Source organism: Somniosus microcephalus, chromosome 6 (assembly GCF_052327205.1).
Source record: "Somniosus microcephalus isolate GS21.2 chromosome 6, FLI_Smic_1.0, whole genome shotgun sequence".
Lineage (NCBI taxonomy): Eukaryota > Metazoa > Chordata > Chondrichthyes > Squaliformes > Somniosidae > Somniosus > Somniosus microcephalus.
This window is the reverse complement of record NC_140992.1, coordinates 114,075,128-114,147,216: the sequence shown is the minus strand read 5'-3', so window position 1 is coordinate 114,147,216 and position 72,089 is coordinate 114,075,128. Positions and strand designations below refer to the sequence as shown.

General features: G+C 48.6%; 1 protein-coding gene across 1 annotated transcript; it reads right to left on the bottom strand.

Annotated features, from left to right (window-relative positions):
* Nucleotides 1-11,592: 11,592 nt before the first annotated feature.
* Nucleotides 11,593-39,146, bottom strand: map6d1 (MAP6 domain containing 1). Its single transcript, XM_085990714.1, has 3 exons — nt 38,376-39,146; nt 15,935-16,160; nt 11,593-12,020 (listed from the first exon to the last, which is right to left on the bottom strand). Exons 1-3 carry the CDS (start codon nt 38,930-38,932, stop codon nt 11,937-11,939), a joined length of 867 nt encoding a protein of 288 aa, XP_085846840.1. The 5' UTR covers nt 38,933-39,146; the 3' UTR covers nt 11,593-11,936.
* Between the last annotated feature and the right edge of the window lie 32,943 nt (nt 39,147-72,089).

Genomic DNA, 72,089 nt, shown 5'->3' with positions numbered 1-72,089 from the left:
CTATACCTCACACAGGACAGATTGTTCACTCTGCACACACTGTGTCCTATCCCTCACACAGGACAGATTGTTCACTCTGCACACACTGTGTCCTATACCTCACTCAGGACAGATTGTTCACTCTGCACACATTGTGCCCTATACCTCACACAGGACAGATTGTTCACTCTGCACACACTGTGTCCTATCCCTCACACAGGACAGATTGTTCACTCTGCACACACTGTGTCCTATACCTCACTCAGGACAGATTGTTCACTCTGCACACATTGTGCCCTATACCTCACACAGGACAGATTGTTCACTCTGCACACACTGTGTCCTATACCTCACACAGGACAGATTGTTCACTGCACACACTGTATCCTGCACCTCACACAGGACAGATTGTTCACTCTACACACACTGTGTCCTATACCTCACACAGGGCAGATTGTTCACTCTGCACACACTGTGTCTTTTACCTCACACAGGACAGATTGTTCACTCTGCACACACTGTGTCCTGTACCTCACACAGGACAGATTGTTCACTGCACACACTGTGTCCTATACCTCACACAGGACAGATTGTTCACTCTGCACACACTGTGTCCTACACCTCACACAGGACAGATTGTTCACTCTGCGCGCACTGTGTCCTATACCTCACACAGGACAGATTGCTCACTCTGTACACAATGTGTCCTTACCTCACACAGGACAGATTGTTCACTCTGCACACACTGTGTCCTATACCTCACACAGGACAGATTGTTCACTGCACACACTGTGTCCTATACCTCACACAGGACAGATTGTTCACTCTGCACACACTGTGTCCTATACCTCACACAGGACAGATTGTTCACTCTGCACACAGTGTCCTATACCTCACACAGGACAGATTGTTCACTCTGCACACACAGTGTCCTATACCTCACACACTGTGTCCTATACCTCACACAGGACAGATTGTTCACTCTGCACACACTGTGTCCTTTCCCTCACACAGGACAGGTTGTTCACTCTGCACACACTGTGCCCTATACCTCACACAGGACAGGTTGTTCACTCTGCACACACTGTGCCCTATACCTCACACAGGACAGATTGTTCACTCTGCACACACTGTGTCCTATACCTCACACAGGACAGATTGTTCACTCTGCACACACTGTGTCCTATACTTCACACAGGACAGATTGTTCACTCTGCACACACTGTGTCCTATACCTCACACAGGACAGATTGTTCACTCTGCACACACTGTGTCCTATACCTCACACAGGACAGATTGTTCACTCTGCACACACTGTGTCCTGTACCTCACACAGGACAGATTGTTCACTCTGCACACACTGTGTCCTATACCTCACACAGGACAGATTGTTCACTCTGCACACATTGTGTCCGATACCTCACACAGGACAGATTGTTCACTCTGCACACACTGTGTCCTATACCTCACACAGGACAGATTGTTCACTCTGCACACACTGTGTCCAATACCTCACACAGGACAGGTTGTTCACTCTGCACACACTGTGTCCGATACCTCACACAGGACAGATTGTTCACTCTGCACACACTGTGTCCGATACCTCACACAGGACAGATTGTTCACTCTGCACACACTGTGTCCGATACCTGACACAGGACAGATTGTTCACTCTGCACACACTGTGTCCTATACCTCACACAGGACAGATTGTTCACTCTGCACACACTGTGTCCAATACCTCACACAGGACAGATTGTTCACTCTGCACATACAGTGTCCTATACCTCACACATGACAGATTGTTCACTCTGCACACACTGTGTCCTATACCTCACACAGGACAGATTGTTCACTGCACACAATGTGTCCTGTACCTCACACAGGACAGATTGTTCACTCTGCACACACTGTGTCCTATACATCACACAGGACATATTGTTCACTCTTCACACACTGTGTCCTATACCTCACACAGGACAGATTGTTCACTCTGCACACACTGTGTCCTATACCTCACACAGGACAGATAGTTCACTCTGCACACACTGTGTCCTTTTCCTCAGACAGGACAGATTGTTCACTCTGCACACACTGTGTCCCATACCTCACACAGGACAGATTGTTCACTCGACACACACTGTGTCCTATACCTCACACAGGACAGATAGTTCACTCTGCACACACTGTGTCCTTTTCCTCAGACAGGACAGATTGTTCACTCTGCAAAGACTGTGTCCTATACCTCACACAGGACAGATTGTTCACTGCACACACTGTGTCCTGTACCTCACACAGGACAGATTGTTCACTCTGCACACACTGAGTCCTATACCTCACACAGGACAGATTGTTCACTCTGCACAGACTGTGTCCTATACCTCACACAGGACAGATTGTTCACTGCACACACTGTGTCCTATACCTCACACAGGACAGATTGTTCACTCGACACACACTGTGTCCTATACCACACACAGGACAGATTGTTCACTCTGCACACACTGAGTCCTATACCTCACACAGGACAGATTGTTCACTCTGCACACACTGTGTCCGATACCTCACACAGGACAGATTGTTCACTCTGCACACACTGTGTCCTGTACCTCACACAGGACAGATTGTTCACCCTGCACACACTGTGTCCTATACCACACACAGGACAGATTGTTCACTCTGCACACACTGTGTCCTATACCTCACACAGGACAGATTGTTCACTCTGCACAGACTGTGTCCTATACCTCACACAGGACAGATTGTTCACTGCACACGCTGTGTCCTATACCTCACACAGGACAGATTGTTCACTCGACACACACTGTGTCCTATACCACACACAGGACAGATTGTTCACTCTGCACACACTGTGTCCTATACCTCACACAGGACAGATTGTTCACTCTGCACACACTGTGTCCTATACCTCACACAGGACAGTTTGTTCACTCTGCACACAATGTGTCCTATACCTCGCACAGGACAGATTGTTCACTCTGCACACACTGTGTCCTATACCTCACACAGGACAGATTGTTCACTCTGCACACACTGTTTCCTATCCCTCACACAGGACAGATTGTTCACTCTGCACACACTGTGTCCTTTTCCTCAGACAGGACAGATTGTTCACTCTGCACACACTGTGTCCCATACCTCACACAGGACAGATTGTTCACTCTGCACACACTGTGTCCTATACCTGACACAAGACAGATTGTTCACTGCACACACTGTGTCCTATACCTCACACAGGACAGATTGTTCACTCTGCACACACCGTGTCCTATCCCTCACACAGGACAGATTGTTCACTCTGCACACACTGTGTCCCATACCTCGCACAGGACAGATTGTTCACTCTGCACACATTGTGTCCTATACCTCACACACGACAGATTGTTCACTCTGCACGCATTGTGTCCTATACCTCACACAGGACAGATTGTTCACTCTGCACACACTGTGTCCTATTCCAGATTGTTCACTCTGCACACACAGTGTCCTATACCTCACACAGGACAGATTGTTCACTCTGCACACACTGTGTCCTATACCTCACACAGGACAGATTGTTCACTCTGCACACACTGTGTCCGATACCTCACACAGGACAGATTGTTCACTCTGCACACACTGTGTCCTATACCTCACACAGGACAGATTGTTCACTCTGCACACACTGTGTCCTATACCTCACACAGGACAGATTGTTCACTCTGCACACACTGTGCCCTATACCTCACACAGGACAGATTGTTCACTCTGAACACACTGTGTCCTATACCTCACACAGGACAGATTGTTCACTCTGCACACACTGTGTCCTATACCTCACACAGGACAGATTGTTCACTCTGCAGACAGTGTCTTTTACCTCACACAGGACAGATTGTTCACACTGCACACACGGTGTCCTATACCTCACACAGGACAGATTGTTCACTCTGCACACACTGTGTCCTATATCTCACACAGGACAGATTGTTCACTCTGCACACACTGTGTCCTATACCTCACACAGGACAGATTGTTCACTCTGCACACACTGTGTCCTATACCTCACAGGGGACAGATTGTTCACTCTGCACACACTGTGTCCTATCCCTCACACAGGACAGATTGTTCACTCTGCACACACTGTCTCCTACACCTCACACAGGACAGATTGTTCACTCTGCACACACTGTGTCCTTTCCCTCACACAAGACAGATTGTTCACTGCACACACTGTGTCCTATACCTCACACAGGACAGATTGTTCACTCTGCACACACTGTTTCCTATCCCTCACACAGGACAGGTTGTTCACTCTGCACACACTGTGTCCTATACCTCACACAGGACAGATTGTTCATTCTGCACACACTGTGTCCTAAAGCTCACACAGGACAGATTGTTCACTCTGCACACACTGTGTGATGAAATATATTCCATTCATCACTGCCTGTTTTGTGTGTCTTGTAACTGCCTGCTTTCTGTGTCTTTTCCCTTCCCCCAGTCCTCATGTATTATGTATTGGAATGTGCTGGAACTGGTTGTGTGCAGGGCTCCGCCCATACCTGGCTCCTTTGTAATCTAAGTTCAGTCGGGCATCAGCCTCCTGAAGGAAGACATCTCTCTATTTTACGTGTTATGTTCTGAGTTAATAAAAGCCTTACTTTTGTTCTGCTAACTTCGAGTCTCGGAATAATTGAGGCACATCAATTTTATTAACTCAATTTTCAACACTATGGATCAACTCCTGAAACCCAAACGTTTGGATTTGGATCAACATGCTCCGGACGCATCAGCACGCTTCGGACACTGGTTTGACTGTATGGAATTCTTCCTGGACAATTCCGCAGCCGTCAAAGACGCTACGGACACTGCGAAGATGAGACTCGGAATGCTACAGAATTGGGTAAGCCACCGGGTTTACCCCCTCTTCCAAGACGCCGATACGTACCTGGCCGCCTGCAACACCTTAAAGGCGCATTACCAGCAGCCTACGAATGAGGTGTATGCTAGGCATCTACTCGCTACTCGCGCACAGCGACCTGGGGAATCGGTGGAGGAGTTCCTAAGCATCCTGAAAAAGCTTGGCAAGGACTGTAAGTGCCGAGATGTAAAAGCCGCAGTGTACACCGACGAGCTTGTTCGCGATGCCTTTATCACAGGCCTCAGCTCCACTCACATCCGGCAAAGACTGCTGGAAAAAACGGAGTTGGACCTGAAACAGGCTGCGGACACCGCGCGGTCCCTGGAGATGGCCCAGAGAAACTCGGACGCCTACTCTTCAGCCCGCGCCGCCCACGTGCCACGTGTGCGCCAAGGGCGCCGCCATCTTGGAAGGCATCTTCCCCGCCCGGCAGCCCGACACCGGCGGGGCCCAGCTCTCCCCCCAGAAGCCCTACGACAGCCGCGACGCGTCAAGGACCCAACTGCTACTTCTGCGGGCAGCCAAAGCACACCAGAAACCTGTGCCCGGCGAAAGGCACCACCTGCTTTAAGTGCGGTAAGAAGGGGCACTTCGGGAAGGTGTGCAGAGGGAACCCCGCCGGAAAACCAACCGCCGGAAAACCCGCCACCGCCGCGTGTGCGCCGTGGGAGCGGCCATCTTGGACGCCATCTTGCCCGACCTCGTGGGGTCCGCCATCTTATGAGCAGACAGCGTGGACGCCATCTTGTCTCGATCAGGGCCCTACAGTGGCATCGGTCACAGTGGACCAGACCAGGCCGCATCCGCTATCCAAATCAATGGTGGACATCGAGGTAAACGGGTGCCGGGTTAAATGCTTAATTGACAGTGGAAGCACGGAGAGTTTTATCCACCCTGAACTGGCACAACAACTCTCCCTAAAGGTGGTCCCTGCTCAGAGTACCATCTCTATGGCCGATAAAACCCAGACATCGACCATTCTGGGTTACTGCACGGTACAATTGTGCGTTAACGGAACTGTGTATGATAATTTTAAAGTATTAATCATGAAGAATCTATGTGCGAGCGTGATCTTGGGTTTGGATTTCCAGTGCAACCACCAAAGCATCACGCTCAAGTACGGTGGGTCCCAGCCGCCCCTCACAGTGCGCGGTCTGGCTACCCTGAAGGTAAAGCCGCCTTCGCTATTCGCGAACCTTACCCCTAACTGCCGGCCAATAGCGACCAAAAGCAGGAGGTACAGCTGGGAGGACAGGCGGTTTATCGCGACCGAGGTAGACAGGCTCCTGAAAGAGCGCATTATTGAACACAGCAACAGCCCGTGGCGCGCCCAAGTGGTAGTGGTAAGGGGTAGCGAGAAGAAACGGATGGTGATCGACTATAGTCAAACGATCAACAGGTACACCCTACTAGACGCCTACCCGCTACCCCGCATATCAGAAATGGTGAACCAAATCGCCCAATACCGGGTGTTCTCCACCATCGACCTCAAGTCAGCGTACCACCAGCTCCCTATCAGACCAGAGGACCGCCCGTACACCGCCTTCGAGGCGAACGGACGCCTCTACCAATTCCTCAGAGTCCCCTTTGGGGTGACGAACGGGGTCTCGGTCTTTCAGAGGGAGATGGATCGCATGGTCGATGACCACCACTTGCAGGCAACCTTCCCCTACCTCGACAACGTCACCATCTGCGGTCACAACCAGCAGGATCACGACTCGAACCTCGAGAGGTTCCTGAAAACCGCACAAAAACTCAACCTCACCTATAACGAGGACAAGTGCGTTTTCAACACCACGCGCCTCTGCATACTGGGCAGCGTGGTGGAGAATGGGGAAATCGGACCAGACCCCGACCGATTGCGCCCCCTACGGGAGCTGCCCCTGCCCAACACTCCCAAAGCCCTGAAAAGGTGCCTGGGGTTATTTTCTTACTATTCCCAATGGGTCACCAACTACTCCGACAAAGCCCGCCCCCTCTTGAAAGCATCCTCTTTTCCGCTCTCTGCTGAGGCCCACGCCGCCTTCAAAAGCATTAAGCAGGATATTGAGCGGGCCACGCTACAGGCAGTGGACGAGAACACTCCATTTCAAGTGGAAAGTGATGTGTCCGACTTCGCCTTGGCGGCCACCCTCAACCAGGTGGGGCGGCCCGTAGCTTTCTTCTCGAGGCCCCTCCAAGGCCCCGAGATCAGACACTCCTCCGTGGAAAAGGAGGCCCAAGCCATCGTGGAGGCAGTGCGCCACTGGCGCCACTACCTAGCCGGCAAACGCTTCACCCTACTTACCGACCAGCGGTCGGTAGCGTTTATGTTCAACAATAAACAGAGGGGGAAGATTAAAAATGATAAGATTCTTAGGTGGCGGATCGAGCTCTCCACTTTCGAGTACGACATCATTTACCGGCCAGAGGCCCTTAACGAATCCCCTGACGCCCTCTCACGAGGGATGTGTGCCAGCGCCACCGAGGATCGGCTACAGACCCTCCACAACGACCTCTGCCACCCAGGGGTCACGCGGCTGTTCCACTTCATAAAGTCCCGTAACTTACCCTACTCGATTGAGGAAGTTCGGTCTCTGACCAGGAACTGCCGCACTTGCGCTGAGTGCAAGCCTCGGTTCTACCGCCCAGATAGAGCCCACTTAATCAAAGCTACACGGCCCTTCGAGCAGCTCAGCTTAGATTTCAAGGGCCCCCTCCCGTCCGTCGACCGCAATGTTTACTTCCTGAACATTGTGGACGAATACTCCCGTTTCCCATTCGCCTTCCCCTGCCCAGACATGACCAGCGCCACGGTCATTAAATGCCTCAACAGCCTGTTCTGCCTGTTCGGTATGCCGAGCTATATCCACACGGATAGGGGGGCGTCCTTCATGAGTGAAGAGCTACGCCAGTACATGCTGTCCAAGGGGATCGCCACGAGCCGTACCACCAGCTACAACCCCCGGGGTAACGGCCAGGTGGAGCGAGAGAACGGGACAGTGTGGAAAGCAGTCACTCTAGCTCTAAGGACCAAGGGCCTCCCTATCTCCCGCTGGCAGGAAGTCCTCTCGGATGTGCTCCATTCGATACGGTCGCTATTGTGTACGGCCACTAATGCCACGCCTCATGAACGAATGTTTGTCTTTCCTCGGAAATCCACCTCAGGCGTATCCATGCCGTCATGGCTCTCCACCCCAGGTCCGGTACTCGTGCGAAGGCATGTGAGGGGCCACAAGACGGACCCTCTCGTGGAGCCAGTACACCTACTCCACGCCAACCCCCAATACGCATATGTCCGGCACGCCGACGGAAGGGAGGACACCGTGTCCATAAAAGACGTAGCCCCAGCCGGCATCGACAACAACCACGGCAATAGCAGCGACGACGATCACAGCAACCCTTACCCACCCACTATTCTTTCATCACCCCCGGAAAAACATCGACCAACGGCACCCCCACCAACTACCCCTTCAACAACCCCGGCGGCACCCCCGGCAGAGACCCAGGAGGCTACCGGGGACACCCAGCCGACACCCGCGGCACCACAACAGCCACGTCGGTCGCAGAGGACTATCAAACCCCCGAACAGACTAAATCTATAGAAGGGGTGAATGTGATGAAATATATTCCATTCATCACTGCCTGTTTTCTGTGTCTTGTAACTGCCTGCTTTCTGTGTCTTTTCCCTTCCCCCAGTCCTCATGTATTATGTATTGGAATGTGCTGGAACTGGTTGTGTGCAGGGCTCCGCCCATACCTGGCTCCTTTGTAATCTAAGTTCAGTCGGGCATCAGCCTCCTGAAGGAAGACATCTCTCTATTTTACGTGTTATGTTCTGAGTTAATAAAAGCCTTACTTTTGTTCTGCTAACTTCGAGTCTCGGAATAATTGAGGCACATCACTCTGCACACACTGTGTCCTATACCTCACACAGGACAGATTGTTCACTGCACACACTGTGTCCTGTACCTCACACAGGACAGATTGTTCACTCTGCACACACTGTGTCCTATACCTCACACAGGACTGATTGTTCACTCTGCACACAGTGTGCCCTATACCTCACATAGGACAGATTGTTCACTCTGAACACACTGTGTCCTATACCTCACACAGGACAGATTGTTCACTCTGCACACATGGTGTCCTATACCTCACACAGGACAGATTGATCACTGCACACACTGTGTCCGATACCTCACACAGGACAGATTGTTCACTCTGCACACACTGTGTCCTATACATCACACAGGACAGATTGTTCACTCTGCACACACTGTGTCCTACACCTCACACAGGACAGATTGTTCACTGCACACACTGTGTCCTGTACCTCACACAGGACAGATTGTTCACCCTGCACACACTGTGTCCTGTACCTCACACAGGACAGATTGTTCACACTGCACACACTGTGTCCTATACCTCACACAGGACAGATTGTTCACTCTGCACACACTGTGTCCGATACCTCACACAGGACAGATTGTTCACTCTGCACACACTGTGTCCGATACCTCACACAGGACAGATTGTTCACTCTGCACACACTGAGTCCTATACCTTACACAGGACAGATTGTTCACTCTGCACACACTGTGTCCTCTACCTCACACAGGACAGATTGTTCACTCTGTACTTCACACAGGACCTACAATCCTCCGAGATCTCTGCACTCCTCCAATTCTGGCCTCTTGCACATCCCAGATCTTCTTCACTCCATCATTGCCGGCTGTGCTTTCAGCTGCCTAGGCCTTAAGCTCTGGAATTCCCTTCCTTAACCCCTCTGCCTCTCTCTGCTCTTTTGAGATGGTCCTTAAAACCTACCATTTTGACCAAGCTTTTCGTCACCTGTCCTAATATCTGGTGACTGGTAACACTCCTGCAAATCGCTTGGGATGTTTTTACTATATTAAAAGCGCTATGTAAATCCAAGTTGTTGTTGTTGGAGCTGAGTGCCAGCTCCTGGGGCAAAGATGTTTCTTGCAATAAGGAATACCTGGCCCTTTTCCCAAAAAAGCCGGTATCCTTAGGCAGTAGAGCACTTTATGACGGGCTGGCGTAAAATAACAGACCTTGCAACATTTGATGGCTCCCACTTCTGCCAGGATGCGGTCCTGGCAGCGTCCAGGTGTTCGTTAACCCAGGTGCAACAGAGGTGGAAGCGACAGGAATTCTGTCGGGAGACGCCGTCACACCAGCCCCGTCTCTGGTCCTGATATCATCCCGAAAGTGGGGTAGATGAAAGAAGCACCCGCCTCCAGAGTATGTAACCGGTATAACCAGACCCCCGCCACCCGCAACCGGGCTTCGCATCCGGCATAAAGTTTGTTGACTTCTGGGGCCGACACCTTTACAGGAGTCTTACGTCAACATGTTTGAATTCACTGTGTCTGTGGGTTGAAGTACGGCGCCCTCCAACTCATATCAACAAGGCATGTGATCGCTGAGGAAAAGAACCAGGATTGGTTATAATGTCAGGTGCCAGAGATACGATACTGATGAAGAACGAATGGAAAGTCAAAGATGATAAAAGGCCAATCAGCCTGTTGAAGCCCATCCCTCTAATAACCTAACACCCTCATTGAAGCCCATCTCTCTACCACCCTAACTCTCCCATTGAAGCCTATCCCTCCAGTACCCTAACTCTCCCATTGAAGCCTATCCCTCCAGTACCCTAACTCTCCCATTGAAGCCTATCCCTCCAGTACCCTAACTCTCCCATTGAAGCCTATCCCTCCAGTACCCTAACTCTCCCATTGAAGCCTATCCCTCCAGTACCCTAACTCTCCCATTGAAGCCTATCCCTCCAGTACCCTAACTCTCCCATCGAAGCCCCTGCCTCAAGTACCCTAACTCTCCCATTGAAGCCTATCCCTCCAGTACCCTAACTCTCCCATCGAAGCCCCTGCCTCAAGTACCCTAACTCTCCCATCGAAGCCCCTGCCTCAAGTACCCTAACTCTCTCACCAAAGCCAATTCCTCTCACACCCTAACTCTTCCATTGAAGTCTGTCAGCTTTCATTGAAGCTTATCCCTCTAGGACATTAGCCCTCTCAATGAAGCCCATCTCTCGAGTACCCTAATGGAGAGCTCACCCCTCTAGTGTTCTTGGCCTCCTATCAAAGCCGATCTCTCTAGAATGTGAACTCTCTGATCAAACCCATCCCTCTCGTACCCTAACTCTCCCTTTGAAACTCAGCATTTAGTACCCTAACACAGGACTGAAAAAGACCACTGCCATTTATTTGGCTCGTCCCAATAAACTTTCCCATTTTTGTGATACAATGACACAAATTAAGTCATCACATCGTAGTGTTTCACATACAATGAAAACACTTTAAAATAAAATTTGTGGCCCTTTAAGGGGGAAAGAGAGGGTTGATCCTGGTACAGTATATAACTGACACACACGGATCTCTTATTTCCCTTGGAGGAGATGATCCGCGCTGGAGTACGGATCTCCTCCTCTCCCGGATGGGATGATCTGCGCTGGAGTACGGATCTCCTCCTCTCCTAGAGGGGATGACTCTGTTGTGAATGGGGGGTGTCTCACTACTTTTAATCCGGAGTGTATTCCTGATAGAATGAGTGGTGCTCTCCAGGCAGAGGAAATCTCCCTTCTTTGAAAGGGGATTCTCCTGGTTTGAATAGAAAGGTTCCTTGCAGTAGGCACGGCAATAGTGGTAGAAAAACTCAGACAGATGTTAATTTTCTCTCAGCTTTTATTGGCCGACCTATTGCTTGTTGTCCAAGTCTCTGGTGTGTAATTAACCAATCTATCCTTACCCAACATGCAGATGAGACATACACACATTAAATGGGGGTTTGCTCAAGTCCCATTCGATTTATCATTCACTGTACAATGACAAGTATTTATCAGGCAATTGTAGACAAACATCCAAGTGATGGTCACTTCCAACGCCAGCATTCCTCTTCTCCAAGGCTTGTTTTGCATAGTTTGTTGTGGTGGATTTAAAGCAGCTGCCTTTAGCCTGGGACTACTTCAGCACTGGGACCAGGTCCTTCGAAGGAGAGGCTGCAACAGGGTTTATATGTTCAGCACACGGGAGCGGGTCTGGAACACCGCTGAGGAATTCGACGATGGTGATAGCTTTGTCTTCACCACCGGCTCCTTTGAATATAGATCAGAAAGAGTTAAAGAAAGAGAGAGAAGTAGCTTCTTGCAGCAGTTCCACAGTGTCTTTCATGCCCTCAGGACATACCAAAGTGCTTCACAGCCAATCAATTACTTTTGAAGCGTGGACCCTGTTGTCTTGTAGGCAAACACCAATTTTCACACAGCAGGTCCCACAAAACAACGGCGAGATAAATGACCAGATAATCTGTTTCAGTGGTGTTGGTTGAGGGGTAACTATTAGCCTCTCCCTTTGAAAATGTGCCATGGATCTTTTACATCCACCTGAACAGGAGTCTCGGTTTAACTCACCCGCGGCTGCAGAAGTGAGGTCAGGGCTATTGTAACTCCCGAGCCTCATTAACATGTCATTGGTCCACTTCCCATTAGGGTGACACACATGGAGGAGGCAACACGTGCAGAGGAGGCGACTCATGGTGGAGAGGACACACATTTCCTGGGGGCCTACTGACACTGTCTTCCCCATGGAGGCCTTGGGATGCAGTGTTAAGTGGGGTGGACCGGAGGCAAATACTCTGGGGACCCAAGGCCTGGCCCCCATCAGCCATTTGCACATGGTGGATGGGGAAGGAATGGCCAGTGGCTGTCCTGGGGTGGGAAATCCTGACCGGGCCAGTGAGCCAGCAGTTAGGCCTCAGCATCCAACTATTCTCTCATTCTCCACTGCAATCCCACCCATGTGAGGAATGGCCGGTTAGATGAGGCACCTCAGCAAGAGACAGAGGAGAGGCAGAAAACTGTGAAAGAAAAGCCCTGAAAGGAGTATCAGTCAGGCCTTGTGCTCAGGTATTCTGTAGGCCCACTGTTATTGCTGGCTGCTGTCACAGCCAAAGGTGGCTTTTAATTGGACTTTAAAATAATGCCTATTGATCGAAGAGCTGAATGTACAATTTTAGCATTTCAGCCTTTGAAAAGATTAAGTGTCAGCAAGGGGAGTCTAGATCCTGCTGCCAGGACAGCTCATTAGTGGATCGGGAAATGCTGAGAGATGCAGAACCTGCTGTCTGAGTCAGTTGGTGGGAGTGCCTTTTGCCAAGAGTTAGGCTTTTTGCTCTGACAGGCCTCACTGACCATTGCTGTGGGTGAATGTGTATTTCCTTTGAAAGATTAAATCTGTTTCAATGTGGCTTTTTAAAGTTTTCTTCCAATTATTCCTCCCCCTCTCATCTCCTCAAGGAGCTGACTCTTGCTGCTGTACAGGTTCCACAAGCACCGGTTGTCTCTGGTACCTCATCGAGTGGCTATCCCACTGTGTAGGACATCACATTCAGGCCTGAATGTGTTTGCACTCTGGGTCTCCATATTACATAGTGCAGCCTGGCACTCCTAACAGAGACTGGCTCTCAATGGTAGATATTTAAATTGAAATGCAGGACCAATTTAAAGTACTACATGTAGGACTGACAGCAGTAATCAATGACCACTACGGGCCTGTCTCTGATTCCTTTAATATCACTGCACAGCTCACGAGCGACTATTTAGCGAGCTTCCACTAACTGTTTGGATGCCTCCTGCACTGGTTAATCTCATTAATCACCAAAACCAGCAAACCTACTGCCAGAATAACTTCCAGGTAAAAGGCCATGGTTACTATGTCCTAATGCTTCCTCAAGACAACCTCCAGTAGGTACAAAGATATTGGCCTGGATCTTGCTGGAAAACTAATGGCATATTAACAGCGCATGCCGTTATTAACGTGTAAATTGGTCAACAAATTCAGGGGATTAAGAGATCTCCAGAACCTGCTGGTTAATTTACGCCGCTCCGCCATTTGCCTCGCACAAACAGCATCTCGCCCTTAGCCTCCCCGTTATTTTTAAGAACTTGCTGGATTTGCACATTAATTGCCATTAAACTCGCCACAGAAAGTTAAATCTGGTAATTAACAGTGTAAGTACCTTTTTAACTACATGATAGTAATGTAATGCCAATCAACCTCTCTGGCCCAGAAATTGAACAATTTAAACTGTGGAGTCTCATTTCTTCAGGTCATAAATTTTTCATAGAAATTTTAAAAATGCCATTTTAAATTTTAAATTGCTTTCCTTAGTTTTCCTTTGTCTCTTTTTTCTCTCTCTCTTAATCTAATCTTTATTTCCCTCTTTATTTCACTTTCTGTACCTGATTTGACTCTAATCCACCGCCTTCTCAGTCATTTCTCTGTTTCTTTCTCAATCCTTAAATCTCATTGGTTAAGGAGATAGAAGAATTGGTCCCATTGTTCACTGAGGTCCCAGGTGCCCCGCTGCCCTCGCCGCGCTGTTATAAGCTCGCACTTCCAGCAAGTTACGGCACAAAACATTTTTGAGCTGAAGGGTGCAGAAAAAAGTAACCAATGGGGCCCGCTCTCGCTCCAGGAGGATCTGGCCCGTTAGCACAGCACTGTGTGACAGGAGGTTTATAACACGGGACAATGGCATTATCTGCAGCTACTCTCCCTTCATGCACTACTTCTGTAAATCTCCTGCAGCTCAGAGTATTGGAGTGACAATGCTGTATTTAACAAGGCAGTGGGTCCATTTGTGTACAGCACAGCAGTGAGTTTGCGACCTGCCAATAAATTACTGCAGGTTTGATGGCTCAGTGGATAAAGGTACGGCACGAGCCATAACATCTCCCGTCTCCATCCCTCCCTCAGCTCATCTGCTGCTGAAACCTTCATCCATGCCTTCGTTGCCTCCAGACTTGACTATTACAATGCTCTCCTGGCCGGCCTCCCATCTTCCACCCTCCGTAAACTAGAGCTCATCCAAAACTCTGCTGCTCGTGTCCTAACTCGCACCAAGTCCCGGTCACCTACCACCCCTGTGCTCGCTGACCTACGTTGGCTCCGGGTCCAGTAACGCCTCAATTCTAAAATTCTCATCCTTGTTTTCAAATCCCTCCATGGCCTCGCCCCTCCCTATCTCTGTAACCTCCTCCAGCCCTACAACCCTCCGCAGTCTCTGCACTCCTCCAATTCTGACCTCTTGCACATCCCTGATTTTCATCACTCCACCTTTGGCGGCCGTGCCTTCAGCTGCTTAGGCCCTAAGCTCTGTAATTCCCTCCCTAAACCTCTCCATCTCGCCTCCTTAAAACCTACCTCTTCGATCAAGCTTTTGGTCAGCTGTCCTAATATCTCCTTATGTAGCTCGGTGTCAAATGTTGTTTGATTACGCTCATGTGAAGCACCTTGGGAAGTTTTACTACGTAAAAGACGCTATATAAATATAAACTGTTGTTATATGCAAATGGAATGTTACTGTTTATGAGACTGAATACAAGTGGAACATTATTGTCCCACTCGTTGCAAATCCAATTGCTCTGTTCAATTAAACTGTAAGCTGTGGTCCTGATCACAAGGTGGAGAGAGATGAGAAAGGCCATTCAACCCATGTTTTGCTTGCAAGTTGACTGGACTGTACACAAGTCCAGTACTGCCATTAGGTCAGGTTGTATGTAAATCTATTGGATAGACTCTAGACAGGCTCAATATTCACATCGCATGATTTGTAGCAGAAAGGTCACGGATACTGAATGATTAAAGCTACAGAAAGGCCACGAATCACTGTACCAAGGTTAAACATTACTGTCCAGCCAGGTGGTACTCTAATCCAATTCAACCAGTAATGTCTCATCAAAAGGGTGCACATTTGACAATGAAGCTCTCCCTCAGTAATGCACTGAAGCATCAGACTAGTTCATAAAGCTAAGTCCTAGACTGGAGCTTAAACACTCAGCGTGGAAGGATTAATTGAACTTCCGTCACTGGGCAAAAAGTGGGCGATAGCGAATGGGCTGCCCACTTTATACCTCACCCGACTTCAATGGAAAAGAAAATCAGGCGAGGCGTAAAACGTGCTGCCGATTCGGTATCACCCATTTTAAATGGATTAACACGTACTTACTGAGCTCTCGGTCTTTGTTATGTTGCCCGTCTCTGCTACTGAAGCTATTTGGTTCTGAGACTTGCTGGATGCAACCTGAAGTGGTTCTATACGTCGGAAGGCATCCTCTGTGAAGGCAGCCCTGTAACTGCTCTCAAGGACGATCTTATCCCCTGGGGGAGTGTAAACTTGCCTTATCCTCATAGGTTTGACCACTTTAACGCCAGTCCAGGGCTGGAACTCCTGTCTGGAACAAACAGTGAGGGTTTAGAACAAGTGTGTGTAACAAAAAGAGTTTCTGCGAGTTGTGTGTTACTGCCATGAACACTTCACTCCAGCGTCTAACAGGATCTGCTCCCTCTCTCCCTCCTTCTAATGAGCGTATTATTACAGTGCGCTTATGTACTCAGCACACACACACACACACACACACACACACATACATTCTTTCACCCAATGGGTCTAATTAACCTCGAGTTTCTGATTGTCCCTAACTGTCACACAAACCACTCCAATATGACTGAAGGTGATTCCCACCCCCCCACCCCCAACCCCTCCCAAAAGATAAACAAAGAAAGGGGGCCAGGCCAAAGCCACAAACTGCGTTCCCTAGCCACAGATTCCATCCCGCTCCCTGGTCACCATCTGAGGCTGAACCAGACTGTTTGCAACCTTGGTGTCCTATTTCACCCTGAGCTGACCTTCCGACCTCATATCCTCTCCATCAGCAAAGACCACTTACATCCACCTCTGTAATATTGTAGGAATGTCTAATTCCTATCAAAAGACTGAGGTCGACTCAGGCGATCAATCAAAAGACGTTTAATGTAAAACTAACTGAGTTTAACAAACAAAAGCACGAGAACTACGAATACAGGTCTAGTCAGTTCGGAGGCTCCACGAGGACTGCTTGGGCGGTCCCGTGGCCGGCGTTATGACGGCATCACGTTTTTCCCACCATTGGGGGATCACGTGATGAACGGCGTGACGTCATCGCGTTTGCCCGCGCTCTTAAAGGGACCGCGCTCTGTACATGCAAACAGTATATACAAAGATACAGATTCAGGCTGTAGCTAACACATTGTTAAAGGGAATTATATACAGTTGATCCGAGTCCCTTAGTGGCTCTGCCACAATATCACCTGTCTCCGCCTCAAGCCCATCTGCTGCTGAAACGCTCATCCATCCTTTTGTTATCTCCAGACTCAACTATTCCAATGCTCTCCCAGCTGGCTTCCTCTCTTCCACCCTCCGAAAACTTAAGCTCATCCAAAATTTTATCCTAACTCACCCCATCACCCCTGTGCTTGCTGAGTTACACTGGCTCAATTTTAAAATTCTCATCCTTGTGTTTAAAACCCTCCATGGCCTCACCCCTCCCTATCTCTGTAACCCCCTCCAGCCCTATAACCCTCCAAGAGTTCTGCATTCCTCCAATTCTGGCCTCTTGTGCATCCCCGATTTTAATCGCTCCACTATTGGCAGCCATGCCTTCGGCTGCCTGGGCCCTAAACTCTGGTATTCCCTCCCTAAACCTCTCCACCTCTCTCTCCTCCTTTAAGACGCTCCTTAAAACCTACCTCTTTGACCAAGCTTTTGGTCACCTGTTCTAATATCTCCTTTAGCTCTGTGTCAATGTTTTGTTTTATAATGCCCCTGTGAAGCACCTTAGGACGTTTTACTATGTTAAAGGCGCTATATAAATACAAATTGCTGTTCTTGTTGAGTGGAGACCAAGCAGTCGACAAGATAAAACAGAAGTAGTGAGCAGGTGTTGTCAGGTTTGGGTTGTAAAAGCCAGAAGGAAAACGTACCATCCCTTGAGTTTAAAAAGGACTGAAATCTCTCTCCTAATGAAAGTTAGGAGGGAGTCTGGTTTTCGCTGCAATTAATGTTGACAAAATTGCAAGACCTATTGGATTTCAAAGGTGCAGTTTCTGAGAATCTGATTTCTTGAGCAGCGCTAATTGCAGAGAAAAAAACAGGCATCCAGTTTGTCGCTAAAAGAATGTGAGTTCTAGAGTCTTCTCCTGATTCAGGCCGATCTGGACGGGCACAGATTCACGATGCGCCCAAATATCTCGGAAATATGCACTCGATTGGAAAGTTGCGGATAGGGGACGATTCTCACACGCTGTGACTCTGAAAGTTCAGGCATCTGAGGAGTGCTAAATACAAACACTCCTTCACACCAGAACTCAGCGCAGATCAAGCATGGAACCTGGGACCTTCCTTGACAAGCCATAAACGTTAATCAAGATGATATTTGAGATTGGTAAGTAGTAATAAAATGCTAACTAAAATCTGTTTTGCTGTTTAAAATTCAACTGCACGAAAGCATACGAACACTAGAATCTCTGTTGTGCTCATCTCATTAGAACATCTACATCATGGTTTGCAAAAACTATGGCCCCGATTTTCCCGAAGGTGCGGGGAATTGTCGGGTTCCCCGAATGTCGGGTTCCGACCCGAATCTAAATGGGTCAGCCAGCTGCATGCAATTTTCCCTCAATTGGCCAATTAATTTCCAGCGTGTGGGCAATTCCAGTCAGAAAGCCCCACATTATGATGTCATCATTCGTGGTGCTTTTAAAGTCTCCAGCAAGCTTCTCAACCTCTGCAGGCTTCCCAACCAGTCGGACAGAATGGCACAGGAGCCTGCACCAGCTGCTGCCAGTGGCAGAGGCCGAGCTGCCACCAATTTTGATGAGACCTCATTGCAGACATTGGTGGATGGGGTTAGGGCCCACAGGGAGGTCCTCTTCCCTAGCTCAGGGAGGAAGAGGCCTCCCAAAGAGACCAGGGCTGCTTGGATGGAGGTGGCTGCAGAGGTCAACTCTCAGGGAGTCACCCGTCGGACCTGGATGCAGTGCAGGAAGCGCTTCCATGACCTTCACCGCACAGGAAAAGTAAGTATGAAGTTTCCATCACCCTCAACCTGCTCCCCATTGCCTTTCTCCAACAGCACTCAGCTTCAGCAATCTCTTCCTCCACATCCCACTTCACAGTCACATCCATGCACCCTTACCCATTCCCTTTCTCTCTATGCTCACATTCACATAACTATTCCACCATGCAGCCCTCACACTGCCTCTCACTCTGATGCTTGGAACACAACTGACAAAACACAGGGAGGGCCCTTGGTCTTGCAGCCTCACACCATCTTTGTCTCCTTCTAAGTATCTATGCTATGCAATCTCTGCACTCACTCCTGCACTCTCACTCAAACTCCACTTGTCTCCCTCATTGCAGGAAAAGAGAGCTCACAATAGGAGAGAGCGATCGAGGACTGGAGGAGACCCACCCTCAATCGCCCACCTGACCCCCTGGGAGGAAGCAGTGATGGAGATTGCTGGGGCTGACGTGCCTGCGGAAGCTGGGGCAGGAGAGACAGGAGCAAGCCCGCAAGCTGGTGACAGAATAGTGTCCCATCTCTCTCATTGACATAGCATGAGTTGCTGATATGATTCTGAAGCCACATCATTTGGACTTCTGAGCATCTGCCAAATCCAATGTGCAAGTAGCCTTGGCATCACATCTCTAACTCTTTCCTTTACTCCCCCACAGGACCATTCAGAGCCCCCGTCGCCACTGCCGAGGAGGAAGAGGCTTTGCAGCCAGACTCCTCAGAGGAAGCTCCAGCCTCTGAGGGCGCAGCATCAGCAGAAGTAAGCGCACCCAGCACCAGCGCAGACACTCACACCTCGGGGGGGCCTTCGGGACATAGAGTAGTGTTGTCACCTGGTGTTTCACAGCTCACAAGTGAGCATCAGCAGATTGTGGAGACAGGGACAGCAGTGGAGAGCCCTCGTCGGAGGGCACAGGCCTCTGCCAGCTCAGCTCAGCTGCATGTCGACCCTATGCTTCTGGGTCCATCCGCAAGAGAGGAGGTGATGGATCTTCATGCACAGATGCAGGAGTCTCTGGCAGGTTTTGTCTCCAGGGTCGCTGCAAATGTGGAGCGAATGGAGGAGTCCATGGCAAGCATGAGCAGAGCCTTATTGGAGTCATTGGCGCATGAAAGCATCACCACGGAAAGGATGGCAACCTCCATGGTAAGGCTGGCTACCACCGAGGAGAGGAGGGCTGCAGCCGAGGAGAGGAGGGCTGTGGCTGAGGAGAGGAGGGCTGCGGCTGAGGAGAGGAGGGCTGCAGCCGAGGAGAGGAGGGCTGCGGCCATGGAGGAGCTTAGTCGCCAGGGTATCGAAAACATGATGAGTGCTCAGAATAGAATGACATCTCTTGAGGAGCGATGGGCATCTATTGAGCACCGAAACCAGACCTTCATGGAAGTCCCTCTGAGCAGGACTTCCAGTGCAGAGACAGGTCCCCATGGCCCCCCTGATGTGCAGCAAGGTGCTCTCCAGCCACTTGCAGGCGCTGAGGGGGAGCTGACCCATGAGAGGAAGGTTGTTGGCACAGCTCAAGGAAGTGGGGGCTCACTTCCATGCCACTTCAGAGCCCTTGGTCAGAGCCCCGCCGGAGTCCACACCCCAGTGAGATAGGAGTCTCAAGCCCTGCACAGCCGCAGGAGCAGCAGGCTGCTGGCGAGCCCTCACAGGCTCGCCACCCCAGAGGACGCCCGCCAAAGGTGTCGAGACAGGCGCAGCAGGAAAGTGAGCAAGGGGCCTCCACATCTGCTGAAGCCACAGGGGTACCACTACGTAGGAGCACGCGTAAGAGAAAAATAAAGCACCACTAATCACAAGGGTAGTCACTTGGGTGAAAAGTCTTGTAAATAGTTTTAATGCCATCAGTTTCCTGTACATTAAAAATCTGGTGGCAACTGCTGCAGTTATGGCATCTGTCATTTGGCGAATGGGGATATCACATTGAGGCCTTAGAATAACTTGCAGATGTCAGCAAGCTGGTCAAATAGGTAGAAATGTGCAGGCATGGGCCACTGTCCTTGGTCAGTTAAGAAGCAGCGAGGCTGCAGTGTTTGATGTACCAGGCGACGCAAATCTGCCCAGGATGAGTGCGTTCCTTGCATTCCGCCCAGCAATGTTCTCACGCACTGGTGCAGCTGGTTGGCGGGCCTCTGCAGGATGCTCGTTTCTGTCCTCCTCCTCAGCATCATTCTCAGCATCATCCTCATCCGAGGCGGCTCTGTGAGGAGCCTCTTGGTCCTGCGGAATCGGCAAGCCATGACGCTGTGTCATGTTGTGAAGCACACTGCATACCACGATGATTTTGGAGACCCTGGCTGATGAGTACTGTAGGGCTCCACCTGATCTATCGAGGCATCTGAAGCGCATCTTCAGCAATCCGATGGCTTGCTCGATAATGCATCTGGTGGAAATGTGGCTGGAGTTGTAGCGCTCCTCAGCTTCGTTGGCTGGTCTCCTCAACATCGTCATTAGCCAAGACCGCAGGGGATATCCCTTGTCTCCAAGTAGCCATCCTTGAAATTCGTTTGGCAGACTGAATAGCGGAGGCACAGTAGACTGGTGCAGTATGAAGGAGTCATGGCAGCTGCCAGGGTACTTGGCACAAACATGCAAAATCACCTTCTTGTGGTCACACACCAGCTGAACGTTAAGGGAGTGGAAGCCCTTGCGGTTGACAAAAACTCCTGGATTGCGGTGGGGTGCCCTAAGGGCCACATGTGTGCAGTCAATGATGCCCTGCACCCTTGGAAAGTCTGCCAGCTGAGCTAATCCAAGTGCTCGCGCCCTCACACTTGCGCGATCCCTGGTGAAATGGATGTGATTGTGCGCGAGGGCAAAGAGGGCATCGGTTACCTGCATGATGCAAGTGTGTGCGGCCGCCTGGGAGATGCCGCTGATGTCTGCTGCTGATCCCTGGAAGGAGCCTGAGGCATAAAAGTTGAGTGCGGTGGTGACTTTGATGGCCACTGGTAAGGAGTGCCCACCTGGTGCTCTGGGCTCCAGGTCTTGCTGCAGCATTGCGCAGATGTCAGTCACAACCTCTCGCGAAAGTCGGAGCCGCCTTTGGCACTGCTGCTCAGACATGTTGAGGTAGCTCACCCTGTGTCTGTAGACCCTGTTTGGGGGGTATCTCCTGCGCCGACGGCCTTCCATGCGTTGGCCCCTTCTGGCCTGTGCTGCCTCAGGTGGGTGAGCAGCAGCCTGTCGCTCCTGCTGCTGCTGCTGTTGCTGGAGCTGCTGTTGCTGATGCTGTTGTTGCTGGAGCTGCTCCAGCCTCCTCTGCTGTTGGAGATCCTCTAATGCCAGGAAGGGAAGGAACAAAAGGCCTCCCATGCTTCTGGCAGATGCCTCCGTTGAGGAAGCGCTGAGTTAGGGTGCTGAGAGGGGCTTCCCAGGAGCTCACACTAGAGAAGTGTGTGAGGCTCCAACCTTCCACAGCTGTGCCTAAGCCTTCAACAAGTTGCCCCAAGCCTTCAGCAACAAGGTCCTGCAGCCTACAAATGCTGGCTGATTAAATCTCTTCATTCCTGATTGACCTGCAGCTGAAAGCAAGCAAGCCAACATTTTTCATGCCAGGTTTCATCAGCGGTGTTCCCACCAGGCGTGGTTTACGTGGGGAATGGCTGAAAATTCCAAGGGCTCTTGAAAATAGGATTAAACATGCCAATTATTGATCATTAGGCTCCCGCCGACCAGTCCCGCCTGCTGCGGGCAGGACTGAGTCGGGTGGCACTGAAACACGGGGGCGAAAGTCGGGTGGGGCGGGGAATCGGGCGGGGGGGGGAGGTCGCGACCCCCTATTTCTGCGATTTTCAGCCCCCGCCCGACGGCTCTGGGAAAATCGGGGCCTATGTGTTGTTTGTACTTTTGTCCTGATCAATTTGTGCTGTAATCTCCATTGCATTTTGCATATAACAGGTAGGCCTATCATCAAGTGCAGTTACACACTTCAAAGTGGCTCTCTAAAGACACACTTGCTAACCTCCTCTGCTTAATGACTCACGTTCACCTTTTTTGAAATGTTATAATCTAAACGTTTTAAAGCTACAGGGGGACGATTTTTGGGTGGCAGGTGGCAGTGGGCGGTGCGTGTGTTGCGCCCGCCCGAAGGAGTTGGCGTAGAGCCTGTGCCATTGGCGTGGTTGGGCCTAGTTTAAATTAATGTCAGCCATGACTCAGTGGGTAGCATCCTCGCCTCTGAGGCAGAATGTTGTGGGCTCAAGTCCCGCTCCAGAGACGTGAGCACAAAAATCGCAGCTGACACTCCAGCGCAGTACTGAGGGATGCTGCACTGTCGGAGGTGCCACCATTCGGATGAGGCGTTAAACCGAGGTTCCGTCTGCCTTCTTAAGGTGGACATAAAAGATCCCATGGCACTATTTCGAAGAAGAGCAGGGGAGTTCTCCCCGGTGTCCTGGCCAATACTTATCCCTCAATAAACATCACTAAAAACAGATTATCTGGTCATTATCTCATTGCTGTTTGTGGGAGCTTGCTGTGCACAAATTGGCTGCTGCGTTTCCCACATTAAAACAGTGACTACACTTCAAAAAGTACTTCATTGGCTGTAAAGTGCTTTGGGCCATGAAAGGCGCTATATAAATGCAAGTCTTTATTTCTTTTAATTCGTCGAGCTACTAGTGCGAAATGTGCTCCGTTTGGGCGAACTGGAGGCAAGAAATCAGGCGGGTTGGCCGAATGTGTAGGAGCCGCTGGAGCACCTTAAAAGAGAGGGGTGGAAGTGTCGGGAGTGAAGTGAAGCACCAGTTTGGAGCAGCAGGGAAAATTTTAGCAGCAGTAAGGCCATTTGAAGCTTTTAAGGCTCAAAACCCACAGGCGACTAGCATAAAAACGTGTGCCAAACCTGTTTCCAGCTTCTCCTGACTGCATCTGAGGATCCCTTTAATGGACGCTCAGATTGGTCACCTCATAACCTCTACTGCCCACGTTTGGTGGGCAGGAGCAGGAACTGCCGGTAATCCGATGGGTGTTGACAAAATTGTCATATGACCCCGATTAGCATATATTCATGAGGTCACCCCCTGTTCCAAGCGGGGGATCTGGCCACCAGGATAAAGGTCCGGGCGAAAATCGGAACGGGTGGGAACTCGCAGGTACGTCAGTGGCTCCATTACACACGCTATTTTGGTACTGCCTTAATTTTAGGTGAAAACAAGGAGTAGTTCCCATAAACTACCCTAAAGTCCCCCCCTTGCAACATACAACTGGCCCTTCAATAATTCCAGGGGTTTTGCCTATGCTACTCTATCTGGGAGTCCATTCCATGCATTGAATCATCTTTGTGCAAAGCAGGAGTTCCATAATGTGGCACCTTGCTTTACTCTCACAATTTAATTGAAAGTTGTTATCTGGATTTACCTTCTCCGAGACCTACAAAGATATACAGGAACCTAGAGTAGTTTTAATGGTAATTCAGCTTGCCTTCATTAGGCAGAGTAACTAGCAATTATGTTCTTGTGTGCTCAGGATAATGATAGACAGGGCACGGTCATGTTGTAGAAGCTACTTGCGCTTATCCAGTTATCATAGGCCTGGTGGTTTTCTTCTCTCGACTCCTCCACGTCTCTAAATTGTCAGACTGTCAGACTGCAGTTGTACAGGGCCTTGGTGAGACCACATCTTCAGTATTGTGTGCAGTTTTGGTCGCCTTATCTGAGGAAGGATGTTCTTGCCATGGAAGGAGTTCAGCGAAGATTCACCAGGCTGATACCTGGGATGGCAGGAATGACGTATGAGGAGAGATTGGGTCGTTTGGGCTTGTACTCGCTGGAGTTTAGAAGAATGAGAGGGGATCTCATTGAAACTTATAAAATTCTGACAGGACTGGACAGACTAGATGCAGGAAGGATGTTCCCGATGGTCGGGGAGTCCAGAATCAGGGGTCACAGTCTAAGGATAAGGGGTAAGCCATTTAGAACAGAAATGAGGAGGAATTTCTTCACCCAGAGAGTGGTGAACCTGTGAAATTCTCTACCACAGAAGGCAGTTGAGGCCAATTCATTAAATATATTCAAGAAGGAGTTGGATATATTTCTTAAGGCTAAAGGGATCAAGGGGTATGGGGAGAAAGCAGGGACCGGGTACTCAATTTGGATGATCAGCCATAATCGCATTGAATGGCGGAGCAGGCTCGATGGGCCAAATGGCCTACTCCTGCTCCTATCCTATCTTCTATGTTTGTCCGACATACAGTTCTGAATGAGCAGAAATTTTCTCCAATTAAATATCGGGAAGACTGAAGCCATTGCTTTCAGTCCCCGCCACAAACTCCGTTCCCTAGTCACTGACTCCATCCCTCTCCCTAACATCTGTCTGAGGCTGAACCACACTGTTCGCAACCCTGATGTCACATTTGACCCTGAAATGAGCTTCCAACCACATATCCACAGCATAACAAAGACCGCCCTATTTCCACCTCTGTAACATCGCCCATCTCCGCTCTTGCCTCAGCTCATCCACTGCTGAAACCCTCATCCATGCCTTTGCTACCTCTAGACTTGACTATGCTAACGCACTCCTGACTGGCCTCCCACATTCTACCCTACGTAAACTTGAGGTCATCCAAAACTCGGCTGCCCATGTCCCATGTCCTAACTCGCACCAAGTTCCATTCGCCCATCACCCCTATGCTCGCTGATCTACATTTGCTCCCGGTTAAGCAGCGCCTCGATTTCAAAATTCTCATCCTTGTTTTCAAATCCCTCCATGGCCTTGCCCCTCCCTAGCTCTGTAATCTCCTCCAGCCCCACAATCCCCGAGATATCTGCGCTCCTCTAATTCTGCCCTTGAGCATCCCTGATTATAATCGTTCAACCATTGGTGGCCGTGCCTTGTTGGCTAGGCCCTAAGCTCTGGAATTCCCATCCTTAGCCTCTCCGCCTCGCTACCACTTTGACCAAACTTTTGGTCACCTGCCCTAATTTCTCCGTATGTGGCTCGGTGTCAAATTTTTTTGTGTCTTATAATACTCCTGTGCAGTGCCTTGGGACGCTTTACTACGTTAAAAGCGCTATATAAATATAAGTTGTTGTTGTTGATGTGCGCTCCCTTCAACCTTGGACCCCAGCTATTCACAATATATATTAATGATCTAATGATGTAATATCTCCAAGTTTGCAGACGACACAAAGCTGGGTGGGCGTGTGCTGTGAGGAGGATGCCGAGAAACTCCAGTATGATTTGGACAGGTTGGGTGATTGGGCAAAAGCGTGGCAGATGCAATATAACGTGGATAAATGCGAGGTTATACACTGTGGTGTCAAAACAGGAAGGCAATTATCTGAACGGCAATAGATTGGGAGAAGGGGAAGTGCAACGAGACCTGGGTGTCCTTGTGCACCAGTCGCTGAAGATAAGCATGCAGGTGCAGCAGGTGGTTAAGAAGGCAAATGGTATGTTGGCCTTCGTAGCGAGAGGGTTTGAGTACAGGAACAAGGATGTCTTGCTGCAGTTGTACAGGGCCTTGGTGAGACCACATCTTGAGTATTGTGTGCAGTTTTGGTCGCCTTATCTGAGGAAGGATGTTCTTGCCATGGAGGGAGTGCAGCGAAGATTCACCAGGCTGATACCTGGGATGGCAGGAATGACGTATGAGGAGAGATTGGGTCGATTGGGCTTATACTCGCTGGGGTTTAGAAGAATGAGAGGGGATCTCATTGAAACTTATAAAATTCTAACAGACTAGATGCAGGAAGGATGTTCCCGATGGTCGGGGAGTCCAGAACCAGGGGTCACAGTCTAAGGATAAGGGGTAAGCCATTTAAGGACAGAGGAGGAATTTCTTCACCCAGAGAGTGGTGAACCTGTGGAACTCTCTACCACAGAAGGCAGTGGAGGCCAATTCATTAAATAAATTCAAGAAGGAGTTGGATATATTTCTTAAGGCTAAAGGGATCAAGGGATATGGGGAGAAAGCAGGGACAGGGTACTGAATTTGGATGATCAGCCATGATCTCATTGAATGGCGGAGCAGGCTCGAAGGGCCGAATGGCCTGCACCTGCTCCTATCTGCTATGTTTCTATGTAACCATTCTGCATTGTTTGTGGTGGTTGCAGTAGAATCATAGAATGTTGGTGTGGCGAAACCATCCATGTGACCTGTAAAGCCTGCACTGGTGTTTTTCCTGAGTTGTATAATCCAACTCTCCTGCTGACTGGATATGAGTGTAGAGGGTTTCTCACTCCACGTCTGACGCACATGATTCCTGACCTGGGATTGCTTGACAGGATAGTGCTGATACGAAGTTAGCCCAAGTGTCATTTTACTTTCTCATGACCGTCTGAAGAGGTGTAGGACATATAATTTTACATAGAATTAGCAGTCTCCAGAGAAAGTTCTTCACATCCTTTTGCTCCCTCCCCCACTGTACAAACGGTTCCCTTAGCCCTAATTCACTGCAACCAGCCTCGAATGAATTCTTCTTCTTAGACAAATACACAAATACTTGACAGCACTGTAAACAAGCTACCCCTCATGAATTAACTGCTGATTGCATTAACCAGCCGCAAAACCTTTATTCTCGCTCCTTTATGCAACTGCACAATCTCTTTGCCTTGCATGATTCTGCTGGCTTGAGGATGATGATTCCTGATTGGTGGGGCTGCACATTATCCGCAGGCTGCGCTTCTTATGCTGAGTCTCTGAAGTTGCACAAATTCATGGAGAAATTTATGAATGTTGCCTAAAATCAAGGTAAAACATCAAGCTTCTTTGAACTTCATGAGATCTCGCTGACTTCACTGGAGCAAATGACCATCTTGATCCTGAGCTTTAAATTTACACAGAACGCAACAAATTTACAAATACAAGTGTAGCCCATGAAAAATGGTCATTAGTAGATAGCTTTCATTTGACAGAGTAGACGTAAAGAAGATGATTTCACTTGTGTGGGAGACCAAAACTAGAGGCCATAAATATAAGATAGTCACTAATAAATCCAATAGGGAATTCAGGAGAAACCGCTTTACCCAGAGAGTGGTTAGAATGTGAAACTCACGACCACATGGAGTAGTTGAGGCGACTAGCTTAGATGCATTTAAGGGGAAGCTTGATAAACACACAAGTCAGAAAGGAATAGGATATGTTGATGGGATTAGATGAAGAGGGATGGAGGAGGCTCGTGTGCAGCATAAACACTGGCATGGACCAGTTGGGCCAAATGGTCTGTGTCTGGGCTTTACATTTTATGTAATGTTTACTATTAAGTAAGAGAGTGATCATATTGTCAGACTTATCATCTGCAATGCCATGGGAGATAGACTATACATTTCATCAACCTGGAGTGCTTTGTTTCTCCTTAGTGCTGAAGGCTTCTGTTGGAAAGGCCCAGGCCAAGGTTCCAACTGATGGTACGATGGCGCAAGATGGCAGTTAAGGTACCGGATGTGGAAGTGTACATCACGCTGTTTCTGCGGACACTGCACGTTCTTCATTTGGCTCCAATACTTGAGTAGACGACAGATCAGGAAATTAGGGAAGCATTTACCAATGATTGCCACACTGATCGATAAGTGCCAGCTTTATTCATATCCACGGCATAATTAAGACCGCCTATTTCCACCTCCGTAACATTGTCCATCTCCACCCTTGCCTCAGCTTATCCGCTACTGAAACCCTCGTCCATGCCTTTGTTACCTCTAGACTTGACTATTTCAACGCACTCCTGGCTGACCTCTCACATTCTACCCTACGTAAACTTGAGGTCATCCAAAACTTGGCCGCCTGTGTTCTAACTCGCACCAAGTCCCGTTCACCCATCTCCCCCATGCTTGCTGACCTACATTGGCTCCCGGCTCAGTAACGCCTCGATTTCAAAATTTTCATCCTTGTTTTTAAATCCGTCCATGGCCTCACCCCTCTCCTTCAGCCCCACAAACCCCCTGAGATATCTGCGCTCCTCTAAGTCTGCTCTCTTGAGCATCCCTGATTATAATCGCTCAACCTTTGGTGGCCGTACCTTCTATTGCCTCGGCCCTAAGCTCTGGAATTCCCTGTCTAAACCTCTCCACCTCGCTACCTCTCTTATCTCCTTTAAGACACTCCTTAAAACCTACCTCTTTGACCAAGCTTTTGGTCACCTGCCCTAATATCTCCTTATGTAGATTGCGGCTGGGATTTTCTGCTTCTGACTCCACCAGCCCATTACTATAAAGGTCCAGTGAAATGAACGTGTGGATAATCTCGGGTTGGGAAGGGCACAAGTGGAAAATCCTGGCTGAGGTCCAGAATTAGCTGGAGCGGGGCATCTCACGGTGAGTGCCGCGAGTTGGATTTTTTCCTCACCCATCAGCCCTAATTATTTGTGCTGCAAATTGCAGGAAGTGCGAGCTGATAACGATGTGGTGAAGTCGATAGGCCATCTGGGACCGTGGTGAACTATAACTGCAGCGGAACCTTGTGGGTTTTATGTCGGGGTCCTTCTGTGCTCACTTTAGCACAGTGCAGTTTCGCAGATGTAGCCAGATTACAGAAAGGCCTGTACTGGTAAAGGTCGGCAGTAATCTGATCCCTGGAAAACGATGAGTTTTTGGGCAACTGTACGTTCCCAGATTTTATGCTCGCTGTTTCAGTCTGAACCCCTATACTTTACACGAGTCTATGAGTTGCACCCTGCAGTTGTAGGCACACTGCTGCTCAATGATGCAAACATGCTGCACAAGCTTTTTATGCTGTCGTGATTCCCAAATTCAGGGGGGGACTTGGTGTTTTGTTGCTGCAGCTCACTCATCACTGATCAACAGCCGACAGCCCCGATAACACACCTGTTCCTGCTATTGCTTCTGCAAGACTCGCTCTCGGCAACTGTCTCTGTGCTCCTTAAACCCAACACAAAGGGCTCGATTTTGCCAGGCCAGAGGAGGCAGGATTGGAGGCTTGTGGGGTGTTAAAATCACAAAAACTGGCGGGTGGGCCCGATCCCGCCTCCATCCTGCCTCCGTGCAATTTTCCCACATGCTAGGCCCTTAAGAACCAGTTAAGTGCCTCTATAATCCCATTTTGAGAGGCCTTTCTGATTTTAACAGTTTTCCCACGTGCTGCACGCCTCCTCTGAAACACGCCAGTGAAACCTGGCGGCAGCACAAGTGGATTGCTTACTAACAACTGCAGCTCCACCATCAAAAAGGAGTTTTCAGCAATCTTCATTTGCAGGTGGCAGAACTTTGTTGTCTCATGTCTGGGGGAACTTTTAACAGGCCTACTCATTGTTGTGGAAATTTGGAGCCTGACACCCATCTCCAGTGTGACCTCCTGGGAAACCCCTCTCCCCACTTTGAATGAGCGCTTCCTCAATTGAGGTATATATCAGAAGAATGGGAACCATTTATTTCCTTTCCTCCTGGACATCAGATTCGGACGAAGACCAGCCGCGGCAGCAGCAGAACCCTGAACAACAGCAGCACCAACTGCAGGAGCAACAGCAGGAGCTCCAAGCTGCTGCTCACCCACCTGAAGGTGCACAGGCCAGAAGGCACCAGCGCGCAACCACATTGCTGCCCGGGATGCAAGGCACGCACTCATCTTGGCCAGATTTGCTTAGCCTGCACAATCAAACACTTTTGCCTCGCACATTCTTATCAGACCATCGACAATGGTCAAGAACCTGCGGATTCCTATCACTCTGACCACCATACTGACAATTGCAAGTTGCCCTAAGCCCTCAATGTGGAAGTCCCATTTGCGAAATGACACACGCCACAACTACAACAGTTTGCCATCAGAATTTTTAATGGCAATAACCAACTGATGGCTTTTCAAAATTAAACATAAAATTACACCCAAGTGACTACCCTTGTGACTACTTTTGCAGTATCTTCCTCTTACGCATGCTCCTACGTGGTGCTTCCCCTGTGGCTTCAGCAGATGTGGAGGCCCCATGCTCACTTTCCTGCTGCTCCTGTCTTGACACTTTTGGCGGGCGTCCTCTGGGGTTGTGAACCTGTGAGGGCTCGGCAACAGTCTGCTGCTCCTGCGGCTGTGCAGGGGTTGAGACGCCGTTCTCAGTTGGGTGGGGACTCTGGTGGAACACTGACCGAGGGCTTTGCAGTGGCATGGTCGTGTGAGCGCTTGGAGAGGAGCCCCCACTTCCTTGTCCTCTGCCACTAACATCCCTCTCATGGGTCAGCCCCACTTCAGAGCTAGCAAGTGGCTTGACAGCACCTTGCTGCACTTCAGGGGGGCCATGAGGACCTGTTTCTGTACTGGAAGTCCTACTCCCAAGGACTTGCATGAATGTCTGGTTTGTTTGCTCAATAGCTGACCATCACTCCTCAAGAGATGTCAGTCTATTGGGAACAATGACCATGTTTTCACGACCCTGGCGACTAAGCTCCTCCATGGCCGTAGCCATCCTCTCCTCTATGGTAGCCATCTTTTCCACTGAGGTTGCCATCCTTTCCGTGGTGATGCGTTCATGTGCCAACGCCTCCACAAAGGCTCTGCTCATGTTAGCGATGGACTCCTCCATTCGCTCCACACTCACAGCGACCCTGGAGACAAAACCTGCCAGAGACTCCTGCACCTGTTCCTGGAGTTCCAGCACCGCTCTCCTTCTGGATAGACCCGGAGGCACAAGGTCGACATGCAGTGGAGCCGAGCTGGGAGCGTCCTGCGCCCTCCGATGGGGACTCTCCACTGCTGTCCCTGTCTCCACCATCTGCCTGTTGCTCACTTGTGAGCTGTGATACACCAGGTGACAACTCTACTCTATGTCCCGAAGGTCCCACCGAGGTGTGTGTCTGCGCTGGTGCTGGGTGCGCTGAATTCTGCTGACGCTGCGCCCTCAGAGGTTGCAGCTTCCTCTGAGGAGTCGAGGCTCAGGCTGTTCCTCCTGGATAGTGGGGACGGGCGCTTGCGATGGTCCTGTGGGGGAGTAAAGGAAAGAGTCAGAGATGTGAGGCCAAGGTTACACGCACATTGAATATTGCAGATGATCAAAAGTCAATCTGTTAGAGCATCAGAATCATTATCAGTGACTCATGCAATATCAATGAGAGAGATGATAAATTATTCTGTCACCAGCTTGCTCTGATGCACCCGTCTGTCCGTCCCCCACTTGCGCATCCTCCTCCACTCCCACGATCTCCGGGACCGCCTCCTCCCAGGGGCTGAGCTGGGCTACTGAGGGTGGCCCTCCTCCTGTCCTCGCTCTTTCCCTCTTATTGTGAGCTCTCTTTTCCTGCAATGAGGGAGACAAGTGGAGTTTGAGTGAGAATGAAGGAGTAAGTGTAGAGAATCCATATCATTGATGGTTAGAAGGAGACAAAGATGGAGTGAGTTGGCAAGACCAAGGGCCCGCCCTGTGTGTTGTAAGTTGTTTTCATAGCATCAGAGTGATAGGGAGTGTGAGGGCTGCATAGTCGAACAGTTAGGTGAATGTGATCATAGAGAGAGAGGGAATGGGTAAGGGTGCAGGGATGTCAGTGTCAAGTGGGATGTGGAGGAAGAGGTTGTCATAGCTGAGTGCTGGTGAGGAAAGGAGTGCGCAGAAGGTCATGAAACCTCTTCCTGCACTGCAGCCAGGTTCTGCGGCACATGGACAGCGAGTTGACCTCCTGGGCCACTTGCATCCACACAGCTTTCATCTACTGGGGAGGCTTCTTCCTCCCTGAGGAAGGGAAGAGCTCCTCCTTATTTCCTCTTGCTCTCTCCACCAGAGCTTGCAGGGTGGCGTCATCGAACCTTGGTGCAGACTTTGGCCTACTGCTGGACATATTGGCTGGAGGAATCTATCACACCAAAGGACATAAGGTTTGCAGTCTGCAGAAGAAGCAAGGCTGCTTGCAGGCCTTAAATCCACCAGCACTGATGACGTCATCGGAGGCGACTTTCAGGTTGGAAAGACTAAGTGGGCCAGGGGTTCCCACACGCTGGAAATCAATTGCCCAATTAGGTGAAAATTGCATATTTTTCCCACATCAAATTGGAGTCGGGTGGCTAACACGAAAAGCGGCTGGCACGCCCCCAGCCCACCCCAATGGCAAAATCGAGCCCAAGTATCACAGAGAGGTTTACCTGAGGGCCAGCAGAGATTTTCTTTAGATGAGAGAGAGTTCAAGCTATGGGGCCAATACTGTATAATATCACAGTTAAATCATTTGTCTTCTCATTCTGTTTGGAAGACTTGAGTGTAAGAACTGGGATGTTTTAATCAAATCCTGCCTCACTATTTTTCACTCTGATTTTGACTCTGTCTGCGTGACACGCTCTTTCTCTCTCTCTCCCTCTCTCTGTCACTCTATAGCCCCGATTTTACTGTAACCCGCCAGGCAGGAATGGGGCGAGTTTGAGTCAGTCGCCCGATTTACACCCCACCCGATTTTACGCTGCATTGAGCTCAATGGGTGTCCGACCCATTAGGTTAAATTCAGGGCTTGTATGTCTGGCTTTGTGTCTCACTCTGTCGCTGTTCCTCTGTCTCTCTTGCTCTCTTTGTATTAGGAGAGTTTGGTGCATTTTGCATGATGAATCAGGTTTCTCCTTCTGGAACTTGGAGCTGTCAGCAATGCAATGAGCCGCAGCCCATCAGTGCTGTGTTCTATGTAGTGTGCAGCTGCATTTTTAATATTAAAGCGTAAATAATGCATCAAACAACTATGAATCCAACTTGCAACAATGTCTTCCAATTTATCTATATATGTATCTGGAGGGAGTAAGGCAGCAACAATTACAATGCAGAGCTTAAACCACGAGTTACATAATTTACTCTTCAATGCACCAAACTCTCCCTGTACAAACAGGGAAAGCAAGAGAGAGACAGACAGACAGACAGACAAAGAAGGGGAAAAACAGACAAGTGAAAGAAGGAGACAGTGGCACAGAGCAAGGAAATAAATAGAGAGAAAAAGAGAGTGACGGACAAAGCGAGTGAAACACAGAGCGAGAGAAATAAAGAGACAAGAGCAAGAGAGTGAAAGAGAGAGAGAGAGACAAAGAGAGAAAGAAATAGAGCAATAGACAAAAAGAAACAAGAACTGGTTGCCTGTCCCTTTGTGTACTCGTTTGTTATTCGCCAAGTCCCAGAATTGTCCTAATTGCATTTCTCTGAACCCTCTCTAATGCATCAATGTCCTTTTGAAGGTCGGGCATCCAAATCAATGCACAATATTCCAAAACTGACTCAACGGCAAGCTACAATCACCTGTTTTCACCGATAGGCAGCTCCCTTTTGAACCATATCATTAGTTACAGCTTCACATCGGGTGAGCATTTTTAACGAGAGACCAATGATCACAGCTACATTCTTTTCCATCATTCTTCCACTTCTGTTAATAAATGCTTTTTTCTCCTGCACACATTTGCTCTTTCTCCTTTCGATATGCATTACCAAACTAAAACCCAACGGCCATTCCTTAGCCAATCAACTTCATTTATTCAGATGCTTTGAGTGTGGTCAGTCTCCCTTACCACAGTCAGCTGGCTGCATCTTGGTGTCAGCAACAAATTTTATAAAATGATATACAATAACACCTACATAAATAGTGCACACAGGAGAGGACTCATCCCTCAGTTATACTCCCATGTAATCACTCTGAAATATCTAATATTCTTTAGAGCATCACTCTCAAGTATTCATTATTCTCTAAAGTATTCACTTCCAATTGCCCATTACTATTTATATAACCACTCATGGGTATCCATTACGAGTTTAAACTTCCACTCCCTCCGCAAACCAGTAACGCGTCACGGCTTTTTCTGATAACACCCAGCTCTATCTCTCCACCACCTCGCTCAACCCCTCTGCTGCCTGTGTGTTGTCGGACTGCTTGTCCGACATTCAGCCTTGGATAAACCACAATTTCCTCCAGTTAAGCGCTGGAAAGATTGAAGCCATTGTCTTCGGCCCCCCACCACAAACTCACCACTGATTTAATTCCCCGTCCCGGCCAACGTTTCATGCTGCACCAGACTGTTTGCAGCCTTGGTGTCCTAGTCGACCCCAAGCTGAGCTTCTGACCCATGTCACAAAGCCCACGTACTTTCACCTCCATACCATCGCCTGCCTCTGCCCCTACCTCGGCCCAGCTCTTGCTGAAACCCTGATCCATGCCTTTGTCACCTTCAGACATGACTGTTCCAATGCTCTCCTGGCCGACCCTCCATCCTCTACTCTTTGTAAACTTCAGCTCATCCAAAACTCTGCTGCCCATATCCTTTCCTTCACTAAGTCCCACTCACCTATCACCCCTGTGCTCACTGAGCTACATTGGCTTCAGGTCTCCCAATGCCTCAAATATAAAAATTCTTATCCTCGTGTTTAAATCCCTTTATAACCTCACTCCTCCCTAACTCCAACCCCCTCCAGTCCTACAAACTCTCCTGAACGCTCCATTCCTCCGACCCTGGCCTCTTGTGCATCCCCTCCTCCACTGGCCTCACCATTGGTGTGTTTTCAGCCACATCAGCCCCACATTCGGGAATTCCCTCCCTAAACCTCTCCTCTAAGACCCTCCATAAAACCCACTTTTTGACCAAGCTTTAGGTCCCCCTTCCAATATCTCCTTCTTTGGCTCGGCGTCCATTTTCCTTTGATTACGCCCCTGTGACGCACGTTAATGCTAAAGGCACTATATAAATACAAGTTGCTGTTGTTATAAAGATAGAAACATTGTATAAACATAATCTATTATTCTACTAAAAAGAGTGGCTGCATGTCCCTTTTAGGCTGCCATGCCCAATTGATTAGTAAAGACGGGGTCATTTCATTCCAAGGTCAATAAAGAAGTGCAGAGATTGCAGTGCTGGTATGTTTTGTTTCTGCAGAGTTTCCCTGTTGATTCCAAATAACTGCCATTTGTTTCTTCATACTTTTTCCCCAACATTGTTTGCACCGTTTGGCAAATTGGAATAGATTTAGGATTATCACCAGAAGAAGGGGGAAGTTAGAAGAAACAGAGTGTATTCCAACTTGGAATGCTTTACCACAAGTGAAGACTGAGGAAGAGAATATAACAGCATTTAAAAAGGCAACTGGATAAGTATTTGGAAGAATATCAAAAAGTATGGCGAAAGGACAGAGAAATAGAATTAAAGCAGATAGTTCCAGTTGAAGACCTAGCAACAGCACTGGCACATTGGGATGAATGGCCTCCTTCTGTGCTGTGAATTCTACGATTCTAAAGTTTGATGGCCACAAAATACATGTATAATAACTGTAGGAGGACAGATAGATACATTCATTGGATAAATTCATTGTTTAAAAGGGGAAATGTCTCTGTATTGTGTAAGGACTGACCTCACTGGTATATCAGCACAGTGCCAAGTGCAAACAAAGCAATGAATTTATCCAGTGTTACTACACTTCTGCGACATGACTGACATTAATAGCACACATCTTTACAAACAGTTGGAAAGCCAGCAATAACTTGCCAGAGGTTGGCAGTACCCCTTTAAGATGCTCTGATGTGTTGTTTAAAAGACAGAAATCCTACACAAACAATACCGAGGTCCTGCTTGAAAACAGCACAAGACAATCCCAAAATATTAGCATTACGTTGTGCAGCTGTGAATACAGAGGGTCTTAAACATCGTGTGCTCCAGGATAAAGCTGTCATTTGTCAGTGTTAGTTGCCCTTGTCCATTTATTCTAATAGGGGAGTAGCAGTCTATCACAGCAACTTACAGCCACAGAGAGCAAGCCAATCAAACAATAAGAAGGATTTTTAGTAAATCAATGATAAACATTGAAACTGCTTTCAAAATTCCAGCACTCAATGATATGTCACTCATTGATATTTTAGTTTTTAATTTACTGAAAAAGGCAGGAATGAACAAAAAAAATGGAGATATTTATTCCTCAAGTTATATATTTATTTATATACATGTATCTGATGGAGATGGGACAGGGCAACACCCGATGGAAATGTGGCAGGGCAACACCCGATGGAGATGGGACAGGGCAACGCCTGATGGAGATGGGACAGGGCAACACCTGATGGAGATGGGACAGGGCAACACCCGATGGAGATGGGACAGGGCAACACCTGATGGAGAGGGGACAGGGCAACACCTGATGGAGAGGGGACAGGGCAACACCCGATGGAGATGGGACAGGGCAACACCCGATGGAAATGTGACAGGGCAACACCCGATGGAGATGGGACAGGGCAACACCTGATGGAGAGGGGACAGGGCAACACCTGATGGAGAGGGGACAGGGCAACACCCGATGGAGATGGGACAGGGCAACACCTGATGGAGAGGGGACAGGGCAACACCCGATGGAGATGGGACAGGGCAACACCTGATGGAGAGGGGACAGGGCAACACCTGATGGAGATGGGACAGGGCAACACCTGATGGAGATGGGACAGGGCAACACCCAATGGAGATGGGACAGGGTAACACCCGATGGAGATGGGACAGGGCAACACCTGATGGAGATGGGACAGGGCAACACCTGATGGAGAGGGGACAGGGCAACACCTGATGGAGATGGGACAGGGCAACACCTGATGGAGATGGGACAGGGCAACACCCGATGGAGATGGGACAGGGCAACACCTGATGGAGATGGGACAGGGAAACACCCGCTGGAGAGGGGACAGGGCAACACCTGATGGAGAGGGGACAGGGCAACACCTGATGGAGATGGGACAGGGAAACACCTGATGGGGATGGGACAGGGAAACACCCGCTGGAGAGGGGACAGGGCAACACCTGATGGAGAGGGGACAGGGCAACACCTGATGGAGATGGGACAGGGAAACACCTGATGGAGATGGGACAGGGAAACACCCGCTGGAGATGGGACAGGACAACACTCGCTGGAGAGGGGACAGGGCAACACCTGATGGAGATGGGACAGGGCAACACCTGATGGAGAGGGGACAGGGCAACACCCGCTGGAGATGGGACAGGACAACACCCGCTGGAGAGGGGACAGGGAAACACCCGCTGGAGAGGGGACAGGGCAACACCTGATGGAGATGGGACAGGGCAACACCTGATGGAGAGGGGACAGGGCAACACCTGATGGAGATGGGACAGGGCAACACCTGATGGAGATGGGATGAAGTAATGTAGATGTAGATGGGACCGCGTAGCAAACACTGAGGAACTGCTGAGAGCTTTTGGGCAAATGTGAAGTGTGAATTTCAGTGCCCATTAGGCCTGGTGAGCCACCAGTGGTGATCCCAGTCCAGTTCATCCTCACCTTATTGTAATATATATTTTTCCCCCCAGGAAAAATGTGCAAATACCCCCTTGTAAGGAGGCATGACTAATAAAACAATTTAAACATGAAGTCTAATTTGAACAAAACCAAAAGGAAAAAAAATCTAAATCATAGACATCACACAATCAAATCATTGTTTTATGATTAATGATTAGCAGAAAACTCATTAAGTTTCACTACAGAATGGCAGCACTAAGCTGTGAATCAAGCGCACAGATAGCACCATTTAAAATACATCAGAAGATTTTGGATATCTTCTACAAGAACAAGCCCCAAAGGGTTGTGAGATTGGGGTGTCTCACTAAAGTACAGTATCTACAGGGTTAAAACAAATTGTCCGGAGAAAGACAAAACCTGTGCACAGCTCCAGGGACTGACCTGTAGGAGGTGGTTTTCACTGCTGGCCTGATCTCCTCCTCCCTGGTGTGCCTTTGGATGGGTTCCCTGGGGGTTTGCTGGCTCTCGGCTCTCTGCTTGTCTACAACTGGCCCAGGATGGAGAGTGTGAGCGCTGGAGCTGTTGGGAATGGACAGCTGGTCCTGCCCTCCCTTTACCCAGGGGTAATTCTCCTTTTTAGGGATGGGCCAGGCCTTGAAGTCGAGTTTGTACTGGGTGTCGCTGGAGAAAGGGACCTCGGACGGATGGTACTCCCGCCTGGGTTTACAGCTCGCCTCCTTGCATACCTTCCAGGACTTGAAGTCGTGCTTGGACACCGACTCCTGGACAGAACCTTCTGCGCCTTTGAGCTCGGGGACCAAGGGCGGGTTGCTCTTCAGGGACGAGTCTGGAGGTACCTGCTGGGTCACCGATCTCACCTCCTGCTCTATGACCTCGGAATAATTCTGGACAGTCAGTGGCACCGAGAGATCGGACTTGTCCAGCTGGCTCCAGAAGCGAGAGAGGCAGCAGACCCGACTGATGCATGGCCAAGCCATGACCCAGGCAGCCAGTAGCACCCAACACAAAGAGAAATAGAACTGCAGATCTGGAGCTTCCCCTGGACCATCCGCCCTTCACCGGCGAGGTTCACCCTGTCAGAGCTTCCCTTGCGGGCTCCTCCATGGCCGCGTCCAAATCCGCAATATTAGCGGAGAGATTAGCAAGCCGGCGCATGTCTGCTCCCTCCCTCCCGCTCGCTCTCCTGTGCATGTCTGCTCCCTCCCTCCCTCCCGCTCGCTCTCCTGTGCTCTCGCTCAGATGCTGCATTGGAAATTCAGCTCACGTGTGACCAGCCCCCAAAGTACCCGCTCTGGCCCTGGACCCCTGACCAGCAGCAGCTGAAGGTAAATGTTAAACCCACACCCACACCGAGCTCCAGTCCATTTATACCGAATCGTCTTTATTTTACAATGGTTTGTCTGCACGTTGATTGCCCTACAGCACCCTCTGCTGATCACTGGCTCCAGGTTATATATAAAACTGCATACATACAGAAAATGAACATACAGTATATAAAATAATCATAACTACAGATAATAAACATTTATATGCATCTATCTAAAATAAACATACACAATATATAATAACAACTTATAGCGCCTTTAACGTAGTAAAACGTCTCAAGGAGCTTCACAGGAGCGTTCTCAAATAAAATTTGACACCAAGCCACATAAGGAGATATTAGGTCAGAGCTTGGTCAAAGAGGTCGGTTTTAGGGAGTGTCTTAAAGGAGGAAAGAGAGGGGGAGAGGTTTAGGCAGGGAATTCCAGAGCTTAGGGCCTAGGCAACAGAAGGCACCGCCACCAATGGTTGAGCGATTATAATCAGGGATGCTGAAGAGGCCAGAATTTGAGGAGCGTAGATATCGCGGAGTGTTGTAGGGCTGGATGCGATTACAGAGACAGGGAGGGGCGAGGCCATGGTGGGATTTGAAAACAAGGATGAGAATTTTAAAATCAAAGCATTGCTTAACCATAGGTCAGCAAGCACAATACAGAGACATTTCCCCTTTTAAACAATGAATCTATCCAATGAATGTGCCTATCTGTCCTCCTACAGTTATTATACATGTATTTTGTGGCCATCAAACTTCAGAATCATAGAATTCACAGCACAGAAGGAGGCGGGTCATTCTACAGAAACTGTGGCATTCCTGTCTCTCACCTTTGCAGCAAGCAAAATACTTTAAATGAACTTAATGATCACATGTAATATATATTTTTGATAAATATACACTGTTCTTTTAATAATAAAACATATTTGAGTCATGTAATGAGCAATGCTTGTTTTTTATAATTTATATAAAATACCAAGTGCAAGCAATTTGCTTGTCACTCAGATCATGTATGGAAGTTTAGAGACATATTCTGAGTTTAAAAATATATTTTTCTCCTACTTTAAATGTCATTAAGTAACCACAAATGTCACATTTATGGAATGGAAACCTAAAAAAACTAAAATACCAACTAAATATTATTAAATAATATAACGGTAATAGCGGTAACCCCATGTTATTATGTCATTGGTGTTACTGCTTCACAAAACACACTATTTTGAAAAAATGCAATGACTTTTGGAAGTACTTCCTGGTTCAAGAGGTCATTGGAGGAAGTGCGATCAACAGAGGCACATGGTGAGTCTGCTGTCTCTCTTCATTTGTTATAAATTTGATGATTTATTTGATAATTTTATGCGAGGCTTTCAAGTATGTCATTGGTGTTAGTCATTTCATAGGAAGGGAAATGAGAAATTGATCATAGAAATTGATTAGATATTTGAATGATTTTAATATGATTGAAGACATGTGGTCTGAGTTACTGTGGTGTCCATTTTGTAAAAAACATTTTTCTGCAAATTGTCATTGGTGTTACCGTCATTGGTGTTACTACTCCTCCTGGTAACACCAATGACAATCAGTAATACCAGTGACGTTTTTGTGTAAATGAGCTTTTATAAAAGCTTTAGCAAAAGTTATTAGGGCAAAATAGCACATATTGTTTCATTTTCATAACTTCCTATTGTTATTGTTATTGTTCCTTTTGTCAGGTATTGTAGGGGGTTTCTCTTGCTCTTTCTGGTCTCCTGCCAGGCTTCGTGCAATAATTACCCTTGAGTGGTTCGACCCACTCCCCCCCTACGGTTCTAGACCTTGGACTTAGGTGCAGAGAACAGTAGTGCAGAGAAAGAACTCAATAGACCAGGTTGAATAGCACGAAATGGATGCTTTTATTTTTAAACAGTTTGAAGCATTACAAAATACATGTCAAAGGCACAGATTAAAGTTACTACAATCATGCACAAATTTATGAACTTGACTCTATGGAAATGGGGAACACACGGCACATCGAAAAAGGGGAAACACATTACGATTTCCCTTAACTCCCTCCCCTATACCTAAACTAAGTTTCGACCTGGGGAACTTGGGATCATGCTCACCACTCTCGAAATCGCGAGAAAGGGGGTTCGCAGCCTTTTTGGCACCGCTTTCCGTCGTCACGTGGATTTGGAAACTTCTGGCGCAGTCGATATTCTCTCCTCCCTCGAGGCGGTGGGGTAGACCCAGCCTCGATGAGCGCTCGTTAAGGTTGAGATCCACCAAGTCAATTTGGGTTCATGGAGCAGACCCAGATGCAGGCTATGCACTTGGGAGAATCTTGTGGCATCGATCGCCGGTTCTCCAGAGGGTTTCTTCTCCGTCGGCCTGGGTCGTCGATGATCTCCCGACCCCAGTACCCGGGCCACCCTCGTCGTCTTCTCGTCGTGGCCGAGCCTTGTTTGGCTGAACACCGATCACGTTGTCCTTTTACCGAAACCGTCCGTCTTTAAAAAAAAAAACGAAAACGTTTTCATCGATCTGCCGAAGTGGAAGAGGCGCCGATCCGGGCACCGTCCGCCCTTCGTTCGTTCCTCGTAGAAGAAAGTTCTTGAAGAAATGGAAGCCTGAAGTCGCCCAACAAGAAGCCGTGGCAGCGAAGAAGAAGTTGTTCAAGTAACCCGGAGTCCGAAGTTTTTTAGATGGACTTTCAATCCATAGTTATACTCTTTTGGGACAGTCTTATCTCCCGCCAAATCATAGTCCTGTCTTTGTATTAATTTTGGCGGGCAGAAATCTCTGCAGGGGCGCTTTGTCTTGTAACGGAGCCGGTGATAACTTAAACTGGCCTTCCTGGCCGATAATGTCTTTCAATGTCTTTTGCATTGTCACCGTGGCTCGGTTCGCATATTGATCGGTCCGGACATTTTCCTTGATGGCTGCTAAACGGTTTTTCCTTTGTACGATAAATGGGTATAAGTGTTTTTACATTGTCCGCCCATATCTTGATGGGCCCCATCCTGTACTTATAATCCATTGAATATGTATGCTGTTGCTCTGAGTTTCGGTTCCCAGAGACTGGCTTTCGTGGGCTCACTGTCTTCAATCCACAAGCCTGTCTGGCTTGCAGTAACAGAAATAAAATGGTTCATAAACTGATCACGGGGCCTGGCGGCCATTTTGTATGCCCTTTTATCAAAGGTTTTTCTGTGCAAGCTTACTTTGGTCAATAAACAGTCTTATTTTATCCAGTTTTCTTGCGTGATTTTTTTGCTGAAAATTGCGAATCTTACAGGCCCCCCTGTGATACTGATAGCTTGCTTAAAGTATCAATAATCCTTGATGAGCAAATTTTCCCTGATTCCCCACATCCAAACATTCCTGGCACTTAACTATCTATGCCCCTCACGACACATGCAGTTCCCATTTCCGGAGAAAAATGAAAATTACCTCATGCACATTTGGAATCATAGACAGCAAATCTTAAACTATAACACCTTCACCTGTCAGATGGGCAGGGGTTGATACCCTTTTGCGCCATCTGCATGCATCTTTTATTAATCCAAAAAAACTTAAGAACAACTAATAACATGACAATACTTATTTCCTTATAACCCAAAACAATCAAAAAATTTTTTTTAAATGGAGGGACGCTTAATCTTATACTAGCAGCTTAGAGTGGGGTATCTGCTTCCCCCATCCGCACATAGCGTTCTCTCCATTCTCCTGTGTTCTCGTGCCTCTGGAGGCGTTTGCCTCTTTTGCAATGCACGAAGAGCACAAATATCACAATCAAAACCTGACATACTACTAGGATATGGGATGCTATTCTAATCCAGGCGGGGACCTCTATGTTGGTGAACAAGTCCCACCATGGTGGGATGGTTATGTCCAATATGTCTTTTCCTATCTCTAAAGTCTTCTGCTCCAGTGTATAGAAATGTTTCTGCGAAACTATAACGGCTTTTAAAACCTTGGTGAGGTGTTCGGGAAGAGGGGGAATGACATAACCAAAATGCGCGACAAATCGTTGTAAGTCTGTGAAATTCTCTTTGATAGTGATGTGTACAGTGGAGGGCGCAGGAATGGGAACAATTCGTTGTTGTGCCACTTGAACCTCGGCCCTGGGTTTGAAACAGAAACTGCTATCACCGACCGAACACCACTCGTGTTGTCCATATCGGTACTGAGGCGCTGCAGTGGTGACGCAGTATGTCCCACCCCCGATATATGCTACCTGTGGGGGCACATGGTCCTCTGCCATTGCCTCCATGGTGCAATTCACCAGCTTCGCGCTAGCGGTTCTGAACCCGCACTGTGGTTTCAAAAAGGCATTCAAGTGCTGGGGACACAGGATGATGTGTGCTCCCCGGCTCCGACATCCCGAGAGGTCGGTGCCTGTCATCGTACGCTCCCATCTGATGACGTAAGGCGGGACCACTGCGTAACGAATGTGTGCGCCCCCCTGAATGACTCCAATGTTCTCTACTCTGTATACCGGGGCGGGCTTTGCTGCGGGACCCAACACCGGCATTCTTACTACTATTCCCATAATAGTGTGATTCGAATGTCCGCAGTCCACTGGAACTGGGTATGCTTCTGCGGCTAGTCTGAGCTGGCACGGGCTTAATGCATTCTCAAAAGGGTGGAGCGCTTGCAAGTGCTTGTTGCTGATCCAGGACGGGACCAAACCCTGTTTTAAATCCTCAAGATTACTGCGGCCCTCGCCCAATAACCACGCCCCGTACAGCACACAGGCCTCGTTTTGCGCAGCTTGATCGGACGCATTCCGATCCTCCTTAATGAGTGCATTTACCGTTCTCGCGTGTTTCTCCAGCTCAGCAATTATGTCCTTAAAGTGTAGTGTCATGGCCTGGTCCTCATGCAACTCAGAACCCACGACCTTGTTTTCGTCTGTCAATATGTTCCTTAACTGGGCTTTTAAACCGTTGATCTGTGTCTGCAGCTCCACGTTATCTAGAGCGTTGACAACAGATGTCCCGGTATTAAAAGCAGTGAATATGTCATTTACAGTACCCCTTCTTTGCCTCCCGACTCGATCCAAAACTTCTGGCGGTGTGGTGTATAATTTGTCTCTGTCGATGTCGGCAAAGTCAAATTCGTAAAATTGTCTAAACATACTGGTTAACAGGACCTGGTATAATTGTTCCGTTTCTTTGGGACACCACTCCGGCAATCTTACCTCAGTGAGATTTAAAATCACTGAGGCCACCGCGTAGTGTACCCCTTGGTACAGCACCTGACCGGTGGGTACCAATACTAAACCGTTCCCGGGTCCCTTGGTGGTGGTTGGGCACCCTCCTTTCTGGGCTAGTGCTACCGGAAGCGTGGGCAGGGGCTTGCGTGGGCGGGTGATGAGTTCAGTGGCGTTCACCGGAATAGGGGAGTATGGGGCTCCGCACGCTCGAGTGCTAACATCCCATCTCATCCCCTTCCCTTCATCCTGCCACTGCCTCTGGAAGAAGATGGACACGCCCTTGGGGCAGACGCGTCTCGAACCCCACATACAGACATATATTCCCTCATCCGGTTCCCACCATTTGTCCCAACACACACGTAATTGTCCGTGAGTTCCCGTAATAGTCCGATGGGTATTATTACCCAGTCGCTCCCACTCGACCGTAGAGTTTCTCATGTCCTTTCCCAGCTTTCGTAGCCACCACCATCGCCTTGGTGGTACGTTCCCATTGCACACCAGACAAATCCTCTTTCCCACGGTGACGCTGACTCTGGGCGCTAGGATCCTTACTCGAGGGCACGTTAATGAAGTCTCTTGGTAGGCAAAACCGAAATTGCTGGAATATTCCGTAGAATTCGTTCCCAGCCAACCTGGCCATCTCCCTTGGTGGAAGTAGGTGGCGGTTTCCTCTACCTCTCGCTCCCCCGTCCCATCCGTTGCGATGGGGGCCGTGTCCCCGGAGCACCCGAAAATGATGACGTCCTTGGTGCGGCCTCGGTAGGCCCACCCGCACCCGATCGCCATGAACGCGACGACAATCCTTTCCATCGTATCCCAGGTTTCTGTAACCAACAAAATGATGTAGCCGGGCTCCCGATAGGTGCTGGCCTAAATTAATTGGACGCGCGGGTTCCTGGACCCCGCTCCCTAACAAACACACATACCGGGCAGACTTCAAAATTGTACTCTTAACACCATATACTTTACATTCCTTAAACTATGACCATAATTACCTATCTTAACTTATGTACAGCGCCGCCCTCCGTGGGGCGGCTTTCCGAATCCCTGTGAGGTCTGTCGTGTGCCACACCCTGCGGTGGGGCTGCATTGATCTTTGGCCTTGATCCCCCGCAGCCTGTCGCTGCTGAACGGGGATCATGTCTTCCTGGGGCTGCTTTAAACCGTGGTTGGGGAGGATGGGGAGAATCTGGCCAAAATTTTCTGGGCTGGGGCGCTCGAGCTGACCTACGAGGGGCTGCTTTGGGTTGGGCTCCCGGGGCCGATGGACCTGGGGTCGTGACTGTTACCGGCACAGCCTGTGGTTCCTCCACAGCTGCCGGCTCCAGCTCCCCTTCCTCAGGCTCCGCCCCCCCGGGGTCGGGATCTGTGGCTTCCGACTCCACCTCACCTGTCCCCACAGGTAACGAGTCTCCACCCCCACTCCCTACCTCCCCCAAGCTTGAGTCGAGGGCGGGACTGCCGTCCTCTGACTCTTCCTCCTCCGTGATTGGGTCTAAAGCGAGGTTGAGCTGTTCGGGCTCTCCCCTGCCTAAATCCCATTCAAAAGATGAGACCTCCCACTCCAATGGGATGGCCTCTCCCTTCACGCAGGCTACTGCTCCAGCCTGTGTGGTCTGTGACTCTGTTACAGGCTGAGGATCTTTGTTCTCAGACCTGGTCCCCTTTGGTGGCCCTGGTGTACCCGGTTTAAACAGTTTACACTGGTTGATGTGAAACCATTTGGTACGTCGGGGCGTCTTCACTGCATAAACCATGGGGCTGGCTTTGTCTACAATGCTGTATGGCCCCATGTACAGTGGTTCAAAACTCCCTACCCTGGCGTAGTTTCGGACCATGACCTGGTCCCCGACTACCCACTCTTGTTGGTTCCGAGGTTCTAACAACAGTTTATTTCCCTGGTGCTGTCTTCCCATGTTCCCAGCCGCCTGCCCATAAATCTGTCTCAGGCGCTCCAAGAGGGTTTGGGCGAATTTGTCCCGTTTCACCTCTCGGAGCTGGCCCTCAGTGAGCACCGGGGCTAGCACATGGGTGGGTGTTCGCATGATCCTTCCAGTCATTAACTCGTGCGGGGAATACCCCGTGCTTTTGGACTGGCTGGCTCGGATCCCCATGAGGACTAAAGGCAGGACCTCCGCCCATTTCTGGGGCGAGCCCATTGTCTCTTTCCTCAGCTTTTCCTTGAGGGTCCGATTCATACGCTCAACAATCCCGGATGACTGGGGATTGTATGCTACGTGCCACTTTCCCTCAATGCCCAAGAGCCTGAGGGCGTTCTGCATTACTTGACCGGTGAACTGACTCCCTTGGTCGGACTCTACAAAACGGGGGAGTCCCCACCGTGAGAACACTTCCCGAATCAAGATCTTAGCAGTACCCAGTGCCGTAGCTGTTCTGCACGGGAAGGCTTCTACCCATTTGGTGAACACATCTACCAGGACAAGGCAGTACTTATAGCCTCCCTGGGCGGCGGGCAGGGGCCCTATGTAGTCGACCTGAATCGACTGCCATGGTCCCTCTACCCTCCTGATGTGCCCCATGGGCACCTTCCTTTTGTGGGGGTCTGGGTTGTTAGCAGCACACACAAGACAGCTTGCGCAGAACTCGCGGACATCGTCCCGAAGTCCCGGCCACCATCCCGCCTGCTCCACCCGTTGCCAGGTGACCTCAGGTCCGGGGTGTCCCGCTCCTGGACCCTCGTGGGCCAATTGCAGGAATTCCCTTCGGTGCTGCTGCGGCACAACCCACTGCTCCTTTCGGAACAGCATACCTTCCTTGACTGTGAGGGCTGCCGTACTGTACGGACCTTCTACCTGTTTGCCCTCTGTGATGGCTTTTAGGACTGCTTTTAGGGCGGGATCCAGGGTTTGGACGGTCTTTAGGTCTGGGGGCGGTGTCACCCCTGTGTTCCCGGGAATTCCCTCCCTGCCTTGGATCGCCGCCACGGGTCCGGGTTCGTATGGGTCCCAGAGAATGCCGCTGCGGGCACCCTCCCTGGCTAGCACATCCGCCTGCTGGTTGCCCTGACTGCGGGGTTCTGTAATGGAGTGAGCCTTCACCTTATGGATGAACACCTCTCCTTTCTCCCCCACAGCTGCTAGGATCTTCTCCAGCAAGGGCTTAACTGTTAAAGGCCGCCCGTCCGCGGAGGTGTACCCGCGTCGGGACCAGATGGCGAGGTACTCCGTACACGAATTGCACGTGAACATGCTGTCTGAGCAAATCGTGTATGGGGTTGGGAAAATCTCGGGGTGGGTAACCACGTACGCCACCGCGGACAGTTCAGCCTGCTGCGCGCTCATAGTGCTGGGGAGCTTAATTGCCAGGGCAATGTTTGCCGCAGGGTCATAAACTCCACACCCTGTGAGTCGCTTGCCGTCAGCTACAGTGCTAGAACCGTCTACGTAGATCTCGCAGCCCGTGGGATGTATCCCGGCCCGTAAACCTATGTTAACTTCCCATACCCCTTCTACGGAACATTGATGGGCTGTCCCGGGATATGCCATATTGGCTGCGAGCCTTTAACTTTGAGATCCATCTGGGAAAGGAGGAGGGTCCAGCGCGCAATCCGAGCGCTGCTTACGGTCCCATCCTTAATCCTCCCGTCCAGAAGCATCTTCGTGGGGGTGTGATGGGTGAGGAGCGTAATGGGAGAGGTCCCTGTGAAGATCACTGATCTGTTCACAGCCCAATGCGTGGCCAGGAGATGCCGTTCGCAATTGGAGAAACTCCTCTCCACATCCGTGAGCACCCTGGAGGAATAAACTACTGGTCTTAGCTTGCCGTGCCGCTCTTGGAGCAGTACTGCGCTCAGGCTGTCCCCACTAGCGGCTACCTCCAGAAAGAACTCCTCTCCCCCATCTATGGCCCCTAGGGCTGGCGCGGTCTGCAGATCTCTTTTCAACTTCTCGAATGCTGCCTGGCACCCCTCGTCCCAAGACCACTCGACTCCCTTGTGTAAGAGTCGAAGTAGCGGGGCCGCTGTGGCAGCATAGTCCTCGATGAAATCTCTGCAGTACCCGGTCAATCCCAAAAAGGACCTTACACCCGTTACTGTGTTGGGAATCGGCAGATCTTGTATAGATTCCCGTCTGGCCTTATCTATGGCTCTTTCCCCAGCGCGGATGGCCAGACCCAGGAATTTAACTTCCTGCTGGCCGATCTGGGCTTTCTTTGGGTTTACTTTGAAACCCTTCCTTTCTAACAGTTCCAACAATTCGGCTAACAGTGGGCCGTGCTGCTCCCTTGTATCTGTGAACAGGAGTAAGTCGTCCACATACTGCACTATCTGGTTGGGCTGGCTGAACTCTTTCAAACTCCCCGCCATACACTGATGGAAAATGCTGGGGCTGTTGTGAAAACCCTGTGGTAAGCAGTTCCAGGTGTACTGTTGCCCTTTGAAAGTAAAGGCAAACTTGTACTGGTCCTCCCGCCGCAGCGGAATGGACCAAAAACCGTTCGAGATGTCCAGCACCGTGAATGTGGTCGCCGATGCTGGAATACTCCCTATTAAGTCTGCAACTGCTGCTACCGTGGGCGCGCAGGCTGGGATATTACTATTGAGGACTCTATAGTCCACCGTGGCTCTCCACGAATTGTCCGGTTTCTTTACCGGCCATAATGGGGAGTTCACGTGGGTGGCTATCGTCCTCAATACGCCCTGCTGTACCAATGAAGATATTGCTGTCTCCATGTCGGGTTCTGCCTCCTTGGGGAAATTATACTGCTTTTGGGGTCGGATCATGGGGTCCCCGTCTACGCTGACTTCGAACCCAGTGACTCTCCCGCAGTCGTGCTTGTGGGTGGCGAACGCGGTCAGATTTTCTGACACACGCGCCTGCAAGTCCGTTGGGACGTTTGTTATCATGAGCTCGAGATCGTAACCTCCTGATGGCTTCATAGTGCACAGGGCCCCCTTTTCTTCCTTCCCCGGGATTACGACTACCTTACCTAAACCGCCCTCGGCTCCCCAGAGACAGTGATTTCTCAGGTCCACGAGGATCCCGTGTTCCACCAAGAAATCAGCCCCGAGGATGCCTTTCCCCCCCCCCTCATTCCACTTCAATAGGATGCACGTCCATGTGGTGTGGAGCGCTCCCAACTGAATGGAGAGCGGGAGGGAGTGCGTGCCAGCCTGTGCTCTACCCGTGAAACCCGCTACTAAATATGGAGCCTGGGCGGACAGAGGTGAGGCAAAAGGTTTGTCCGTGTGGATCAAGGTACACGAAGCTCCCGTATCCAACAGGTAACTACCCCTTTGTTTCTCCACCTCCATCTCCACCACAGGTCTTCTCCAAGCGTCATAGCGGAGCGGACACAAGTAGATGGGCTGCGCGGGCGTCAGTCATTTAGGTGTTTCGGCTGGGGTCTCGGGGGCGATAGGGCTGTTAGCAACCGCTACCTTCCCCTGCCAGGTCATCAGAGACCGCATAGTCTCCAAGACTGACTCGATCGCAGCGGGGTCCACAACCGCACCACCCCCTTCATTCGGGGCAAAGGCTACGGTTGGGTTCTGGACTGGTGTTGGGGCAGCGGCCTGCACTTGTGGTTGTGCTGGTGTTGGGGAAACTCTCGGGCCGTTGGCGACTCGGGCTTGGGCTCGATCTTGGGCTGCGGCGAACTCTCTCTCCCTCTTATCCTTCCAAGGATTCCTACAGTCCTTGCGCCAATGACCCTCCTTCCCACACCCGTAACAACTGCTATTTGCTTGGGGATGGCGATTTCCCTCCTGACGCCATTCCTTTTTAGCAGAGGCTGCGGGTCTCACCTCATGCACCTTTCCTTTCACAACAGGCGTTTTCTTGCCCTTGTTGTTTCTATAACTGATCGTGAGCTGATCTAGTACTACTTCCTCCGTGGAGTGGGCGTTAGTGGGGTCAAACCATGCTTTGGCCTGTTCCTTCACTACTGGCAGGCAACCTGCTACCAGGCACCGAAGCCAGTGAGCCCTTTGTTCGCCATCCAGCCCAGCCCGGGCCGGCCCGCCCGGGCAGCTGCGCCGATACACTGGCCACAACCTGTCGGCGAAAACCCGTGGGGGTTCTCCCTCTAGCTGCACTGTCTTTTCTAAACGGAGGAACGGAGTTCCGTCCCCCTCTCCCATGATCTCCAGAATCTCATCCCGTAGCAACTCATAGTCCCTGTGCCCTCTCTTGCTCTCGTCAGGGAGACACTGGAGGAGCGAACTGTCCAGGGAGAACAGCAGCATTTTAGACTGTTCAACCCCGTCGCAGTCATTGACTGCTGCGGTCTGCTCCACGTCCCTGAAATGCACGGAGGGATCTCCTGACTCGGAGAGTTTTGGGATGTGACTTATCATCTCTCTTAGCTGTCGTGCGCTATGAGGCATTATGATCTGACTCTCAAGGGGTCCGTCATCGCCATTTTCTTCATTTGGACCGATCCTCCGGTGTCTCGTTGGACACATTGGCGCCGACCCCGACTCTACTGTCTGGGGTTGCTCTACCTCAGGGCTCTTTTCCTCTACCGTCTCCGTCTCCTGTCCCGGAGTCCAAGACTCCTCATAGGCAGGAGGCGCAGAAGGTTCGGGGGTTGGTACCCCAACTGCCTCTTGTGGAATCGGTCTTTTGGATTCCTTGGCTAGCAACAGCTGACTCGCTGGTGGACTTATGAGACACACCAACCCGTTTGCCTTCGCTAGGGCCTTTCTCAGGTCCTCTAGCTCCCGGCGGCAAGTGCTGTGGTCGGTGTTCTCAGATCTATCCTCCATGGCCATTTTATATGCTGCCCTGGCTCCCAGGAGCTTTTCCTCTTGGGCATCTACTTGTTTGGCTAGACGGGAACACCTCTCTCTCATTCTACCTTCACTGGCCTTGGCCTCCACGACCTGACATTTTAAATATTCTACCCGGGTTTCGTGGCCGCGAATTACAGAGCGGCGTTCCTGGTTCAGCGCGTCAAGCGATTCAATCAGTTTTTGACCTCCCGCAACCTTTTCCTCCACGCCTTTAAGCAAGCCGTTGATCTGGACTGTCTGTGCTGCAACTACCTGGTCCAAAAGCTGGACTTGTTTCTTGTAGCACATCAGCCAGACCGCCTTTTCTACAGATTTCTTATGCTCTCTACCCGCTGTCCACTTGATGGCTGCGTCTAGCGGGCGCCTATCCCTTAGTAGATCAGATATCCATTGTTTTGTGAGGTTGACTTTTCCGAAAACATAATCTGCTATTCTTTCATCCATCACATTTCGTCTATTCAGATCTTGACCTAACACACTACTTTCCTGCTGCCAAGGTCCTGCCGCGGTCACCATTTCTGTAGGGGGTTTCTCTTGCTCTTTCTGGTCTCCTGCCAGGCTTCGTGCAATAATTGCCCTTGAGTGGTTCGACCCACTCCCCCCCTACGGTTCTAGACCTTGGACTTAGGTGCAGAGAACAGTAGTGCAGAGAAAGAACTCAATAGACCAGGTTGAATAGCACGAAATGGATGCTTTTATTTTTAAACAGTTTGAAGCATTACAAAATACATGTCAAAGGCACAGATTAAAGTTACTACAATCATGCACAAATTTATGAACTTGACTCTATGGAAATGGGGAACACACGGCACATCGAAAAAGGGGAAACACATTACGATTTCCCTTAACTCCCTCCCCTATACCTAAACTAAGTTTCGACCTGGGGAACTTGGGATCATGCTCACCACTCTCGAAATCGCGAGAAAGGGGGTTCGCAGCCTTTTTGGCACCGCTTTCCGTCGTCACGTGGATTTGGAAACTTCTGGCGCAGTCGATATTCTCTCCTCCCTCGAGGCGGTGGGGTAGACCCAGCCTCGATGAGCGCTCGTTAAGGTTGAGATCCACCAAGTCAATTTGGGTTCATGGAGCAGACCCAGATGCAGGCTATGCACTTGGGAGAATCTTGTGGCATCGATCGCCGGTTCTCCAGAGGGTTTCTTCTCCGTCGGCCTGGGTCGTCGATGATCTCCCGACCCCAGTACCCGGGCCACCCTCGTCGTCTTCTCGTCGTGGCCGAGCCTTGTTTGGCTGAACACCGATCACGTTGTCCTTTTACCGAAACCGTCCGTCTTTAAAAAAAAAAACGAAAACGTTTTCATCGATCTGCCGAAGTGGAAGAGGCGCCGATCCGGGCACCGTCCGCCCTTCGTTCGTTCCTCGTAGAAGAAAGTTCTTGAAGAAATGGAAGCCTGAAGTCGCCCAACAAGAAGCCGTGGCAGCGAAGAAGAAGTTGTTCAAGTAACCCAGAGTCCGAAGTTTTTTAGATGGACTTTCAATCCATAGTTATACTCTTTTGGGACAGTCTTATCTCCCGCCAAATCATAGTCCTGTCTTTGTATTAATTTTGGCGGGCAGAAATCTCTGCAGGGGCGCTTTGTCTTGTAACGGAGCCGGTGATAACTTAAACTGGCCTTCCTGGCCGATAATGTCTTTCAATGTCTTTTGCATTGTCACCGTGGCTCGGTTCGCATATTGATCGGTCCGGACATTTTCCTTGATGGCTGCTAAACGGTTTTTCCTTTGTACGATAAATGGGTATAAGTGTTTTTACATTGTCCGCCCATATCTTGATGGGCCCCATCCTGTACTTATAATCCATTGAATATGTATGCTGTTGCTCTGAGTTTCGGTTCCCAGAGACTGGCTTTCGTGGGCTCACTGTCTTCAATCCACAAGCCTGTCTGGCTTGCAGTAACAGAAATAAAATGGTTCATAAACTGATCACGGGGCCTGGCGGCCATTTTGTATGCCCTTTTATCAAAGGTTTTTCTGTGCAAGCTTACTTTGGTCAATAAACAGTCTTATTTTATCCAGTTTTCTTGCGTGATTTTTTTGCTGAAAATTGCGAATCTTACAGTATGGCGAAATTGAGTGCAGCTGAGAAGCAGAGGCTTTACAGACAGCGCAGGGATGCAGACCCTACATGTAGAGCAGAGTACTTAGAAAAAAGGCGTCAGGGTCATGCCAATGATATAGCAACAAAAAAAGGAAAGAAAATAAATGATCTCAGTGAAAGGGCAAGGCATGGGCGAGTCAACCAGGCAAGACACAGGCAAGATATGAGAGCAGGAGAGACAGTCTTGACCCCCCCATCATCTCCAGAGAGTTCACCCAGCATCTCAAGGTAGAACTGAAGACATTGGTGTTAGTCATTTCATAGGAAGGGAAATGAGAAATTGATCATAGAAATTGATTAAATTAGATATTTGAATGATTTTAATATAATTGAAGACATGATTGGATTACTATTCTGACATATTACACCAATATATTTGACAGACAACTACGACAATGGAGGAGAGCGCGCAGGAGAGATGCACAAAGGAGCCAGAGGAAAATTCAGAAGTGGAAGATAAGCTTGAGGAAAGCAAACGACAATGCAACATGTACGAGAAACGTTATTTCCGTTTGCGGGGTAGAGTTGCAAATTCCAAAAGCCCAGGAATGAAGACAAAAGAGATCCTCCAAGGTTACACAGTCCACTGTCCAGTCAAGAACGCTCTGAAATTCCACTTTGCTCTTGTGGGAGATTTAAAGGAAAAGTACAATGCAGCCAAAGAAACAAAATCCAAACAAGTTTTTGCAAACATACTGACGGGAAAGCTGATCAGAAAATACAAATTCCAGCTGCTGTGCCAGAAGAGCATTGGCTTCTCATACAAAGCTTGGAGAAAACCAAAGATCAGCTCTCGAGAAACCACCACAAACAAGAGGAAGACTGTGAGACAGTTCTACCTAAGAGATGATGTCAGCAGACTGACCACAGGAAAGAAAAACACAATCACTCTCCAGAAGGTGAAGAAACAGAGGAGGTTACTCTGTGACTCCCTGCTCAACCGCCACAAGAGATTTGTTGCTGAGCATCGAGAACAGATTTCTTATGCCTTCTTCTGCAGGCAGAGACCCTTTTGGGTTGTGACACCAAATGAGCGGGACAAAGAAACATGTCAGTGCAAGACTCATGAAAATCTTCAGTTTATGGCAGATACACTGTACAAACTTGGGCTCTCAGGGTGTAAAAACCTGGATGAAATGGCTGACAGCACCGTCTGCAACAACTCAAAGTCATGTGCCTATGGTGAATGCCAAGAATGTGAACGCACCACATATTCCCTCACCGAATCAACATCAAATACACTGGTAACTTTAACCCAGTGGCGTCTGGAGAAGATTGACCATTCCAAACCAGGTGAAGAGTCTGAGAAGAGAAGAACAATCACTGTCAAGAAAGATGTGCCAATAACAGAGGATGAGCTTGCTACCCATTTTCAAGATAGGCTCTTTAAGTTCCGCAGACACATCTTCAACATCCGTTGGCAGTACAATGCTTACAGAAATCTAAGAGAGAACCTGACCTCCAAGGACTGCCTTATACACATAGATTTTAGTGAAAACTACACTTGCAAGTATGCAAATGAAATCCAGTCTGTGCACTTTGGGGGGTCACATCAACAAGTGACCCTCTACACTGGTGTTCTCTATGTGCAGGACCAGCCCCCCATGCCCTTTGGTATGATCTCCCCAAGTAGAAGGCACGACCCAGTGGCTATATGGGCTCATCTTGACCCCATCCTGGAGATGGTGAAAAATCAGTTCCCTGAAGTCCAGAACCTTCATTTCTTCAGCGATGGCCCTGCCACCCAATACAAGCAGAAGGGCAATTTCTACATGATTTGCTCAGAACCTCACCGGAAGAGCTTCCCCAAAACCACTTGGAACTTCTTCGAGGCAAGCCATGGGAAGGGTGCTCCGGATGGGGTGGGGGGTGCATTAAAGAGGTCAGCCGACATCTTGGTCCGTCAGGGAAGGGATATCCCAGATGCACTCTCTTTCTTCCAGGAGTTCACAGAAAGAAATCACAGAAACCCCACAGTGCAGATAGAGGCCATTTCGGCCCATCGAGCCTGCACCGACACATATCCCACCTGATCCCCGTAACCCCTACACCAACACATATCCCACCCTATCCCCGTAACCCCACGTATTTAATCCCCCTAACACTAAGGGTCAATTTATCATAGCCAATCAACCTAACCCGCACATCTTTGGACTGTGGGAGGAAACCAGAGCACCCGGAGGAAACCCACGCAAACACGGGGAGAATGTGCAAACTCCACACAGACAGTCACCCGAGGCCGGATTTGAACCCGGGTCCCTGGCGCTGTGAGGCAACAGTGCTAACCACTATGCCACCGTGCTGCCCGTTAAAGGACTCTGGAACGCAGGTGAAACTGTTCTATGTAAGCGAGGAAGATGTTGAGACTAAGGCACAGAAAATGCTGGAGGTGCCTCTTGTGGCAGTAAAGGGGACCATGAAAATGCATCAAGTTTTGAGCATCACACCTGGTATCCTCAAATACAGAGACATCAGTTGTTTCTGCCACGCAGCAGAGGGCGTGTGGGATTGCCCATGTTACAGTCTCCAAGAAATCATTGTAGGAGCTGTGCCGCCTACAGAACGTGACCACTCTGCTCCACAACAACCACACCAACCTGATGTCATTGAGACTCACCATAGCGGGCAGTGGTGTATTGTGAGGTATGACCAGCCATACCCTGGCATTATACTGGAGGTGGAAGAGCACAACATAAAAGTCATGTGCATGCACAGGAATGGCGTGAACAGGTTTTTCTGGCCAAGCCCAAGAGATGACGTAAACTGGTATGGGGACGACCAGATAATGTGTTTCATGCCAGAGCCAGTTCCTGTGAACAAACGATCAGTTCAGGTTGACCAGGAACTAAGTGTTACAAAACATATTTGAAAGTTCTTTATCTGAATGCACGTAGCATTCGTAACAAAATGAATGAGTTAACGGCACAAATAATGACATATGGGTATGATCTTGTGGCCATTACAGAAACATGGCTGCAGGGTGACCATGACTGGGAATTAAACATACCAGGTTATTTAACAATCAGGAAGGACAGGCAGGAAGGGAGAGGAGGTGGGGTGGCTATGTTAATAAAGGAAGGAATCACTATAATACAGAGAAATGATATTGGGTCAAAGGAGCAGGATAGTGAAACAGTTTGGGTGGAGATAAGGAATAATAAGGGGAAAAAAACACTAGTGGGTGTAGTCTATAGGCCTCCGAACAGTTGCAACTCTGTTGGACGGAGTATTAATCAGGAAATAGTTGAGGCTTGTAATAAGGGAACAGCTATAATTATGGGGGATTTTAATTATCATATTAACTGGACAAATCAAATTGGGCAGAGCAGCCTTGAGGATGAGTTCATTGAGTGTATTAGGGATGGGTTTCTTGAGCAGTATGTAACTGAACCGACCAGGGGGCAAGCAACCTTAGATTTGGTCCTGTGTAATGAGACAGGATTAATTAAAAATGTCCTAGTAAAGGATCCCCTTGGAATGAGTGACCATAACATGGTTGAGTTCCATATTCAATTAGAGGGTGAGAAGGTCGGATCTCAAACAAGCGTGCTGAGCTTGAATAAAGGAGACTATGAAGGTATGAGAGCGGAATTAATTAGAGTGGACTGGGAAAATAGATTAAAGGGTAAGACGGTACATGATCAGTGGTGTACATTTAAGGAGTTATTTTACAACTTCCAAAAAAAATATATTCCACTGAGGAAAAAAGGGTGTAAAAGAAAAGATAGCCATCCGTGGCTAAGTAAAGTAATTAAGGATAGTATCCGACTAAAAACAAGGGCATATAAGGTAGCCAAATCTAGTGGGAGGATGGAAGATTGGGAAGTCTTTAAAAGACAGCAAAAAATAACTAAAAGATTGATTAAGAAAGGGAAGATAGATTATGAAAGTAAATTAGCAAAAAATATAAAAACAGACAGTAAAAGTTTCTATAGTTATATAAAAAGAAAAAGGGTGGCTAAAGTAAATGTTGGTCCCTTAGAGGATGAGACCGGGAAATTAATGGTGGGAAACATGGAGATGGCAAAAACACTGAACAATTATTTTGTATCAGTCTTTACAGTAGAGGACACTAAGAATATCCCAACACTGGACAAACAGGGGGCTCTAGGGGGGGAGGAACTAAATACGATTAAAATCACTAAGGAAGTGGTACTTGGTAAAATAATGGGACTCAAGGCGGATAAATCCCCTGGACCTGATGGCTTGCATCCTAGGGTCTTGAGGGAAGTAGCGGTAGGGATTGTGGATGCATTGGTAATAATTTTCCAAAACTCACTGGACTCAGCAAAGGTCCCGGCAGATTGGAAAACTGCTAATGTAACACCCTTATTTAAAAAGGGTAGTAGGCAGAAGGCTGGAAACTATAGACCTGTTAGCCTAACATCTGTGGTTGGTAAAATGTTAGAGTCCATTATTAAGGAGACAGTAACGGGACATTTGGATAAACATAATTTAATAGGACAAACTCAGCATGGTTTCATGAAGGGGAAGTCATGTTTGACAAATTTGCTTGAGTTTTTTGAGGAAGTAACATACAGGGTGGATAAAGGGGAACCAGTGGACGTAGTGTATTTAGACTTCCAAAAGGCATTTGACAAGGTGCCACACAAAAGATTATTGCTCAAGATAAAAAATCACGGGATTGGGGGTAATATTCTGGCGTGGGTGGAGGATTGGCTATCTAACAGAAAGCAGAGAGTTGGGATAAATGGTTCGTTCTCAGATTGGCAAACAGTAACTAGTGGTGTTCCGCAGGGGTCAGTGCTGGGTCCCCAACTCTTTACAATCTATATTAACGATTTGGAGGAGGGGACCGAGTGTAACATATCAAAGTTTGCAGATGATACAAAGATGGGACGGAAAGTAGTGAGTGAGGAGGACATAAAAAACCTGCAAAGGGACATAGACAGGCTAAGTAAGTGGGCAGAGATTTGGCAGATGGAATACAATACTGGAAAGTGTGAGGTTATGCACTTTGGCAGGAAAAATCATAGAGCAAGTTATTATCTTAATGGCAAGAAACTGGAAAGTACTGTAGTACAAAGGGATCTGGGGGTCCTGGTGCACGAAACTCAAAAAGTTAGTATGCAGGTGCAGCAAGTGATTAAGAAGGCCAATGGAATGTTGGCTTTTATTGCTAGGGGGATGGAATATAAAAACAGGGAGGTATTGCTGCAGTTGTACAAGGTATTGGTGAGACCGCACCTGGAATACTGCATACAGTTTTGGTGTCCATACTTAAGAAAAGACATACTTGCTCTCGAGTCAGTACAAAGAAGGTTCACTCGGTTAATCCCGGGGATGAGGGGGTGGTCATATGAGGAGAGGTTGAGTAGATTGGAGTTCAGAAGAATGAGAGGCGATCTTATTGAAACATATAAGATTGTGAAGGGGCTTGATCGGGTGGATGCGGTGAGGATGTTCCCAATGATGGGTGAAACTAGAACTAGGGGGCATAATCTTAAAATAAGGGGCTGCTCATTCAAAATTGAGATGAGGAGAAACTTCTTCACTCAGAGGGTGGTAGGTTTGTGGAATTTGCTGCCCCAGAAAGCTGTGGAAGCTACATCATTAAATAAATTTAAAACAGAAATAGATAGTTTCCTAGAAGTAAAGGGAATTAAGGGTTACGGGGAGCGGGCAGGAAATTGGACATGAATCTAGGTTCGGAATGGTCATGGCCCTGTGGGTAGTGGAGTGGGCCCAGGGGCCGTGTAGCCTTGTTCTGCACCTACTGTGTTCTAATTCTGTGTTAGATTTCAGGAGATGGTTTTATTCCTGTTCCTGGCTGGGGTGGAGATCGCCTTTACAGAAGGTAAGTACTGTAGAAAATATAGGGACAGAGTGATCTCCTGGAAGAATTTCGATCGCCTAGATGGGTCGGAGAGGAATTTCCCAGATTTTTTTCTCCCAAATTGGCCATTGGGTCTTTATCTGGTTTTTCGCCTCTCCCGGGAGATCACATGGGTTCGGGTGGATGCAGAGTGATAGAAGATTTGAGGTTAGGATCAGATCAGCCATGATCTTATTGAATGGTGGAGCAGGCTCGAGGGGCCGATTGGCCTACTCCTGCTCCTATTTCTTATGTTCTTATGTTCTTATATTTGAAGAGGCAGCTGGATGTGTGACCACAAGTCAAAAACCAGTTGCTGGAAGCCTAAAGTTGATGTAAAGACAGATTACTTTGTTTACTTGTGTTCTAATGAGTATGTTTTATATCTGGCTCAATCAGGATAGAACTAGGCTACATGTTTTATGAGTTTCTATGAAAATGGTGATGTTGACTACGATGTTGATGATAATGTTCAGACACAATCATTCTTGGTCTTGGTCTTAATGTGCTCTCTTTAATGTGCTGCTCTTTGGGCTTAAAGTGCTTTAGCTAAGTTTTTTTATGTTATTACTCAAATTATATGAATCTCTCAGTGCTGTAAATGAGTTAACTGAAAAAAATGGCACATTAGCTAGATGAAATGTAATAAATTCATTGAGTTGTTTGAAATAGTCTGGGATCAAGTCATTGGTGTTGTATTGTGTCACTGGTGTTACTGCATTTTTTTTTCAGTGATATGATATCAAAGGTGTCATTTTTGACTTTATAATAATTTTGTGTTTGTTGATTGTTGCTTTATTCATGAGTTAGCAGTTTAAGGATCTCGGCAACGGCAGGAGGCGGAGCAGAGCGGCAGAGCGACTACAAAAGGCCCCAGAGGCTCAGGTAGGCCTCAGTGCGGCATCAGCAGCGGCGGGAGGCGGAGCAGAACGGCAGAGCGACTACAAAAGGCCCCAGAGGCTCAGGTAGGCCTCAGTGTGGCATCGGCAGCGGCGGGAGGCGGAGCAGAGCGGCAGAGCGACTACAAAAGGCCCCAGAGGCTCAGGTAGGCCTCAGTGCGGCATCGGCAGCGGCGGGAGGCGGAGCAGAGCGGCAGAGCGACTACAAAAGGCCCCAGAGGCTCAGGTAGGCCTCAGTGCGGCATCGGCAGCGGCGGGAGGCAGAGCAGAGCGGCAGAGCGACTACAAAAGGCCCCAGAGGCTCAGGTAGGCCTCAGTGCGGCATCGGCAGCGGCGGGAGGCGGAGCAGAGCGGCAGAGCGACTACAAAAGGCCCCAGAGGCTCAGGTAGGCGTACCAATCTCCAATCTCAGGGAAGGAGAGAGGTAAAAAGTATTCGAGGTGTGACGTCACCACAAAACAGGTAGGTGATTGGTTGGAGTATTTCTCTCGTTTTAAAAATTTAAGTCTGTGGTTTATAATTTTTAATGTCTCTGTGGTGTAGCGGGGACAGTTTGTAAACCAGGGCCCATAAATATATCATTTAACTGTAGTGAAATTGGTGGGATTCATTTAATTTTAATTAATTAGTTAAAGGGTAAGTCATGGCAGGACAGCCCAGCCCCGTAGTGTGCTCCTCCTGCTCTATGTGGGAAATCAGGGACGCTTCCTATGTCCCTGACGACCATGTGTGCGGGAAGTGTGTCCAGCTGCAGCTAATGACAGACCGCATTGCGGCACTGGAGCTGCGGATGGATTCATTTTGGAGCATTCGCGATGCTGAGGACATCGTGAATATCACATTTAGCGAGTTGGTCATACCGCAGGTAAAGGGTGTACAGGCAGGAAGGGAATGGGTGACCAGCAGGCAGAGTAAGAGGCGCAGGCAGGTAGTGCAGGAATCCCCTGCGGTCATCCTCCTTTCCAACAGATATACCACTTTGAACACTGTTGGGGGGGATGACTCATCAGGGGAAGGCAGCAGCAGCCAACTTCCTGGCACCATGGGTGGCTCTGCTGCACAGGCTGGGAGGAAAAAGAGTGGAAGAGCTATAGTGATAGGGGACTCAATTGTAAGGGGAATAGATAGGCGTTTTTGCAGCCACAATCGAGACTCCAGGATGGTGTGTTGCCTCCCTGGTGCAAGGGTCAAGGACGTCTCGGAGCGGCTGCAGAACATTTTGGAGGGGGAGGGCGAACAGCCAGTTGTCGTGGTGCACATAGGCACCAACGATATAGGTAAAAAATGGGATGAGGTCCTAAAAGCAGAATATAGGGAGTTAGGAGGTAAATTAAAAAATAGGACCTCAAAGGTAGTAATCTCAGGATTGCTACCAGTGCCACGTGCTAGTCAGAGTAGAAATAGGAGGATATTTCAAATGAATATGTGGCTAGAGGAATGGTGCAAGGAGGAGGGATTCAAATTCCTTGCACATTGCAACCGGTTCTGGGAGAGGTGGGACCAGTACAAACGGGACGGTTTGCACCTGGGCAGGGCCGGGATCGATGTCCTAGGGGGAGTGTTTGCTAGTGCTGTTCGGGGGGGTTTAAACTAAAATGGCAGGGAGTTGGGAACCTGAGCAGGGAGACAGAGGAAAGGAAAACAGGGATAAAAGCAAAAGATAGGAAGGAGAAAAACAAAAGTGGCAGTCAGAGAAATCAACGTGGCCACAGTAAATAATAATTCTAATAGGTCTAAGAGCATTTAAAAAACAAGCCTGAAGGCTTTGGCCTAGAAATTCAGTGCCCTTAGCACCGATTTTGCGGCGCTAGAGGGCCTAGCGCTGCAATTGGCGCCGGTTCCTAAATTGCCTGGCGCCCTTCCGCGGCGGTAGACCGGTAGCGCTGTGCCGGCACCGATGACGTCATCGGTGTGCGCAGCGTCCCGGTTGCCGTGGTAACCCGGCCCCAAGCCGAAACTCAGTTGCGGCCGCCTCGCCAGTGGCAGCCGCAACCAAGACTCCGGCAAACGAGTGTTGCCGGAGTCTGCGCCGGCGCTTTAAGGAGGCGCGGCGGCCGGCCGCTTTCCCGCCGGCCGCCTGCCCGCAGCTCCCTCCCCGGACTTCTCCCCCACCCCCCCCCGGAACAGATGCAAGCCCGGCACTTGTCCGAGGTGCCGGGCTCATTTTTGAAGAGATTTGCGCGGGCCGCGGCCGGGTGCAGGCAGCTCCTCCTTAACGGAAGGAGGAGGCCTGCACTTCCCGAGCCTGCCGCACCACAGCGGGCGCCGCAGCGCCGGAATAGCGCCGCAATGCGGCGCGTTGCGCCAGTTTTCAGGCGCTAAAACCCTTCAGTAGCGCCAGCAGCCGTTTGGGCGCGGCGCTACTGAATTTTTGGCGCGCGCAAAGGGACTTAGCGCCGGCGCTAACTTCCGGCGCTAAAGCCCTGGCGCAGCGCAAACTCAATTTCTAGGCCTTTGTGTCTTAATGCGAGGAGCATTTGTAATAAGGTGGATGAATTGGCTGAGCTAATAGAGCTAAACGAATATGATTTGGTTGGGATTACGGAAACGTGGCTCAAGGATGGCCAAGACTGGGAACTCAACATCCAGGGGTATTCGATATTCAGGAAAGATAGGCAAAAAGGAAAGGGAGGTGGGGTAGCATTACTGGTTAAAGAAGGGATTAATACAATTGTAATGAAGGATATTAGCTCTTGATGATGTGGAATCTGTATGGGTAGAATTGAGAAATACTAAGGGGAAAAAAACATTAGTGGGAGTGGTATATATACCTCCAAACAGTAAGGCGGAGGTTGGGGATGGCATTAAAAGGGAAATTAAAGAAGCATGCAATAAGGGCACAGTAGTCATCATGGGTGACTTTAATCTACGTATAGATTGGGCTAACCAAATTAGTAACAATACTGTGGAGGAGGAATTCCTGGAGTGTTTACGGGATGGTTTCCTGGACCAATATGTCGAGGAACCAACCAGAGATCAGGCCATCTTAGACTGGGTATTATGTAACGAGAAAGGATTAATTAGCAATCTTGTTGTACGAGGCCCCTTGGGTCGGAGCGATCATAATATGATCGAATTCTTCATTAAGATGGAGAAGGAAGTAGTTGACTCAGAGACAAGGGTCCTCAATTTAAATAAAGGAAACTACGATGGTCTGAAGAGCGAGTTGGGTAGGATTGATTGGGGAATGGCACTCAAAGGGTTGACAGTGGATAGGCAATGGCAAACATTCAAAGACCGAATGGATGAGCTGCAGAATTTGTTCATCCCAGTTTGGCATAAAAATAAAACAAAAAGGGTGACTCACCCGTGGCTAAAAAGGGAAATTAGGAATAGCATAAGATCCAAGGAGAGGGCATATAAATTGGCTGGAAAAAGCAATAATCCTGAGGATTGGGAGTAGTTTAGGAGTCAACAAAGGAGGACAAAGGGATTAATTAAGAAAGGGAAAATAGAATATGAGAGTAAGCTATCAGGGAACATAAAAACTGACTGTAAAAGCTTTTATAGATATGTGAAGAGAAAAAGATTGTTGAAGTCAAGCGTAGGTCCCTTACAGTCAGAATCAGGGGAATTTATAATGGGAAACAAGGAAATGGCAGACCAACTAAATACATACTTTGGTTCTGTCTTCACAAAGGGGGACACAAATAACCTCCCAGAGATGAAAGGGAGGAACTAAAAGAAATCAGTATTTGTAGGGAAATGGTGTTAGGAAAATTGATGGGACTGAAGGCCAATAAATCCCCAGGGCCTGATGGTCTACATCCCAGGGTACTTAAGGAAGTGGCCCTAGAGATAGTAGATGCATTGCTGGTCATCTTCCAGAACTCGATAGACTCTGGAACGGTACCCATGGATTGGAGGGTAGCTAATGTTACCCCACTATTCAAAAAAGGTGGTAGAGAAAAAGCGGGGATTTATGGACCGGTAAGCCTGACATCGGTAGTGGGGAAAATGCTAGAGTCCATTATAAAAGATGTAATAGCAGAGCACTTGGAAAGCAGTGACAGGATCGGACAAAGTCAACATGGATTTACAAAAGGTAAATCATGCTTGACTAATCTACTGGAATTTTTTGAGGATGTAACTGGTAAAATAGATAAGGGAGAACCAGTGGATGTGGTGTATTTGGACTTTCAGAAGGCTTTCGATAAAGTCCCACATAAGAGATTAGCGTGCAAAATTAAGGCACATGGGATTGGGGGCAAGGTATTGACTTGGATAGAGAACTAGTTGGCGGAGAGAAAGCAAAGAGTTGGAATAAACAGGTCATTTTCCGAGTGGCAGGCAGTGACTAGTGGGGTACCGCAAGGATTGGCCCTAGGACCCCAGCTGTTCACAATATATATTAATGATCTGGACGAGGGAATTGGATGTAATATCTCCAAATTTGCAGATGACACAAAGCTGGGTGGGAGGGTAAGCTGTGAGGAGGATGTCGTGAAACTCCAGTACGATTTGGACAGGTTGGGTGATTGGGCAGAAACATGGCAAATGCACGATAATGTGGATAAATGTGAGGTTATCCACTTTGGTGGCAAAAACAGGAAGGCAGATTATTATTTGAATGGCAATAGATTGGGAGAAGGGGAAGTGCAAAGAGACCTGGGTGTTATTGCGCACCAGTCGCTGAAGGTAAGCATGCAGGTGCAGCAGGCGGTTAAGAAGGCAAATGGTATGTTGGCCTTCGTAGCAAGAGGGTTCGAGTACAGGAACAAGGATATCTTGCTGCAGTTGTACAGGGCCTTGGTGAGACCGCACCTTGAGTATTGTGTGCAGTTTTGGTCACCTTACCTGAGGAAGGACATACTTGCCATGGAAGGAGTGCAGCGAAGATTCACCAGGCTGATACCTGGGATGGCAGGAATGACGTATGAGGAGAGATTGTGTCGATTGGGCTTATACTCACTAGAGTTTAGAAGATTGAGAGGGGATCTCATCGAAACCTATAAAATTCTGTCAGGTCTGGACAGACTAGATGCAGGAAGGATGTTTCGGATGGCCGGGGAGTCCAGAACCAGGGGTCATAGTTTAAGGATAAGGGGTAAGCCATTTAGGACTGAAATGAGGAGGAATTTCTTCACCCAGAGAGTGGTGAACCTGTGGAATTCTCTGCCACAGAGGGCGGTGGAGGCCAGTTCATTAATATATTCAAGAAAGAGTTGGATATATTTCTTGAGGGTAAAGGGATCAAGGGATATGGGGAGAAGGCAGGGACAGGGTACTGAATTTGGATGATCAGCCATGATCTCATTGAATGGCGGAGCAGGCTCGAAGGGCCGAATGGCCTACTCCTGCTCCTATCTTCTATGTTTTTATGTTTCTATCATTCAATTTTGATGACTGTCCTTCAGTTATTGTTGATATTATAGCAAAAACATGATGGCGCAAATGAAATAATGTCACACAATGTAACTTTACAAATACCTGATTATAATAAATAAATAAATAATCAAAACGTTTTGTTTAAATTATTACCAACCTACTCTGTCTTTCAGTATATGTGGAGATTGAATTGAGAAATAGCATTCTGATAAGCCTTTAATTTTGTTTAAGGTATAAGTAACACCAATGACAAAAGGACGGCACAAGCATTCTTTGAGTGAATGTATAAAAATAATTAAAATACATTAAGCTTTCATTTTTGTGGATTGATAATGTTAAGAAGTTAATTAATATTGTACAATAAGTTTTGATTATGTAAAATGAAATACATTTCAAGACATCTTGCAATTCCAAATGCCACCGTTTCTGTAGAATGACCCAGGCCATTCATCCCAATGTGCCAGTGCTGTTGCTAGCTCTTCAACTGGAACTATCTGCTTTAATATTTGTAGAAAATAAATATCCTATATATAAAATAACCACATACAAGCATATGCTATATATGTATATATATATAAAACAAACATATACATATATAATTAGCTGATACTATACACATATACTTATTATACAATAAGCATACACTGTATGCTGATTGTACAATTTCCTCAATTTTCAAACTAGAATCTATGATCGGGGGCCCATGTGGTCACCAGTTTCTGTCTGTCTGTCGGCGGGTTCATTGTGCGCCCCAGGAAGGGCCTGAGGACCGTGTAATCCGAGCAACTACACGGGGCCCCGAGCGGATCCAGCGGTAAGTTTAAGGATTGAGATAAATCGATCTCCGCCTTTATCGAGGGGCTCCAAAATGAATATTTGACATGGGGCTCCGCTAGGCAAACGCTGTTCCTGCCTTTCATTGCCTGAGCCTACCCTTCAGGCAAATGGCCTTGCACGGCAAGCTCCAGTCGAGTAACAGCGTTGAACTGTTCTCTACATAGAATTACACAGAAACTTAGAGCACAGAAACAGGCCATTCAGCCCGACTGGTCTGTGCCAGTATTTATGCTCCACATGAGTCTCCTTCTACCCTACTTCATCTCACCCTATCAGCATAACCTTCTTGTGATATCCGAGTGGTAAGGTCAGAAACTGAGAGAAGCGAGATATTAGGAACAAACCCAACTGTTTATTTACACGGTGTAGCAGAGGAACATATCTCTTACAAGCTGGAGGCAAGGCACACTTCTTATTGCCCGAGCACAAGATGGAGGATCAACCTCTGAGTCATACCCATAATGCAATGCCACATTACCGTATTAACTGGTGTACCAGGACATTGAATACATGACCCATTACCTTAAATACTGGTGAATGTGAACCCTTAATATTTGGCTCCATCTGGTGGATAACTTAAACATTACATCCCAGATTACTATATCCCTCCCCTCTCAAGTTGAACATTAATTTCTTAACAACATTCTTAAGAAGTCCCATAAGGAAACTCCTTTAACGATAGTCCATACTGAACGAATCTAGCAGGTCGTTATCAATCTCTCTAGCGGCTTGTGAGCCCTTGGTGAACGTCTTACAGTCAAGTCCCTGCTTGGTTGTGGTAGAGCCACCTGCTGCTCCTGAGCAGTACTCAGAGTATCTGACTCTGCTACAATGGTTTCCTCTTGACGAAGGGGTCCAGGTGGAACTGGCTCTGTTCGTGGTGGTGGTACCACCGATGCATTTGGATAACTGGGGGCCAACTTGTCCTCCGACATCTCCTCTGGAACCTCCATTTTGATTTCCCCTGGTCTGGTCAGTATCTGATCTACATGTCTGCGAACTACCTGACCAGTTCCCACCATGACTGTATATGATACTGGACCGGTCATTGAGTCTATGATGCCAGGAATCCATTTTGGACCATAACTGAAATTCCTGGTAAGGACCGCATCTCCTTCTCCAAAACTGTGGCTCTTTGTCCTTCTGTCGTGGTTCTCCTTTTGTTTGATTTGTCGGTTTTCCACCTTTTTAGATCTGGGTGAACCAGGTCAAGAGTGGCGCGTAGTCGATGTCCTAACAACAGCTCAGCAGGAGAGAGTCCTGTGGTAGATTGAGGTGTTATTCTGTAACTGAACAGAACTCGTGACACCTTGGCTGCCAAACTCCCTTCCGCACTTTTTTTCATCATCTCCTTAAATGTTTGTACGGCTCTCTCCGTAAGTCCATTTGAAGATGGATGATATGGAGCTGAGGTCACGTGCACTATGCCATTGTTTCTCATGAACTCTTTTGTTTCTGTACTCACAAAACACGTGGCATTGTCACTTACTACGATCTCCGGTAGCCCTTGATTACTAAAACTCCTATGCAGGCAGCCTATAGTAACAGTAGATGAAGCAGAATTTACAGGATAAACATCCATCCATTTGGAATGGGCATCAATGATTATGAGGAACATCTTTCCCATGAATGGACCTGCATAATCTACATGTAATCTTCTCCATGGTTTATCCGGCCACTCCCAGGGGTGGAGAGGAGCCGCTGCTGGTGCCTCCCTGTGTACTTGACAAGTGCTGCATGTCTTGACTAGATTTTCTATCTCCTCATCTAGCTTTGGCCACCACAAGTAACTCCTTGCCAAGGCTTTCATACGCGAAACTCCAGGATGACACTGATGTAGTTGCTCTAGGATAGACTGTCGTGCTGGCTGTGGAATAATCACTCATGCTCCCCACAACACGCAACCACCCAGCTCTGTCTTCCTGACACTGTAAGGTATGAAATCAATCCCTTCCGGATGCTGTGGCCAACTCCTCATCACATATTCTCGGACTCTAGACAGTACTGGATCTTTACCGGTCCATGTCCTTACTTGTTCTGCGGTCACAATTGCTGTGTCTGTGTCCTCCAACATCAAAACTCTGTCCTCTGGAGCTGTCCGGATAGGTGTACCTGGCAGTGGAAGATGGCTCAAGGCATCTGCGTTCCCATGGTACTTGCCCGCCTTGTAAACGATGACATACTCATATGCCCTCAACGTCACTGCCCACCTCTGGATCCGGGGTGACACCATCTGTGGTACTGCTTTCATTTCATTAAAAAGAGATAGAAGAGGTTTATGATCGGTGCATATGGTGAATTTCCTGCCATATATGTACTTGTGAAACCTCTGTAACCCAAACATTACTGCTAACCCCTCTTTAACTGGGAATAATTTTTTTCCGCCGGTGTCAGAGTTCGAGACAGAAACCCTATTGGTCTTTCTGTTCCATCTTCCAAGCTGTGTGAAAGAACCACCCCCACCCCGTAAGGTGAAGCATCACAAGAGAGAATGATGGCTTTCTCTGCATTGTAGTGAACCAGCACATCCGAGGACAGCATCAGTTTCTTGGACTGTTCAAATGAAACCCTCTATTCCTCTTCCCATTGCCACTGTGTCTCCTTGCGCAGAAGTTTGTGAAGAGGTGCTAACACAGTTGCCAAGTTTGGTAAAAATCTGTTATAATAGTTTAGCAGTCCCAGGTAAGCTTTTAACTCAGTCACATTGGTAGGAGCTGGGGCCTCCTGCAGTGCTTGTACCTTCTCCTTGATTGGATGGAGCCCGGTGGTGTCCACTCTGTGTCCCAGGAACACGGCCTCATTCCCCAGGAAAGGGCACTTACTCCTCTTGAGCCGTAACCCAGCCTTATCCAATCTTTGTAGTACCTCTCTCAGAGTGCTCAGATGCTCTTGGTCGGTTCTTCCCATCACTAGAATGTCATCCAGATAGATTGAAACATGTGGGATCCCTTGCAGTACACCCTCGATAGTCCTCTGGAAAATAGCTGGACTAGATGAGACACCGAATGGTAAGCGGTTATAGGTAAACAAACCCTTGTGTGTATTTATGGTTACATACTTCTTGGATTCCTCATCTAGTGTAATCTGCAAGTATGCATGACTCATATCCAGCTTTGTGAATTTCTTCCCTTCAGCCAGGTTCGCAAAGAGATCCTCTGTTTTGGGAATAGGATACTGTCCTAGTTTAGACACCCTATTTACTGTCAATTTATAATCTCCACAGAGTCTTACCGAATTGTTCGGTTTTAAAACAGGTACAATGGGAGCTGCCCATTCTGAACATTTCACGGGCTCCAGTATGTTCTCTCTCAAAAGACGATCAAGCTCAACCTCTACCTTCGGTTTCATGGCATACGGCACAGGTCGTTGTTTAAAAAACCTTGGCAGTGCCTCTTTGTCTACATAAATCTTAGCTGGGGGGCCATTAAATGTGCCAAGTTCTTCCTTGAACACGTTCTCATATTCAATCAACACTTCTTGCAAAGACAACTGTTTGCCTCCCTCTATTTGATTTATTGCTCCCCAATCTAATTTAAGTTCTTGTATCCAGCCCCGACCTAACAGGTTTGGTCCGGAACCCGATACTACAACTACAGGTAGCTGTTCCACGGTGTCCCTGTGTTGCACAGTTACAGTAGCTGTACCCAATGTCGCCACTCATTCACCGGTATATGTTTTAAGCTGCATAGAGCAAGACTTTAACTCTGGAACTTTTGCACGGTTCCACAATTTTGAGTACTCCTCCCTGTTCATTATGGTTACTCCGCATCCTGTATCCACTTCAAAGTTGACCTTAGAGTCATTTACTGTCAGTTGCAAAGTGATAGGATCCACTTTTGGAATGTTCTCTACCATACTATGCATTATGAACATATCGTCTTCTTTCTCAGCTTCTCCGCTGATGTGATGTGCTCCCTGTTTTTTCACTTCTCTTCCTAGGTTTTGCTTTCCTCCTCCTTTTGGTTTGTATTCCTCCATGATTGCTTTTGCCCTGCATGCACGTTTTATGTGCCCTTTTTTCCCACACTTGTGGCACTTTTCCTCCAGAAACCTGCATTCCCTCGCCAGGTGATCGCCATTGCATCTATAACATGCCTTTACATGCTCACGTTGTGGTTTCTGATGCATGTTTAACTTGTGCACAATAACCTGACCTGCAACTTGCTTTGTAGTAGCCCAGTCTGAACCTTGTATTTCTTTTACATCTCGCTTCGCTGTCTCTATGGCTTGAGCAAGTTCCAATGCTTTTTCATACGTAAGCCCAGTCTCGGACAATAATCTCCGCTGCATTCGATCATCCATTATCTCGCAAACTAGCCTATCTCTCAGCATGTCTTTCAGGTTGTTGCCGTAACTGCAATCGTGTGCCAATTTTCGCAACACCACTACATAATCCAATACAGTCTCTCCTGGTTTTCTGTTCCGTGAATTAAATTTGAAACGCTGTACAATCTCACTCGGTCTGGGATTGAAATGGTCCTTTAGCAAGGCCACTAAGTCAGCAAATGATCTGTCTCCAGGCTTTGCAGGACTGCATAAGTTTCTCATTAAACTATACGTCTGACTTCCCACGGAAGTGAGCAAAATAGCTCTCCTTTTTCCTACATCATTTATATCATTTCCTTCAAAGAAATGCATCAACACCTTGTGGTATTCATCCCAGGTCAGCGTCTGGACATCAAAAGCAGGGATCTTTCCTACCGTAGCAGCCATGATCCGTTATTCAGTGTTCCTTTTCTTTTATTTCTCTTCGTCAAGATGTGATCTGTTTATCCTCATCGCCAATATGTGATATCCGAGTGGTAAGGTCAGAAACTGAGAGAAGCGAGATATTAGGAACAAACCCAACTGTTTATTTACACGGTGTAGCAGAGGAACATATCACTTACAAGCTGGAGGCAAGGCACACTTCTTATTGCCCGAGCACAAGATGGAGGATCAACCTCTGAGTCATACCCATAATGCAATGCCACATTACCATATTAACTGGTGTACCAGGACATTGAATACATGACCCATTACCTTAAATACTGGTGAATGTGAACCCTTAATATTTGGCTCCATCTGGTGGATAACTTAAACATTACATCCCAGATTACTACACTTCTATTCCTTTCTCCCTAATGTGTTGATCTACCTTCCCCTTAAATGCATCCATGCTGTAATGTATGTACCTTTAAGGGGAGAACTACTTTTTACAGCTCCTGTATACTGTAGTTCCGGCAGTGACCACACCTGTATATAAACCCTGAGTAGTGATCTGTACATTTAATTCTAGAGTAACCCCCATTCAGTAAACACCTGTTGATCGTTCCCTGCAGTCTCTTGTCTAATTATTGAAGGACACAACATACACGGATCTAACATTGGCGACGAGCAGATTCAAACCTACCTGCAACTCTGCATCACCTCCCAGGGATTCACTCCTGGAGAACAGTGGAAGAAGGCCAAGTCCAGAAGCACGAGCGTCGACCACAGGAACCCCCCCCCCAGCGGAGATTTGAGCATTGCAGGGGAGGCTGTCGAGAGCCAGGCTTGGCTTTCCAGTCACGGTGGTCCAGCGAAACGGGCTGGCAACAGGTACTGCGCAGACCCTTCCCAGACAGTGGCGGCTAGAGCCGACCGATGGCACAGAAAAAGGCCGAGCAGCGTCGACGGGGGAGAGAGAGAGGGTAGAGCGCACAGGGCGCAGCCGGTGTTCAGGACTGAGCGGCATCAACGAGAGAGAGCAGAGTGCAGCTGGTGTTCAAGGGCCGAGCAGCATCAACAGGGGAGAGAGGCGCGCAGGAAAACGCGCAGAGCGCAGCCGGTGTCCAAGGGCCGAGCAGCGTCAGCGGGGAAGAAAGGAA

Bases quoted from the DNA above. Each gene is read 5' to 3' on its own strand.
- map6d1 (XM_085990714.1), bottom strand. From the start codon at position 38,932: ATGGCTTGGCCATGCATCAGTCGGGTCTGCTGCCTCTCTCGCTTCTGG. The intron at 16,161-38,375 runs GTCAGTCCCTGG...TGTTTGTTCCAG, and splicing joins GTGAAAACCACCTCCTACAG to ACAGGAGTTCCAGCCCTGGA. The intron at 12,021-15,934 runs GTAAGTACGTGT...CTATATTCAAAG, and splicing joins TAACAAAGACCGAGAGCTCA to GAGCCGGTGGTGAAGACAAA.